Genomic DNA, 72,089 nt, shown 5'->3' on the forward strand with positions numbered 1-72,089 from the left:
ACGGTCCCAAGACGACCATATTTTCTCCACAAGGCGATAAGTACCCCCAAATAAACTTGAACAAATAAACATATGTAATATTATAAATATACTGGATACATATTATATATACATACATATAATACTTAAATATATGCATATATTATTATAACATCACAAACCCAACATGGAGGTGTGTGGAGGCTGCCTTAAGTCACTTCGGAAGTGTTGTAGGCATTGTTTGTAACATTTGTAACATAAGGTTTCACCTAAGTTGTACAGGATTACCTACACAATATGCAAACCGGGAAGGTAACTACTGGATCTGTCAAAGAGACAGACAGATGTGGGAAAACATCACCAAACTAATGAATAACATTCCTGAAGAACACAGGCTACAATTCACACAAAAACTACCAGAAATATATGCAGAGTATATAAAGACAGCAACGAACTCTGAACACAACCCAGGGACTGAGAATTTAGAGAGTCAAAGTAGCAATGTAGACGGGTATAGTGTCGAGGTACACAAAAATGAAGGCAATAGTGTAGAGCACACTGGTGATATGAATAAGGAGAGAAAAAATGAGACGAATGAGAACACAAATGAGAAAGACGAAAGCAACAAGGAGAAAGATAAGGGCAATACCGAGAATGAATGCAGAAACGAGAAAGTTGGAACAAAAAACACAGAGGTAGCCAAGTCGTGCACGGGTACAAACAAGAACAATACAATCACAAATGAAAATATTTGCTGGTATTATGCAAAAGGACAGTGTAGATATGGGCCCAGAGGCACGGAATGCTCATTCATGCACCCACGGAAATGCCGAAACTGGTTAGGGAAAGGCAGATGTCGTTTTGATACAGAGTGTAGATATTTTCACCCTAAGCTATGCACACTCTCAGTCAATGAGAGGAAATGCTACGATCTTCACTGCCCCGATTTCCACGTCAGAGGTACACAGCTCCATATAAGAGAAGAAGTCCAACATAATAGCCCTGAAAATTTTTTAGAGGCAGGTACAAACAGAGGGAGAAACAGACAGGCAGAAACGTGGCAGGAGTACGGATGGAGAGGGGGAAATGCCCAAGACTGGACTACAGTTCGGCATCAAGCCCACACATACTACACCCCCCAACTACACAGAGACTACCACACTCCCCAGTATCACTTCCAAAACTGGACAAACCATTGCCACAACAACACACCCTGGGTCAGGGTAGAGAGGAGGGAGAACTACCAAAACCTTCCAGAAGTTACACACAACATGGACAATCATTCATATTTGCAAACATTCAAGGTTTAAAGCCAAAGTCAAGAAATAAAGTTAAGTTCATAAATGGCCTTCTATTAGAGTCAAACTCAATATTTGGGGCATTCACGGAAACTCATACAAAAGATTACATGGATGGTGAAATCTGGATTCCAAATTATAATCTATATAGATGTGATAGAAAAACTAGGTCAAATGGAGGAGTAGGTCTGTATATTAAAGAAGACCTGGTATGCACAGAACTACTAAATTCAACTAATGAGGTGGTAGAGGTACTTGGAATGAAGGTAGAGAAACTAAACTTAATTATTATTCTAATATGTAAACCGCCAGATACAACGATTGAGGAATTCACAGAGCAGATGCACAAAATAGAGAACATACTTGACAACCTAGCAAACCCAGCTCCAGATATTATCTTTCTTGGAGATTTCAATTTACCGAGTCTAAGATGGAGAACGGCAAACACAAATATCATAGCAGGGAATGACCCGGGAAATAACCAACCACAGGTTAGAGAACTTTTGAGATTCTGTGACAAATTCTCGCTCAATCAACAGATTACAGAACCAACTAGGAACGAAAACAGACTTGACTTGTTATTCACAAACAATGATGAACTAATCAGGGATATCACAATCTCAGATACTTCATACTCAGACCATAAGCTCATTGAAGTGCGAACTAGCATAAATAACGGTTGTAGGTCTAAGAGACCAAACAAGCGAGAAGGAATATTCAATCAATTCAATTTCAACAATAAGAGGATTGACTGGGAAAAAATAAATGTAGACCTTGCAACCATTCAATGGGAGACGGTCTTAAGCGACAAAACTCCCACACAGGGAATAGCTCAACTGACAGCTGAAGCTTACAAGGTCTGCTTGAAGCACGTGCCTGTGAGGAGGGGCAGAAAGAGGACCACTCTAGAAAGAGAACGGAGACGACTGTACAGGAGAAGGAAAAAAATAACGGAAATGCTTCGGCAGACACAACTATCACAAGCAAGGAAAACAAGCCTAAGCAGGGAGATTGAGGAAATAGAACAAACGTTGAAGCGATCATATGAGTCTGAGGAAATGGAATTGGAACAGAAAGCTATACAAGAGATAAGGAAAAATCCGAAATATTTTTTCACATACGCAAAATCAAAATCCAAAACCTCGACCAGTATTGGACCGTTAATTACAAATGAAGGTACGTACACAGAGGACAACAAAGAGATTAGTGAAATTCTAAGAAGCCAGTATGAGGCTATGTTTAGCACACCAATAAACAACATGAAAGTTGATGACCCAGACAGCTTCTTTATGAATGACATTCAAGCTGCAGATAATATAACGGATATTACCACAAACTCGGAAGACTTTGAAAGAGAAATTGATAATATGCCTATGCACTCAGCTCCTGGGCCTGACTCATGGAATTCAATATTCATAAAGAAATGTAAAGTACCAGTAGCGAGAGCACTCAGCGTAATATGGAGAAAGAGCCTGGATACAGGGGAGATACCAGCAGCACTTAAATCTGCAGATATAGCTCCGTTGCACAAGGGGGGGAGTAAAGCCTTGGCAAAAAATTATAGGCCAGTTGCACTAACATCACACATAATAAAAGTGTTTGAAAGAGTGATTAGGAATCAAATTTCTAGTTTTATGGAAAACAATGAATTGCACAATCCAGGACAACATGGATTTAGAGCGGGAAGATCCTGTCTGTCACAGTTACTCAACCACTATGACAAAATCACAGAAGCCCTAGAAGAAAAGCAAAATGCAGATGTTGTATACACAGACTTTGCAAAGGCGTTCGACAAATGTGACCATGGGGTGATAGCTCACAAAATGAGGTCAATGGGAATAACTGGAAAAGTAGGACGCTGGATACTCAATTTCCTGTCGAACAGAACACAAAGAGTAACAGTCAATCAGATAAAATCGAGTCCAAGCGATGTTAAAAGCTCTGTACCTCAAGGTACAGTCCTTGCACCGCTACTGTTCCTTATTCTCATATCTGATATAGACAAAAATACACGCCACAGCTTCGTGTCGTCCTTTGCAGATGACACAAAAATCAGCATGAAAATTACCTCTGCTGAAGACATTGAAAAACTACAAGCAGATGTCAACAAAGTTTTTGATTGGGCAGCAGAAAATAACATGATGTTTAACAGTGATAAATTTCAGGTACTCAGGTACGGCAAAAATGAGGATCTGAAACATAATACAGGGTACAAAACACAATCGAATCTTCCCATAGTAGAAAAACAGCATGTCAAGGATTTGGGAATAATGATGTCCGACGATCTAACGTTTAGGGAGCATAACCAAGCAAATATCGCGTCAGCCAGAAAAATGATCGGATGGATTACGAGAACTTTCAAATCCAGGGATCCCATCACAATGGTTGTACTCTTCAAGTCACTTGTGCTGTCCCGTCTCGAGTACTGCTCAGTACTCACTTCCCCCTTCAGAGCAGGAGAGATTGCTGAAATAGAGGGAATACAGAGAACATATACGGCCACCCATAGACGAGATAAAACACCTAAATTATTGGGATCGTCTCAAAGCTCTCCAAATGTACTCTCTAGAAAGGAGACGAGAGAGATACCAAATAATATACACATGGAAAATACTGGAGGGTCAGGTCCCAAATCTACACAGTAAAATAACAACGTACTGGAGTGAACGATATGGAAGAAAATGCAAGATTGAACCAGTGAAGAGCAGAGGTGCCATAGGCACAATCAGAGAGCACTGTATAAACATCAGGGGTCCGCGGTTGTTCAACGTCCTCCCAGCGAGCATAAGAAATATTGCCGGAACAACCGTGGGCATCTTCAAGAGAAAACTGGACGGTTTTCTAAGAGAAGTTCCGGATCAGCCGGGCTGTGGTGGGAACGTGGCCCTGCGGGCCGCTCCAAGCAACAGCCTGGTGGACCAAACTCTCACAAGTCGAGCCTGGCCTCGGGCCGGGCTTGGGGAGTAGAAGAACTCCCAGAACCCCATCAACCAGGTATCAACCAGGTACCCACCCTCCTTACTCCTGCCCGCCCTCCTTACTCCTGCCCACCCTCCTTACTCCTGCCCTCCCTCTTTATTCCTGCCCACCCTCCTTACTCCTGCCCACCCTCCTTACTCCTGCCCACCCTCCTTACTCCTGCCCACCCTCCTTACTCCTGCCCTTACTCCTGCCCACCCTCCTTACTCCTGCCCACCCTCCTTACTCCTGCCCACCCTCCTTACTCCTGCCCACCCTCCATACTCCTGCCCACCCTCCTTACTCCTGCCCACCCTATTTATTCCTGCCCACCCTCCTTACTCCTGCCCACCCTCCTTATTCCTGCCCTTACTCCTGCCCACCCTCTTTATTCCTGCCCACCCTCCTTACTCCTGCCCACCCTCCTTACTCCTGCCCTTACTCCTGCCCACCCTCCTTACTCCTGCCCTTACTCCTGCCCACCCTCCTTACTCCTGCCCACCCTCCTTACTCCTGCCCACCCTCCTTACTCCTGCCCACCCTCCATACTCCTGCCCACCCTCCTTACTCCTGCCCACCCTATTTATTCCTGCCCAGCCTCCTTACTCCTGCCCACCCTCCTTACTCCTGCCCACCCTCCTTACTCCTGCCCACCCTCCTTACTCCTGCCCACCCTCTTTACTCCTGCCCACCCTCCTTACTCCTGCCCACCCTCCTTACTCCTGCCCACCCTCTTTACTCCTGCCCACCCTCCTTACTCCTGCCCACCTTCCATACTCCTGCCCACCCTCCTTACTCCTGCCCACCCTCTTTACTCCTGCCCACCCTCCTTACTCCTGCCCACCCTCCATACTCCTGCCCACCCTCCTTACTCCTGCCCACCCTCTTTATTCCTGCCCAGCCTCCTTACTCCTGCACACCCTCCTTACTCCTGCCCACCCTTCTTACTCCTGCCCACCCTCCTTACTACTGCCCACCCTCCTTACTCCTGCCCACCCTCCTTACTCCTGCCCACCTTTCTTACTCCTTCCCACCCTTCTTACTCCTGCCCACCCTCCTTATTCCTGCCCACCTTTCTTACTCCTGCCCACCCTCTTTAGTCCTGCCCACCCTCCTTTCTCCAGCCCACCCTCCTTACTCCTGCCCACCCTATTTATTCCTGCCCACCCTCCTTACTCCTACCCACCCTCCTTACTCCTGCCCACCCTCCTTACTCCTGCCCACCCTCCTTACTCCTGCCCACCCTCCTTACTCCTGCCCACCCTCCTTACTCCTGCCCACCCTCCTTACTCCTGCCCACCCTCCTTACTCCTGCCCACCCTCTTTACTCCTGCCCACCCTCCTTACTCCTGCCCACCTTCCATACTCCTGCCCACCCTCCTTACTCCTGCCCACCCTCTTTACTCCTGCCCACCCTCCTTACTCCTGCCCACCCTCCTTACTCCTGCCCACCCTCTTTACTCCTGCCCACCCTCCTTACTCCTGCCCACCTTCCATACTCCTGCCCACCCTCCTTACTCCTGCCCACCCTCTTTACTCCTGCCCACCCTCCTTACTCCGGCCCACCCCCCTTACTCCTGCCCACCCTCCTTACTCCTGCCCACCCTCCTTTCTCCTGCCCACCCTCCTTACTCCTGCCCACCCTCCTTACTCCTGCCCACCCTCCTTACTCCGGCCCACCCCCCTTACTCCTGCCCACCCTCCTTACTCCTGCCCACCCTCCTTACTCCTGCCCACCCTCCTTACTCCTGCCCACCCTCTTTACTCCTGCCCACCCTCCTTACTCCTGCGCACCCTCCTTACTCCTGCCCACCCTCCTTACTCCTGCCCACCCTCTTTACTCCTGCCCACCCTCCTTACTCCTGCGCACCCTCCTTACTCCTGCCCACCCTCCTTACTCCTGCCCACCCTCTTTACTCCTGCCCACCCTCCTTACTCCTGCGCACCCTCCTTACTCCTGCCCACCCTCCTTACTCCTGCCCACCCTCTTTACTCCTGCCCACCCTCCTTACTCCGGCCCACCCCCCTTACTCCTGCCCACCCTCCTTACTCCTGCCCACCCCCCTTACTCCTGCCCACCCTCTTTACTCCTGCCCACCCTCCTTACTCCTGCCCACCCTCCATACTCCTGCCCACCCTCCTTACTCCTGCCCACCCTCTTTATTCCTGCCCAGCCTCCTTACTCCTGCACACCCTCCTTACTCATGCCCACCCTTCTTACTCCTGCCCACCCTCCTTACTACTGCCCACCCTCCTTACTCCTGCCCACCCTCCTTACTCCTGCCCACCTTTCTTACTCCTTCCCACCCTTCTTACTCCTGCCCACCCTCCTTATTCCTGCCCACCTTTCTTACTCCTGCCCACCCTCTTTAGTCCTGCCCACCCTCCTTTCTCCAGCCCACCCTCCTTACTCCTGCCCACCCTATTTATTCCTGCCCACCCTCCTTACTCCTACCCACCCTCCTTACTCCTGCCCACCCTCCTTACTCCTGCCCACCCTCCTTACTCCTGCCCACCCTCCTTACTCCTGCCCACCCTCCTTACTCCTGCCCACCCTCCTTACTCCTGCCCACCCTCCTTTCTCCTGCCCACCCTCCTTACTCCTGCCCACCCTCCTTACTCCTGCCCACCCTCCTTACTCCGGCCCACCCCCCTTACTCCTGCCCACCCTCCTTACTCCTGCCCACCCTCCTTACTCCTGCCCACCCTCCTTACTCCTGCCCACCCTCTTTACTCCTGCCCACCCTCCTTACTCCTGCGCACCCTCCTTACTCCTGCCCACCTTCCTTATTCCTGCCCACCCTCCTTACTCCTGCCCACCCTCCTTACTCCTGCCCACCCTCCTTACTCCTGCCTACCCTCCTTACTCCGGCCCACCCCCCTTACTCCTGCCCACCCTCCTTACTCCTGCCCACCCTCCTTACTCCTGCCCACCCTCCTTACTCCTGCCCACCCTCCTTACTCCTGCCCACCCTCCTTACTCCTGCCCACCCTCCTTACTCCTGCCTACCCTCCTTACTCCTGCCCACCCTCCTTACTCCGGCCCACCCCCCTTACTCCTGCCCACCCTCCTTACTCCTGCCCACCCTCCTTACTCCTGCCCACCCTCCTTACTCCTGCCCACCCTCCTTACTCCGGCCCACCCCCCTTACTCCTGCCCACCCTCCTTACTCCTGCCCACCCCCCTTACTCCTGCCCACCCTCTTTACTCCTGCCCACCCTCCTTACTCCTGCCCACCCTCCATACTCCTGCCCACCCTCCTTACTCCTGCCCACCCTCTTTATTCCTGCCCAGCCTCCTTACTCCTGCACACCCTCCTTACTCATGCCCACCCTTCTTACTCCTGCCCACCCTCCTTACTACTGCCCACCCTCCTTACTCCTGCCCACCCTCCTTACTCCTGCCCACCTTTCTTACTCCTTCCCACCCTTCTTACTCCTGCCCACCCTCCTTATTCCTGCCCACCTTTCTTACTCCTGCCCACCCTCTTTAGTCCTGCCCACCCTCCTTTCTCCAGCCCACCCTCCTTACTCCTGCCCACCCTATTTATTCCTGCCCACCCTCCTTACTCCTACCCACCCTCCTTACTCCTGCCCACCCTCCTTACTCCTGCCCACCCTCCTTACTCCTGCCCACCCTCCTTACTCCTGCCCACCCTCCTTACTCCTGCCCACCCTCCTTACTCCTGCCCACCCTCCTTACTCCTGCCCACCCTCCTTACTCCTGCCCACCCTCCTTACTCCTGCCCACCCTCTTTACTCCTGCCCACCCTCCTTACTCCTGCCCACCTTCCATACTCCTGCCCACCCTCCTTACTCCTGCCCACCCTCTTTACTCCTGCCCACCCTCCTTACTCCTGCCCACCCTCCTTACTCCTGCCCACCCTCTTTACTCCTGCCCACCCTCCTTACTCCTGCCCACCTTCCATACTCCTGCCCACCCTCCTTACTCCTGCCCACCCTCTTTACTCCTGCCCACCCTCCTTACTCCTGCGCACCCTCCTTACTCCTGCCCACCTTCCTTATTCCTGCCCACCCTCCTTACTCCTGCCCATCCTCCTTACTCCTGCCCACCCTCCTTACTCCGGCCCACCCCCCTTACTCCTGCCCACCTTCCTTACTCCTGCCCACCCTCCTTACTCCTGCCCACCCTCCTTACTCCGGCCCACCCCCCTTACTCCTGCCCACCCTCCTTACTCCTGCCCACCCTCCTTACTCCTGCCCACCCTCTTTACTCCTGCCCACCCTCCTTACTCCTGCGCACCCTCCTTACTCCTGCCCACCTTCCTTATTCCTGCCCACCCTCCTTACTCCTGCCCATCCTCCTTACTCCTGCCCACCCTCCTTACTCCGGCCCACCCCCCTTACTCCTGCCCACCTTCCTTACTCCTGCCCACCCTCCTTACTCCTGCCCACCCTCCTTACTCCGGCCCACCCCCCTTACTCCTGCCCACCCTCCTTACTCCTGCCCACCTTTCTTACTCCTTCCCACCCTTCTTACTCCTGCCCACCCTCCTTATTCCTGCCCACCTTTCTTACTCCTGCCCACCCTCTTTAGTCCTGCCCACCCTCCTTTCTCCAGCCCACCCTCCTTACTCCTGCCCACCCTATTTATTCCTGCCCACCCTCCTTACTCCTACCCACCCTCCTTACTCCTGCCCACCCTCTTTACTCCTGCCCACCCTCCTTACTCCTGCCCACCCTCCTTACTCCTGCCCACCCCCCTTACTCCTGCCCACCCTCCTTACTCCTGCCCACCCTCCTTACTCCTGCCCACCCTCCTTACTCCTGCCCACCCTCCTTACTCCTGCCCACCCTCCTTACTCCTGCGCACCCTCCTTACTCCTGCCCACCTTCCTTATTCCTGCCCACCCTCCTTACTCCTACCCACCCTCCTTACTCCTGCCCACCCTCCTTACTCCTGCCCACCCTCCTTACTCCGGCCCACCCCCCTTACTCCTGCCCACCCTCCTTACTCCTGCCCACCCTCCTTACTCCTGCCCACCCTCCTTACTCCGGCCCACCCCCCTTACTCCTGCCCACCCTCCTTACTCCTTCCCACCCTCCTTACTCCTGCCCACCCTCCTTACTCCTGCCCACCCTCCTTACTCCGGCCCACCCCCCTTACTCCTGCCCACCCTCCTTACTCCTGCCCACCCTCCTTACTCCTGCCCACCCTCCTTACTCCGGCCCACCCCCCTTACTCCTGCCCACCCTCCTTACTCCTGCCCACCCTCCTTACTCCTGCCCACCCTCCTTACTCCTGCCCACCCTCCTTACTCCTGCCCACCCTCCTTACTCCTGCCCACCCTCCTTACTCCGGCCCACCCCCCTTACTCCTGCCCACCCTCCTTACTCCTGCCCACCCTCCTTACTCCTGCCCACCCTCCTTACTCCTGCCCACCCTCCTTACTCCGGCCCACCCCCCTTACTCCTGCCTACCCTCCTTACTCCTGCCCACCCTCCTTACTCCTGCCCACCCTCCTTACTCCTGCCCACCCTCCTTACTCCGGCCCACCCCCCTTACTCCTGCCCACCCTCCTTACTCCTGCCCACCCTCTTTACTCCTGCCCACCCTCCTTACTCTGGCCCACCCCCTTACTCCTGCCCACCCTCCTTACTCCGGCCCACCCCCCTTACTCCTGCCCACCCTCCTTACTCCTGCCCACCCCCCTTACTCCTGCCCACCCTCCTTACTCCGGCCCACCCCCCTTACTCCTGCCCACCCTCCTTACTCCGGCCCACCCCCCTTACTCCTGCCTACCCTCCTTACTTTTGTTCAAAGCACAATACCTAAAAAAAATTATTAAATTTTTCAAAAAATTTACTATGTTTTGGTGGGAAAAATTTAGTCATAGAAACCTTAAATTTGTTTTATTTTGCCTTAATAGGTAATACTGCTTCCATCTCTGCTCGGCTACCCAGGACGATAGCAAACACAACTTCTGCCCATTAATGATGGTAAGGACAATTTTATTCTTACTGTACTACCAGTGTGTGTGTGTGTGTGTGTATCATGATATTGTCATTAACTAGTGATGGTAAGTATATTTATTATGTTGTCATTAACTAGTGATGCTGAGCGTATTAACCCTTTAAGTGCACAACACATCATATGATGGGTTGAGTGACTTGCAGTAACTTGCGCTTTACATCATATGATGCATTGGAGTACCGCGCAAGATTTAAAAGGCCCCGCGGGGTAGAGCGGGCTCCCATACGCTGCTTAGGGGCTATAGTAAACAGACGCCATTTTGTAAAAAAAATCCAGCTCATGCTACCATCGTGAGGGAGGCATCAGTTACCCAGCAGCCACCATGTCGAGCGCACGGCCGAACACTTCCCGGGCGCGCACCACGCAATCACTCGCCCAAGAGCAAATAACCAGTGAATTATTTTCTGATGGTGAGGAAAGTGATTTTGATAACTGATATTGATAAAGACTACACACAATTGACCGATGATAGTAGCACTGACAGTGAAAATGAGATACAGCCGCCTCCCATGGCGAGGCCTATATGCTCACCCATGCCGCCTCGCCCAGTGTCTACTCCAATTCACCCTCGACCACACAGTTCATGTGCTTATTTAGAATCTGAGGATATTTTCGGTGATGAGTCAGAGGAAAGTGACTCTTTTTCTGGTTTTAGTGAAGTGGAATCAGAACATAGTGTTACCGAGCCTGGTGCCAGTACCAGTGGTGTTACTGGGCGAGAATTTGTCGCGTCAGCAGCGTCTCGCCCAGCCAAGCGCCACCGCATGGAACAACATGAGGCACCAAGAGTAGTGTAGTGATGGTGATGTTCTCGGGTAGTGTACTCACCTAGTTGTACTCACCTAGTTGTGCTTGCGGGGGTTGAGCACTGGCTCTTTGGTCCCGCCTCTCAACTGTCAATCAACAGGTGTACAGGTTCCTGAGCCTATTGGGCTCTATCATATCTACACTTGAAACTGTGTATGGAGTCAGCCTCCACCACATCACTTCCTAATGCATTCCATTTGTCAACCACTCTGACACTAAAAAAGTTCTTTCTAATATATCTGTGGCTCATTTGGGCACTCAGTGTCCACCTGTGTCCCCTAGTGCGTGTGCCCCTTGTGTTAAACAGCCTGTCTTTATCAACCCTGTCGATTCCCTTGAGAATCTTGAATGTGGTGACCATGTCCCCCCCTAACTCTTCTGTCTTCGAACGAAGTGAGGTTTAATTCCCGTAGTCTCTCCTTGTAGCTCATACCTCTCAGCTCGGGTACTAGTCTGGTGGCAAACCTTTGAACCTTTTCCATTTTAGTCTTATGCTTGACTAGATATGGACTCCATGCTGGAGCCGCATACTCCAGGATTGGTCTGACATAAGTGGTATATAATGTTCTGAAAGATTCCTTACACAAGTTTCTAAAGGCCGTTCTTATGTTAGCCAACCTGGCATATGCTGCTGATGTTATCCTCTTGATATGAGCTTCAGGGGACAGGTCTGGTGTGATATCAACCCCCTGGTCTTTCTCTCTCTCTGACTCTTGAAGTATTTCATCTCCCAAATGGTACCTTGTATCTGGTCTCCTGCTTCCTACCCCTATCTTCATTACATTACATTTGGTTGGGTTAAACTCTAACATCCATTTGTTCGACCATTCCTGCAGCTTGTCCAGGTCTTCTTGAAGCCTCAAGCTGTCCTCCTCTGTCTTAATCCTTCTCATAATTTTGGCGTCGTCAGCAAACATTGAGAGGAATGAGTGTATACCCTCTGGGAGATCATTTACGTATATCAGAAACAGGATAGGTCCAAGTACAGAGCCCTGTGGGACTCCACTGGTGACTTCACGCCAGTCTGAGGTCTCACCCCTCACTGTAACTCTCTGCTTCCTATTGTTTAGGTACTCCCTTATCCACTGGAGCGCCCTACCAGTTACTCCTGCCTGTTTCTCCAGCTTATGCATCAACCTTTTATGGGGTACTGTGTAGTGTGGTGATGTTCACGTGCTTCCACCTTATGTGCACGTAGCGGCCGTACTGTGCGTAGACGGGCTTCAGCTCCTGGTCCACTGTGTACATCACTTCCTCGCCGTCGTGCCCCTGTTGCGTCTTGCAGGACACCAGGTGTACTAGTGTGGAGTGAGGGTGCTGGTTTTATTCCTCGAATTCCTGCCTTTGACAATAAAGATGGGATTACCGAGCTTTTCCCTGATAATGGAGAGGATATGAGTGAATTTTACACTCATATCCTATTTTATTTTACAGCATTCTATGATGAGCCGCTCATGGAATATATTGTACACCAAACGAACCTTCATGCGGCTCATCTCATTAGAAGAGGGATAACAGAATTTTCACGATTGCAACATTGGAAAACCACCAATGTAGGTGAAATGTATGTGTTTTTAGCAATATGTATGTTGATGAAGCACTGTGTCAAACACGCTATCACAGATTACTGGAGCAAAGATCTGACTATTTCAACACCTTTCTTAGGGAAATATATATCTCGAGATAGGTTTCAGATACTCCTCAGGTGTCTGCATTTTGCAAGTAATGAGGATCGGACAGAGGATGATAGACTTTGGCGAGTGATGCACTATATGAATGAAGTGATTGATAAGTTCAGAGATTTTTACGTACCAGCACAGAAGCTGGTGATTGACGAATCCTTTGTGCTTTTCAAAGGATATGTTTCATTCAAGCAGTATATTCCCTCCAAACGAAACAGATTTGGATTGAAATTCTTTGTACTGTGTGACTGTGAAACAGGATACATGTTACACATGATTCTGTATTCAGCTAGCGATGTAGACATTCCCGGTAACGATGAACATGGTTTCTCGGGTAGTGTGGTGAAGTCACTGATGGCGCCATGGATGAACAAGGGCCACATCTTATACACAGATAATTACTATACAAGTCCATTGCTAACTAAGTTTTTGGTTGAAAATAGAACTGTATTGGTTGGCACAGTAAAGGCACGAAGGAGGGAAATGCCAGTGTTTGACAGTAGACTTGCAGTTGGTGAGTGCCAGTTACGGAACTGTGATCAAATACTCTCAGTTCGGTGGAAAGACAAGAGAGAAGTGAACATGCTGACAACCATTCATGAGGGTACAATGGTGAACAGTGGCAAGGTGAACTGTGTAACGAAAGAACCAGTATATAAGCCAGATTGTGTTCTTGACTATAATATCAACATGCGTTTGATTGATAAGGCTAACATGATGGTTGGCACTATCAAGTGTGTGCGGAAAACATTGAAATGGACGAAAAAAGTGTTTTTCCATCATGTTGACATGAGCATGTTGACCTGCTATAATATGTATCTGGTGAAAACTGGACGTAAACCTAGTTTCCGTGCGTTTGCTTTTACACTTGCAACACAGTTATTAGCAAAGTTTGGTAAAGATGTCCCTGGCATGCAAAGACCAATCATGAACCCAGTGTTGCAGCATGCTGCAACACCCAGGCCTGCTCACATGGAGGCCTTTCAGCAACTCAGACTAAAACATTTGCCACCAGCTGGAAAGCGTGCAATAGGCCAACGTGAATGCCTAGTATGTAAAACAACAAAAAGGAGAGTACAGAAACGTAAAGTGGTGCAAACATGGTGTGAAGCGTGCGCAGTGCCATTGTGTGCTGTCGACTGCTTCAACGACTACCACTCTCTCCAAGAATTCTAAATGTGCAATAATAGTGCAAAAACCTGTACATAGTGCGTGCGTGTGTGTACAGTATCCACTCAATTTAACGACCTATATGGGGCTGTACCCTGGTCGTTATTTCCGGAGCTCCGTTATTTCCGAAGTTAAGTCGGGTCGGGTAATTTTTCAAGTAACATTCAGGTAGGATATATTTTATACTATATAACTAAAATTAAATAAAGTTCATTGTGTAATTGCATTCCAATTTAGTGCCACACCAACGATTAAGCCAGCTGGTGGCTGCTGCATGGATGATGTGTGAACATGGTCTGATCAAGTCCAGATGGGTGGGAAAAAATTAGTTCATTTCTTTGTATTGTGAAATATTTCATGTATCAATCAGTGATTGTTAATATTTTCTCAATAAAATTTTAGAGATGTGTTTTGTTTTACCCTGAACAGTGCAGGTAATGTATTTTTAATGTTATGACACAGGCTGTGGCGGCCAGGCCATAACAATGGTGATCGAGCCTTGTCACTGAGAGCTAGCCAAGACGAAATATTTTGAGCTCACCTTTTCTCTGCTAATGCTAGAATATACATTTGCAGAGATTAATATGTAGCTTTTGTTGAAAAAACTATGTTGTAATACTATAATAAAATTGGTAAATTGACTTACTTTTAATGAAGCTAAAAATGACGAAGCTGTGAAGATTATGTCATCCTCTGCAGCGCTTGTTTTATATTGTTCAGTACTATATACAGGGTACATACAGTATGAACACTTATTTTCAGGCATTCACTTCACACAACAGCTAGCCTTACTACTAATTCACCTGAGTTCTAATTCTAATTCACTATTGAAAATTATTTCTACTGTATATTTACACTGTACAGTATCTTTTTGTCAAGGCTTAAATAGTCATTAACACTTACAATACTGTACTCTATCAACACTTTTTACACTAATTTATATGCCTTTCAATCATATTTTATATCGTTAGAGGAGGCTACATGACTTGTCGATGGGAATTCAGCATCGGCGGGTGCAGCATAGCTTGCAGAGCATTCTTTGCCAGCAGAGGCTGCAGGACTTGTCGATGGGAATTCAGCATCGGCGGGGGCAGCATAGCTTGCAGAGCATTCGTTGCCGCTGGAGGCTGCACGGCTTGTCGATGGGAATTCAGCATCAGCGGATGCAGCATAGCTTGTAGGGCACTCGTTGCCAGCAGATGCTGCATTACTTGTTGAATTCCCAGTGGGTGCTTTCATAAACCGTTGAAATCACGAATTTATCTACTTTTGTCTGAATCTGATTTTCTTTGGCTAATATTCTGAGACATTGCTCTCAGCCGCGCGAGTTCACAGTAAACAAAGCGGTCACTTGGCCAGGCGCATTACATTCTAGGTCCCTGGGAAAAAAAATACCTATTGCCTATACTATAAAAGGTATTTAATAAGAAAACAAAGAATTTTGCTTAATAACAATTGTTTTGAAATATTTTAGTAATAATAATTTATAATTTTCTTCATAAAACTGAATCATTTTAAAAGAAAGTTAAGATTTAATATACCACTCTGGAGGATCGAGGTCGGTGGCCTGGTTGCCATATGAGGGGCTGCCGATGCCAAAACAAACCCAATACCAACCGTCGGTAATATCGACCACCAGTATGGTATAAGAGGCTCCAGATACCGATCTCCCAAACCGGTCGTTATTACCGGCAGATCGGTATAAAAGAGGCCGTTAACCCTTACACTGCTCAGGGGTCCTTGGGACATTTGCAACCCTGTGTGCAAGAAAAAAAAAATTCAAAATTTTTTTTTCGTCTTCTAAACATGTTAATTAATTTGTGTCCCCTGAGCACGGAAAAAGTAAAAAAAAATCGTAGGTGACATACTTTGGGCGCAATTGACCGAGGAAGTCTGGCAAAAAGTGGGCGTTGACAGAGTGGTCGTCAGACCCGGTCAGCTTCACCCGCGCTGACAGATGGGAGTTGCCACAAAGATATTATTACCTACAGTACATATAATAATGAACATTGTGATTACATAATATAATGACGTAATGGAAAACATTTGTGTGCACATGTGTATACTCAATGTACAGTATGTAACATTTATTGACAATGACTGTGATGTAACATTATGTGCAACACAATTTGTGACTAATATTGCTAATAAAATAGGCCTAGACACTGTAAATAATGATGCGAAAATAAATTCATGGCAACTCTGCCTGCTTGAAGAGCGCGCGACGCCTCTGGGACGCACCGTGCATGAGCGATCTTGCAGGGTGTGACGTCATCGTTCATCTTGTCGGTTCAATTACGTCGTCGGTAAGTTCAATTGAATTTTTTTTTCTCGTGGCCAGGGAACATGACTTAACAGGTTAGGAAGAAAAATAATTTTTTTTTTTTGGTAATTACCTAAGTGTAATTACCTAAGTGTAGTTACTGGATGAGAGCTACGCTCGTGGTGTCCCGTCTTCCCAGCACTCTTTGTCATATAACGCTTTGAAACTGCTGACGGTCTTGGCCTCCACCACCTTCTCCCCTAACTTGTTCCAACCGTCTACCACTCTGTTTGCGAAAGTGAATTTTCTTATATTTCTTCGGCATCTGTGTTTAGCTAGTTTAAATCTATGACCTCTTGTTCTTAACGTTCCAGGTCTCAAGAAATCTTCCCTATCGATTTTATCAATTCCTGTTACTATTTTGTATGTAGTGATCATATCACCTCTTTTTCTTCTGTCTTCTAGTTTTGGCATATTTAATGCCTCTAACCTCTCCTTGTAGCTCTTGCCCTTCAGTTCTGGGAGCCACTTAGTAGCATGTCTTTGCACCTTTTCCAGTTTGCTGATGTGCTTCTTAAGATATGGGCACCACACAACTGCTGCATATTCTAGCTTTGGCCTAACAAAAGTCGTGAACAATTTCTTTAGTATATCGCCATCCATGTATTTAAAAGCAATTCTGAAGTTAGAAAGCGTGGCATAGGCTCCTCGCACAATATTCTTTATGTGGTCCTTAGGTAATAGTTTTCTATCTAGAACCACCCCTAGATCTCTTTCTTTATCAGAATTCTTTAAAGATTTCTCACATAATATATAGGTTGTGTGGGGTCTATGTTCTCCTATTCCACATTCCATAACATGGCATTTATTAACATTAAATTCCATTTGCCAAGTGGCGCTCCATGTACTTATTTTGTCCAGGTCTTCTTGAAGGGCATGACAATCATCTAAGTTTCTTATCCTTCCTATTATCTTAGCATCATCAGCAAACATGTTCATATAATTCTGTATACCAACTGGTAGATCATTTATGTAGACAATAAACATCACTGGTGCAAGAACTGAACCCTGTGGTACTCCACTTGTGACATTTCTCCGGTCCGATACATTGTCTCTGATCACAGCCTTCATTTTTCTATCAGTCAGAAAATTTTTCATCCATGTTAGAAGCGTACCTGTCACTCCTCCAATATTTTCCAGTTTCCAGAACAACCTCCTATGTGGAACTCTATCGAAAGCCTTTTTTAGGTCCAGATAGATACAGTCAACCCAACCATCTCTTTCCTGTAATATCTCTGTTGCTGCTTCATAGAAACTGAATAAATTCGATACACAGGATCTTCCAGATCGAAAACCATACTGTCTGTCTGATATTATATCATTTCTCTCCAGGTGTTCTACCCATTTAGTTTTAATTATTTTTTCCAATATTTTGACTATTACACTTGTCAATGATACCGGTCTATAATTAAGGGGGTCTTCCCTGCTTCCACTTTTGTAGATTGGAACTATGTTAGCCTTTTTCCACACATCAGCTACAACTCCTGTATACAGGGATGCCTGAAAAATCAGTTGAAGAGGAATGCTGAGCTCAGGTGCACATTCTCTTAGAACCCATGGTGAAACTCCATCTGGACCAACTGCTTTGTTCTTATTTAGCTCCTTGAGCATTTTTTCTACTTCGTCTCTGGACACCTCTATGTGCTCTATGTTGTTCTCTGGAATTCTTATTGTATCTGGTTCCCTGAAGATTTCATTTTGTACAAACACACTTTGGAACTTTTCGTTTAGTGTTTCACACATTTCCTTTTCATTTTCCGTGAATCTATTTCCCATTTTCAACCTCTGAATATTATCCTTTACCTGCAATTTGTTGTTTATGAATTTATAGAACAGACCTGGTTCTGTTTTGCAATTGTCTGCAATCCCTTTTTTAAAATTTCTTTCTGCCCCTCTCCTCACTGCCGTGTAGTTGTTTCTCGCATCTTTGTATCGCTGGTATGTTTGGGGGTTCGGCCTCTTCCTGTATTGATTCCATTTTTGTGTCTTTTGGTCTCTGGCCCTCTCGCACTTTCTGTTGAACCAATCCTGTTTCCTAGTTCTGCTTCTCTGTTTTGGTATAAATTTTTTTGTGCCTTTATCATATATTTCACAAAACCTGACATACATCTCATTCACTTCCTTGCCTAGCAACAAGTCTGTCCAATTATACTCACTAAAAATTTTTCTAAGGTTGCCATAATGTCCTCTCCTAAAGTCAGGTCTTTCATTTGCATCGACCGTCATATTTTCTTCCAGATTATAACGCATTGCATACTTTATTCCCAAAAAGACATGGTCACTTTTACCCAAGGGAGGAAGGTACTGAATGTCAAATAATTCTTCCTCCTTCCTGGTAAATATCAAATCTAGTATGGAGAGGACGTCCCCTTCCCTCATCCTCGTAGCTTGTTTAACATGTTGATACAAGAATGTTTCCAGGATGAGGTCTACAAATTTACAGGTCCAGAAATCTTCTGTTTTAGCTTCACATGCTTCCCAGTCTATGGATTTCAAGTTGAAGTCGCCGACTATAAACAGTCGTGAACTATCGTTATCCGCTCTCGCTATGATCTCTCTCGTTATTGTTATAAGACCTTCTCGTTTACTATCTAGCTCCTCCTTTGACCATGTGCTGCTTAACGCCTGTAGTATGCGCCTGTGGGTGACAAATGCTAAATAGCCTGGAGCCACACAAGAGTTAATCTTGGTGTTTTCATCACCCAGTGATGGTGAGTGTATTCATCATATTGGCATTACCCAGTGATGTTGATTGTATTAGTCATGGTATTATTAACCAGTTTTGTTGAGTATATTAACCCTCTGAAATGCATTAGTGCCTAATTTCGCTCGATCAAGGGGTGCACATAACACCTTAACCACTGCACTGTGCCAAACGACAAATGTTTTTTGCCAATAACTGTCCCCACCGACAAAAGTTTTTTTTTTCGTACACGGTCAAAACACGCTCGCGGTAGGTTGGATACAAAATGAACTCTTGGGACCTCCAGTGAGAGGCAACTTCCTTTGAAAAAAAATTCCCAGAATGCCCTAGGGCTGCTGGCTGGGTTAGTATTGAGTGAGTAACCATGGGGTGGTGCACGCGCCTCTGGCTCCCAAACACCTGTCCGACGCAGTGTTGAAAGATCGCTCTCTGTCGGTGAAATTCAGACCTTATAGCTTGAAGAACATAAGGGTCATGATATTGATGAAGCTAGGCGCAATAAGGACCTAACACAAAGGTCGGATGCAAGTGATACCGCACCTATTAGGATGATACAGCGAGCGTATCCAGTTGTAGCTGTGAACGCCACCCATGCCCACTTATGCCATCTCCAATTTATATAGGTGATACATAGATGAATCGTTTTCTGGGTTCAGTGATGATGCATCTGATACAAGTAGCATAGATGAACAGTGTTAGCAGTTTCCATGGTGGTGTTTTCCATAGATATTTTCAAGATTAGCTGAATCTCTTCCAGAATGGCTGAATCTCTTCTAGATTGACTGACACTTGCTATAAATGACTGAATCTTCCAGTCAGGGACCTTACAAAGCGATATTTTCAAGACTACCTTACGCATTATGAGCTTGGCTACATACCACTTACAAGTACTAAAGCCAAGGGTGTACGTGAGTGTGTTATTTGCAAGCACATAGAACAAAGAAACAGCGAAAATCTATCTGTACCTGGTACAGAGCACCACTTGGTTTCCGAACCCCTTGGGGACGAGACCCGTCGGTTAACATGTAAGTTCGTATACGAGAAATAGAGGGGAAAAATAAACTAGAAATGTAAAAAGAAATTTTTCCGAAAAATTTATGAAAAAAACTCTAGGGAAAAAAATCGTCAGGTTCATGGCGTAAATGCGACCGTGTTTTTTTTTTTTTTTTTTTTTTTTTTTTTTTTTTTTTTTTTTTTTTTTTTTTGAGATATATACAAGAGTTGTTACATTCTTGTACAGCCACTAGTACGCGTAGCGTTTCGGGCAGGTCCTTAATCCTATGGTCCCTGGAATACGATCCCCTGCCGCGAAGAATCGTTTTTTCATCCAAGTACACATTTTACTGTTGCGTTAAACAGAGGCTACAGTTAAGGAATTGCGCCCAGTAAATCCTCCCCGGCCAGGATACGAACCCATGACATAGCGCTCGCGGAATGCCAGGCGAGTGTCTTACCACTACACCACGGAGACTGCAATGAGTTTGTACTCATCAATAAGTGAAGTCCTGATCCGCTTTATAAAAGTCCTTAATTGTTCCTAACTGATTATTAAGACGTCTGGCAAACATCCTCTGGATGTTTCCTGCCAGCCTGCAGGCACATCCTGCCTAAAATATACGATGATGTACTGTACATTTAAGAAACAAATCTGGGTCACAGGTCTGTGGAGTGTGGTTAGGCTTACGGAGTCAGCCGGTCCCTCCCCCACCACCAACACACCCCCCCCTCTCCCCCCACCACCGACACACCTCCCCCTCTCCCCCCACCACCGACACACCTCCCCCTCTCCCCCCACCACCGACACACCTCCCCCTCTCCCCCCACCACCGACACACCTCCCCCTCTCCCCCCACCACCGACACACCTCCCCCTCTCCCCCCACCACCGACACACCACCCCCACCCCAAACCCATACACACACACACACACACTCTCAAAGGTCACGTGGTTCACAGTTCACTTCAACACCCATATATCGCTTAGATATATATCCCATATATATCTTAGTGAATTTTTAGCAAGTAATATTGCAACAATAAACATTGTGGATATATTACTGACACACAGTATCACAGTTCCATGGAACATTATGAACGTTCTGTTGTATGCATATTGTAAATAACAAAAATAGGCATCATATACAATAAAAAAACTAATAAAACCGCATTGGAAATACTTAGAACAAATAATTAAAAATATATTTGTGGCAACTCACAATGCTTGAATGGCCTGCACGCTTGTTTCTGGGAGTTTCTGGTACGGGCGACCAGCCATGATGACATCACAGCGCACCTTGTCCACGTCCCCACAGCCAAAGTAAGTGGAATTTTGTATTTATTTTTACATAGACATGTTCAGGGTTAAAAAAAAACATTTTTTGGGAACACTTGATTTCATGTGCACGGGGAATGTCACAATAAACTCGGCGCATCACAGTGGTTAAGGCACTCGTAGGTATATTGTAGGGTTCAAAACTTGGGTACAAGATGGATTCCTGAGGTGTTTGCCAGCTTGAAAAAAATTCCCAGCATTCCCCACGGTTGTGGGCAGGCTCATATTCAAGGTAGCAACCATTTTGTATGTATCCATATTGAGCTCCCAGTCTCTAGTTGGCCATGTTTTTGAGAAAACACTCTCTGATGTTGAAATACAGGGCATATTCCTTGAAGATGAGCATGCCAGGGATTTTGATAACTCAAATCTGGAAAAAGACCTAAGACAGGTGTCTGCTACTAGTGATACGGATATTGAAGTGAACGATGTGGAGAGTATGTACAGTACACAGCTCTCACAGCCCTGCCATACCGGCCTAGGTCATCACCATCAGTGGAACAACACAAATGAATTTTTGTATGTTCTACTGAACATTTAGCGCCAAATGCAATTTGTTCGGATTATCCGGGAATGCTTTAGAGTAGGGTTCGTTAGAGTGAGGATGCACTGTAATTGAATCACTAATATGCTCACAATACTTTTTGAGTATAGCGATGGATCACATTTTATTATATAAATATATCACACTACACACTATTGAATAATATTACTCGAAAAAAAAAAAAAAAAAAAATCAAAGACATTGAAATAATTAAGTAATAATATTTTTGTGGCAACTCCCGCCTGACAGCTCAGGTGGAGCTGACCGCCTCCGATGATTACTCTGTCAACGCCTCACGTTTGCCAGACTTCCTCACCCTATTGTGGTCAAAATATGTCACAAATTATTTTCTATTTTTCCCATGATCAGGGAACACAAATGAACACTTTTATAAGACGTGTTGCAGGCTAAAATCGCAAGAGAGCAGCCCAAGGGTTAACAAAAACCAACTAATAATATCAGGGGTTTCGCGGCCTGATGAGGGTATCGACATCATAAAACCAAAACACGCTGAGTCCCTGATGAAGGTAATGCCATCATCAAATAATGCATTTTTAAAAATCCCATTTATTGTCCGAATATTATGGGATTGGTTTTAAATGTGCCCCTATATATTGTGAACAGTTTGATAGCAAAATGAATGACGTAGCATGAAAATTGTGGTTAGAAAGCTGAGAAGAGTACAGTTCATCCTCACTAACGAAGCCCGTTCTAGCGAATTCCCAGAAGATCCGAACAAATTGAATTAGGTACTAAATGTTCAGTGGAAAATGCAAATGTTTGATTAAGCGAGGATTGTTCATCCAAGCTGTCACCGAGACCGAGCGTCGGAGGTGGCTGTCTTCATCTATGATTCGCCAAAGTGTAAACAGTTATACAGTGTTTTATTATGCTTACCCATTGTTTCTAGGGATAAATGGTTGAAGGATGATAAAATGGTATCAAGGGTCATTGGTGAGAGTTGTTGTCAGGGGGGGCAAGTGGTGTTAGTAGTTAGGGTTTATTGTTAGGGGGGGCAGGTGGTGTAAGTTATTCTCATGGAAGGCAGGTTGTCAGTGGTGTAAGTTGTCAGGGAAGCTGGAGTAATAGTGGTGTCAGGGGAGGCTGGTTGTGTCAGTGGTGGAAGTTGTCAGGGAAGATGGAGTAACAGTGGTGTCAGGGGAGGCAGGTGGTGTCAGTGGAGAGCTCTGGCTCGAGTTATCATGTAAATGGCAACACGTCAAGTTTTGTGAAATATATGATAAAGGCACAAAAAAATTTATACCAAAACAGAGATGCAGAACTAGGAAACAGGATTGGTTCAATAGAAATTGCGAGAGGGCTAGAGACCAAAAGACACAAAAATGGAATCAATACAGGAAGAGGCCGAACCCCCTAACATACCAGCGATACAAAGATGCGAGAAACAACTACACGGCAGTGAGGAGAGAGGCAGAAAGAAATTTTGAAAAAGGGATTGCAGAATAATGTAAAACAGAACCAGGTCTATTCTATAAATTCATAAACAACAAATTGCAGGTAAAGTATAATATTCAGAGGTTGAAAATGGGAAATAGATTCACGGAAGATGAAAAGGAAATGTGTGAAACACTAAACGAAAAGTTCCAAAGTGTGTTTGTACAAAATGAAATCTTTAGGGAACCAGATACAATAAGAATTCCAGAGAACAACATAGAGCACATAGAGGTGTCTAGAGACGAAGTGGAAAAAATGCTCAAGGAGCTAAGTAAGAACAAAGCAGTTGGTCCAGATGGAGTTTCACCATGGGTTCTGAGAGAATGTGCACCTGAGCTCAGCATTCCACTTCAACTGATTTTTCAGGCATCCCTGTGTACAGGAGCTGTAGCTGATGTGTGGAAAAAGGCTAACATAGTTCCAATCTACAAAAGTGGAAACAGGGAAGACCTCCTTAATTTTAGACCTGTATCATTGACAAGTGTAATAGTCAAAATATTGGAAAAAATAATTAAAACTAAATGGGGTAGAACACTTGGAGGAAAACGACATAATATCAGACAGTATGGTTTTCGACCTGGAAGATCCTGTGTAACGAACTTGCTCAGTTTTTATGATCGAGCCACAGAGATTTTACAGGAAAGAGATGGTTGGGTTGACTGCATCTATCTGGACCTAAAAAAGGCTTTCAACAGAGTTCCCCATAAGAGGTTATTTCTGGAAACTGGAACATATTGGAGGAGTGACAGGTAAGCTACTAACATGGATGAAAAATTTCCTAACTGACAGAAAAATGAGGGCCGTAATCAGAGGCAAGGTATCGGATTGGAGGAATGTCACGAGTGGAGTACCTCAGGGTTCAGTTCATGCACTGGTAATGTTCATTGTCTACATAAACGATCTGCCAGTGGGAATACACAATTACATGAACATGTTTGCTGATGATGCTAAGATAATAGGGAAGATAAGAAACTTAGATGATTGTCATGCCCTTCAAGAAGACCTGGACAAAATAAGTATATGGAGCAACACTTGGCAAATGGAATTTAATGTGAATAAATGCCATGTTATGGAATGTGGAATTGGAGAACATAGACCCCACACAACCTATAAATTATGTGAGAAATCTTTAAAGAATTCTGATAAAGAAAAGGATCTAGGGGTGGTTTTAGATAGAAAAATGTCACCTGAGGACCACATTAAGAACATTGTGCGAGGAGCCTATGCTACACTTTCTAACCTTAGAATTGCTTTTAAATACATGGGTGGAGAAATACTAAAGAAATTGTTCACGACTTTTATTAGACCAAAGCTGGAATATGCAGCGGTTGTATGGTGCCCATATCTTAAGAAGCACATCAACAAACTGGAAAAGGTGCAACGACATGCCACTAAGTGGCTCCCAGAACTGAAGGACAAGGAGGACGAGGAGAGATTAGAGGCATTAAATATGCAAAAACTAGAAGATAAAAGAGGCGATATGATCACTACGTTCAAAATAGTAACAGGAATAGATAAAATTGATAGGGAAGAATTCCTGAGACTCGGCACTTCAAGAACAAGAGGTCATAGATTTAAACTAACGAAACAAAGCTGCCGGAGAAATATACGAAAATTCACTTTTGTAAACAGAGTGGTAGACGGTTGGAACAAGTTAGGTGAGAAGGTGGTGGAGGCCAAAACCGTCAGTGGTTTCAAAGCATTATATGACAAAGAGTGCTGGGGAGACGGGACACCACGAGCGTAGCTCTCATCCTGTAACTACACTTAGGTAATTACACTTAGGTAATTACGTGGCTGGCGCCTCCATGCTCCACCTCGATAGTTCACTCACTGTCTGCTTTTCACCAAATTAGCTGAGAAAATGTTACCATTTCAGTTGTTTGCAACACAAAGCTCTATCATATTCCATAGTCAAAATGAACAATTTATAATAAATTGTGGTGTCAGTGGTGAGAGGATGTATTAGGTGGTGGAAAGGCGTCAGAGAAGGAGGGTGAGTAGAGACGCCAGCTGACTGCTGCAGCACGTGCCTGCCTCGATACTAAGCTCACTTGCTGCTTTTGACAAAATTAGGAGAGAAAATTTTACCATTTCATTGGCTTGTAATGCATCACTCTACCATATTCCGTAGTCAAAGTGAAGAATCCATAATAAAGTGTGGGGTCAGTGGTGAGGGGATGTATTGGGGGGGAGGGAGGGGTTAGGAGGCGGCTAGCCTCTATGCAGTCAACATTGGGTCGAGTTTCGTCGAGGTCTGGGTTCAAGGCCTGGTCTGAGGTCTGGTCTGAGGTCTGGTCTGAGGTCTGGTCTGAGGCCTGGCCTGAGGCCTGGTCTGGCCCAAGGCCTGTCAGTCTGGCTGCCACCCTCCCCCCCTCACTCCTATACCGCCAACATGCTACAACCCCCCCTCCCCTCCCCTCCCGCACCTGACTACCAGCGGCCGGCCCTGACCCTCCTTCCCCTACCACCGGCGGCCCGCCAACCACCCCTCCTCTTCAGTTTGTTGAGAAAATTATGTGATTTTGCTTTTTTGGATTCAATAATGCTCATATATGTAGAATTTTTAATCCAAATTGTTTGTAAGTGATTGTTCTATCAAATACCATAGTGAAAATGAAGACTTCATAATAAATGAATTGTTTATGAATATTTATGTAGACTGATACAGTTGGCTTATGGAAATCCTGGCCAATACATCATATTTGCTGCCACCAATAACAGTCACATAGTTTGGATTTTAATATGGAATTGTTTACAATTGATTGTTCTATCATGTGCCATGTTCAAAATGATAAATACATAATAAATAGATTTTCTGTGATTTTTTGTTTTGTTGATAGTGGATGTAGGACCTTTGTTATTTTCACATGAAGGGGAGGGACAGCCTGGGGCTGACGGGTAGAACGAATTCCGTAGTGAAACGAATCGGCCTCGCCTCATATAACGCCTACGCCTCGTTCGAGTGAGGTCACACTGTATAAACATTTGAGTGTGGTTTGTGCGCTCACGGCCAATGCTCAGCCTTCGTTGCAGTGTGTGCCAGGTCGCTTGCCAGGCCAGCAAAAGTGTTAATCTTCCTTGGAGATCTCAATTTACAGAGTCTAAGATGGAGAATGGCAAACACAAATATCATAGCAGGGAATGACCCGGGAAATAACCAACCACAGGTCAGAGAACTTTTGAGATTCTGTGACAAATTCTCGCTCAATCAACAGATTACAGAACCAACTAGGAACGAAAACACACTAGACTTGTTTTCTAGTGTGTTTTTGTTGTTTTCTAGTTTTCTAGACTTGTTTTCTATTTCATCATTAGTTCACAAACAATGATGAACTAATCAGAGACATCACAATCTCAGATACTTCATACTCAGACCATAAGCTCATTGAAGTGCAAACTAGCATAAATAATGGTAGTAGGTCTAAGAGACCCAACAAGCGAGAATGAATATTCAATCAATTCAATTTTAACAATAAGAGGATCGACTGGGAAAAAATAAATGTAGACCTTGCAACCATTCAATGGGAGACAGTCATAAACGACAAAACTCCCACACAGGGAATAGCTCAACTGACAGCTGAAGCTTACAAGGTCTGCTTGAAGCACGTGCCTGTGAGGAGGGGCAGAAAGAGGACCACTCTAGAAAGAGAACGCAGACAACTGTACAGGAGAAGGAAAAAAATAACGGAAATGCTTCGGCAGACACGACTATCACAAGCAAAAAAAATAAGCCTAAGCAGGGAGATCGAAGAAATAGAACAAACGTTGAAGCGATCATATGAGTCTGAGGAAATGGAATTGGAACAGTAAGCTATACAAGAGATAAGGAAAAATCCGAAATATTTTTTAACATACGCAAAATCAAAATAAAAAACCTCTACCAGTATTGGACCGTTAATTACAAATGAAGGTACGTACACAGAGGACAACAAAGAGATTAGTGAAATTCTAAGACGCCAGTATGAGGTTATGTTTAGCACACCAATAAACAACATGAAAGTTGATGACCCAGACAGCTTCTTTATGAATGACATTCAAGCTGCAGATAATATAACGGATATTACCACAAACTCGGAAAACTTTGAAAGAGAAATTAACAATATGCCTATGCACTCAGCTCCTGGGCCTGACTCATGGAATTCAATATTCATAAAGAAATGTAAAGTACCAGTAGCGAGAGCACTCAGCGTAATATGGAGAAAGAGCCTGGATACAGGAGACATACCAGCAGCACTTAAATCTGCAGATATAGCTCCGTTGCACAAGGGGGGGAGTAAAGCCTTGGCAAAAAATTATAGGCCAGTTGCACTAACATCACACATAATAAAAGGTTTTAAAACGTTTGTATATAGGGTAATAACACCACAAACAGTATTGTTGGGGGTGAAACTTTAGTGCGTCTGACCTTGAATGTGTGAAGGAAGCAGCCGCCACCTGACTGTGTGTAGCGACGTCTCTTAGTGCCTGAACTAACTATATCAACCTAGTTGTACAGTTGTGGTGAACAAAACATGTAGATACTTACATATAACATCTGTATATAGTGAATAAAAGCAAAAACAGTATTGTGGGAGGAGAATGTGGGTGAGGGAGGGAGGAAGTAGCAGCCAGAGGCGGGCTGCCACTGGTTGCCACTGCCACTCAGCATGCCAACTTAGTGGTTCGTTATGGTGAACACGAATGTAGATACTTATATGTAACGTCTGTATATAGTGAATAAAAGCAAAAACAGTATTGTGGGAGGAGAATGTGGGCGAGTGAGGTGTTGAGGGAGTGAGTGAATGGCTGGCTGGTGTGTGGCGGTCACTCCTCATTGCTTTTTGACTCATATTAGCGACTTAATGGTACGTTATGGTGAACAAAACATGCAGATATTTATATATAACCTGTGTATATAGTGTAATAATCGACAAAGTATTTGTTCACTGTTTGATGAACATAATAATTGAATCAACAATATGCACACTATATTTTTGAGTACAGCGATGATTCACTCATTTTATTATATAAATATATCACACTACACACTATTGAATAATATTACAGCAAAAATACTATGAAAAATCAATCAGAGACATTGAAATAATTAGGTAATTATCTTTTTGTGGCCACTCTTGCCTGACAGCTGGCGAGCAACAGACCGCTTAGGACGCACGCTGAGTCAGTGCCTGTTTTTTGCCAGACTTCCCCACCCTATAGCGGGCAACATATGCCACTTACGATTTTTTTATTATTTTTCCCATGATCAGAGAACACAAATTAACAGGTTTAAAAGAAAAAATAATTTTTTTTTGTATGCGCCTGTGGGTGACAAATGCTAAATAGCTTGGAGCCACACAAGGGGTTAAACATAATACAGGGTACATAACACAATCAAATTTGCCCATAGTAGGTAAGCACCATGTAAAGAATTTGGGAATAATGATGTCTAACGACCTAATGTTTAGGGAGCATAACCAAGCAAATATTGCGTCAGCCAGAAAAATGATGGATTACGAGAACTTTCAAATCCAGGGATCCCATCACAATGGTTGTGCTCTTCAAATCACTTGTGTTGTCGCATCATGAGTACTGCTCAGTACTCACTTTACCCTTCAGAGCAGGAGAGATTGCAGAAATAGAGGGAGTACAGAGAACATATACGGCATACATAGACCCGATAAAGCACCTAAATTATTGGGATCGTCTCAAAGCCCTCCAAATGTACTCACTAGAAAGTCGACGAGAGAGATATCAAATACTATACATATGGAAAATACTAGAGGGCCAGGTTCCAAATCTACACTGTAAAATAACAACATACTGGAGTGAATGATACGAAAGAAAATGCACAATAAAACCAGTGAAGAGCAGGGGTGCCATAGGCACAGAGAACACTGTATAAACGTCAGTGGTTCGCGGTTGTTCAACATTCTCTCAGCAAGCATAAGAAATATTGCTGGGACAACCGTGGACATCTTCAAGAGAAAACTAGATAGGTTTCTCCAAGGAGTGCTGGACCAACCGGGCTGTGGTGGGTATGTGGACCTACGGGCCGCTCCAAGCAACAGCCTGGTGGACCAAACTCTCACAAGTCAGAGTTTGAGGAGTAGAGAGTACTCCTCAAGTACTTCCAGTAGAGTAGAAGTAGGAGTAGAACAACTCCCAGAACCCCATCAAGCAGGTAAACCGCCTCTAGATACAATGAAGATAAGCCTTAGGCTACACAATGAAACTTGTAAAGGCAACTGTATTGCTGTTGCCTCTAATATCAATTGGGAGTTTGAAATAAGTGACATAGTGAATATCAACCTTGCAGTGCAAACATTTCTTCACAAAACTTTTAGCCTTGCCTTAAGGCTACCTTGAGGTGTTTTCTGGGCTTAGCGACTCCGCTGCCCGATCGTCGACCAGGCCTCCTCGTTGCTGGATTGGTCAACCAGGCTGTTGAATGCGGCTACTCGCAGCCTGACGTATGAATCACAGCCTGGTTAATCAGGTATCATTTGGAGGTGCTTATTGAGTTCTCTCTTGAACATTGTGAGGGGTCGGCCAGTTATGCCTCTTATATTTAGTGGAAGCGTGTTGAACAGTATCAGGCCTCTGATGTTGACAGAGTTCTCTCAGAGTACCTATTGAACCTCTGCTCTTCAACGGGGGTATTCTGCACATGCTGCCATACCTTCCAGTTTCAAATGATATTATTTCTGTGTGCAGATTTGGGCCCAGCCCCTCTACTATTTTCCACGAGTAAATTACAGTAGTTGCATGTCTCTGCACCTTTTCCAGTTTGTTGATGTGCTGCTTAAGATATGGGCACCATACAACCACTGCATATTCCAGTTTTGGTCTGACAATAGTTGTGATTAATTTCTTTAGTATTTTGCCATCCATGTATTTAAAAGCAATTCTGAAGTTAGAAAGTGTAGCATTGGCTCTTCACACAATGTTCTTTATGTGGTCCTCAGGTGATAGCTTTTTATCTAGAACCACTTCTAGATCTCTTTCTTTATCCGAATTCTTTAAAGATTTCTCACATTTCATAGAGGTGTCTGAATATAAAGTGAAAAAAATGCCAAAGGAGCTAAGTAAGAACAAAGCATTTGGTCCAGATGGAGTTTCACCATGGGTTTTGAGAGAATGTGCACTTGAGCTCAGCATTCCACTTAACAGATTTTTTCAGGCATCCCCGTGAACAGGAGTCCTAGCAGATGTGTGGAAAAAGGCTAACACAGAACAAATGTTTGCACTACAAGGTTGATATTCACTGTACTACCTATTTCAGATTCCCTGTTGATATTAGAGGCAGCAGCAATCTACAACAGTGGCAGCAGGGAAGATCCCATCAAATATAGACCTGTATCATTGACAAGTGTTACAATATAGTGAAAATTTTGGAAAAAACCAGCGTTGAATGTAATGAAACGCCATTTTCTGGGTGAGACCCGGAGGCTCCCCGGAGCTTTACCAGGCTGATATGCTAATGTCAGACTTTGGCATCAGTCATGTGTATGGAGTTCAAGGGCCTACCGGGGACCATGGCCAGAACCTGGCCCCCTCAGAGAGGCAAGGGGAGCAATGGCCTATAGAATGGCTTATGCATCGTTAACGATGCATAAGCAACAGGGCTCCATTAAGGAACATATAATCTCTTCCCACAACCAGACCATCACCAGAGAAGTCTTATCAAAAAACACGGAAATCATTGATAGATACAGCGATAGCAGGCGGCTTGATATCTGCGAGGCACTACACATTAAGAAGTCGATACCAGCAATCAACAGCCAATTAATGCACAACTATATTCTACCCACTTCAAGACTCCGCACCAATATAGAAGCATCAAGAAATATGGGCCAATAGGCCCATTGCAGTTACTTACATTCTTCCTTTTAACTTACAAAATATTATACCCATTGTTTCGTGTTCTGTCTTGTGTTGAAAATTTGTTTTCACCTCATCCAAAACTGTTGTAACATATCACCTCACCCAAATGCAGGTATAAAATCAAAGCTGTTTAACCCTTACACTGCTCAGGGGTCCTGGGGACATTTACACCCCTGTGCGCAAGAAAAAAAAAAATTCAAATTTTTTTTTCGTCTTCTAGACATGTTAATTTGTGTCCCCTGAGCACGGGAAAAATAAAAAAAAATCGTAGGTGACATATTTTGGGCACAATTTACCGAGGAAGTCTGGCAAAAAGTGGGCGTTGACAGAGCGGTCGTCAGACCCGGTCAGCGTCACCCGCGCTGACAGGTGGGAGTTGCCACAAAGATATTATTACCTAATTGTTTCAATGTCTTCGATTGATTTTTTCTTAGTTTTTTTGCAGTAATATTATTCAGTAGTGTGTATTGTAATATATTTATATAATAAAAGTGGTGAATAATCACTATACTCAAAAGTATGATGTGCATATTAGTGATTCAATTATTATGTTTATAAAACAATAAACAAATAGTTTTGCTGCTATTACACTCTATACATAGGTTATATATAAGTATCTGCATGTTTTGGTCACCATAACGAACCACTAAGTTGGTATTGAGAGTCGAAAAGCAACGAAGAGTTACCACCACACACCAGCCAGCCACTCGCTGCCACTCCCTCAACACACGCACTAAACTTTCTTCCCCAACAATACCATTTGTGGTGTTATTACACTATATACAGACGTAATATATAAGTATGTATATATTTTGTTCACCACAACTGTATAGCTAAGCTGATATAGTTAGTTCAGGCACTAAGAGTCGTCGCTACACACAGATGGCGGCTGGCGGCTCCCTCACTCATTCAAGGTCACACGCATTAAACTTTTTTTATGCACCGTAACTATACACCTAAGCTTGTAGTGCGCCCAAAGAGCATAGTGGCCACCCTCTAAACAGCTAGACAAATCGTGCAGACGACGTCACCTCCGTCACCCATATGGCTCCTCCCAGCATAATCCTTTTGCTGTTATTACACTAATACACACATTATATATAAGTATCTACATTTGTGTTCATCATAGAGAACCACTGAGCTGGTATGGTGAATGCAAACAATAACAGGTGGCCACACAGCCAGTAAACGATGCTGTCTCCCTCCGTCTCTCAGCATCACTCCTCCCACAGCGCTAATTATTACAACAGTCCTGCTATTATCACAACCCTGGTTATTTATATCACAGTCAGGGGTCATCTGTAATATTGTCATCGCTAAATAATAACAATTATATATTTATTTTGACATTTTTCGGCGATGCTGTGGTCACAAGCTGAACAGCAAAGCTGTTCGCTCATGCTGCGTGCGCCAGCCTTGGTTGCTCCAACAGTACTGTGCCTCTTACACCTGAGAATATTGCCCACGATTTTAAAAAAAAATTGCGTCTGTTTACAAGAGCCCTGAGGAAGCTTCTGTGAACCCGGTGTAGCCGCGGGCCATTTGAATCGGGCCTGGCACCCTATGGCGTATATATACGCCATGCACACCGTGGGACATGTTACTCAGGGCGTATATATACACCATGCGCAGTTTAAGGGTTAAACTCTGTTTAGTGTTTGCAAATTATAGTTGTGTGTGTGTAAACTAAAGTCTTTGAAAATGTAATAAGTTATTACGAAACGCGTTCAAGTGTCGCGTCAAACTAGAAATAAAAATGAATTTTGGAGAATTGATTTTTCAATTACCATCAACAGTGAAAAGAAATATAAGAAATATTGAGAAAATTCGTGTTAGAATTATTAATCTTACTTTTTCGATCATATTTCATAATATATGTCTACAGGAAAGACTGCTACCTCAACATACGATTGCCCCTACTTGCGATAATTTCGAGTTACGATGTAAATTTCATCGAAAAATGCGACTCGACATCCGATGGTGTCATCGACTTACGATATTTGTTGGTACACGCTCTGGTCGACCGAGCGATTGGTTTCCAGTCACACGGCCGACCTGCCTCGGTTTACTACAGCTGCCCGCTTAGTGGCAATTGCGCCTATAAGAAATTCCGCTTTTGTGGTGATTTTTTGCATTTTGAACATTAAAGTAATTATTATATACCTTGCCATGAGTCCCAGGAAAGTCAGTGGTAAGGCTCAACATATGAAAACCCATGTAAGGATGAGCATATAGCAGATACAAGAGTACAGAATGTCTCTTCCTCAACAATTAAGAAAATGTGTCCAGCATGGAAAGAATTGCAAACCTTTGCTGAAACGACTCACCCAAATCAAGCTGCAGTAGGTCGTTGCCTTAACCTATTCAATGACACTGATGCATCATTACAGACAAATGTTAAAATTAAGGAAACAACAAATGCCTCTTGACAAATTTGTAGTGAGACAAACAAGCACTGAATCATAACCAGGTTCTAGTGGTATTCAGGCAAAACGTAGGAAAGAGAGTACCCTAGAGAAAACATCACTGCCTGATGTGATAATGGAAGGGGACTCTCCTTCCAAACAGTAACAAACTCTCCTCCCCCCTCATCACCATCTTCCATACGCCATCAAGAACCCTCCATAAAGGTAAGAGAAACTTTGGTACTGTATTGTAGTTAGAAAAAAACATTGTATTCAGTATAAAATGTATTTGTATGTTAATATTTTGGAGGGTGGGGAACGGATTAATTCAATTCCCTTTATTTCTTATGGGAAAAATCGCTTCGACTTACGATATTTCGACTTACGATCCGTCTCTGGGAACGGATTAGCATCGAAAGTCGAGGCCCCATTGTGTGTGTGTGTATATATATATATATATATATATATATATATATATATATATATATATATATATATATATATATATATATATATATATATATTAGTATATTTTGGTAGCAGTCTTTCCTGTAGACATATATTATTAAATATGACCGAAAAAGTAAGATTAATAATTCTAACACGAATTTTCTCAATCTTTCGTACATTACGCTTCACTGTTGGAGGTAAATCAAAAATCACTTCTCCAAAATTCATTTTTATTTCTAGTCTGACGCGACACGGGCGCGTTTCGTAAAACTTATTACATTTTCAAAGACTTCACAAATACACAACTGATTAGAACTTACGTCTCTCTGATATTATATCTACATTTGAGTGAGGTGGGAAGGATGATGTGGCATTAACACAAGACAGAACAGGGGATATTAATAGGGTATTAAAAGTATCAACACAAGACAGAACAGAAACAATGGGTATTGAATAGAAGTTTTTGTAGAAAGCCTATTGGTCCATATTTCTTGATGCTTCTATATTGGAGCGGAGTCTTGAGGTGGGTAGAATATAGTTGTGCAATAATTGGCTGTTGATTGCTGGTGTTGACTTCTTGATGTGTAGTGCCTCGCAAACGTCAAGCCGCCTGCTATCGCTGTATCTATCGATGATTTCTGTGTTCTTTACTAGGATTTCTCTGGCGATGGTTTGGTTATGGGAAGAGATTATATGTTCCTTAATGGAGCCCTGTTGCTTATGCATCGTTAAACGCCTAGAAAGAGATGTTGTTGTCTTGCCTATATACTGGGTTTTTTGGAGCTTACAGTCCCCAAGTGGGCATTTGAAGGCATAGACGACGTTAGTCTCTTTTAAAGCGTTCTGTTTTGTGTCTGGAGAGTTTCTCATGAGTAGGCTGGCCGTTTTTCTGGTTTTATAGTAAATCGTCAGTTGTATCCTCTGATTTTTGTCTGTAGGGATAACGTTTCTATTAACAATATCTTTCAGGACCCTTTCCTCCGTTTTATGAGCTGTGGAAAAGAAGTTCCTGTAAAATAGTCTAATAGGGGGTATAGGTGTTGTGTTAGTTGTCTCTTCAGAGGTTGCATGGCTTTTCACTTTCCTTCTTATGATGTCTTCGATGAAACCATTGGAGAAGCCGTTATTGACTAGAACCTGCCTTACCATACAGAGTTCTTCGTCGACTTGCTTCCATTCTGAGCTGTGGCTGAGAGCACGGTCGACGTATGCGTTAACAACACTCCTCTTGTACCTGTCGGGGCAGTCGCTGTTGGCATTTAGGCACATTCCTATGTTTGTTTCCTTAGTGTAGACTGCAGTGTGGAAACCTCCGCCCTTTTCCATGACTGTTACATCTAGAAAAGGCAGCTTCCCATCCTTTTCCGTCTCGTAAGTGACGGAACTAACACAACACCTATACCCCCTATTAGACTATTTTACAGGAACTTCTTTTCCACAGCTCATAAAACGGAGGAAAGGGTCCTGAAAGATATTGTTAATAGAAACGTTATCCCTACAGACAAAAATCAGAGGATACAACTGACGATTTACTATAAAACCAGAAAAACGGCCAGCCTACTCATGAGAAACTCTCCAGACACAAAACAGAACGCTTTAAAAGAGACTAACGTCGTCTATGCCTTCAAATGCCCACTTGGGGACTGTAAGCTCCAAAAAACCCAGTATATAGGCAAGACAACAACATCTCTTTCTAGGCGTTTAACGATGCATAAGCAACAGGGCTCCATTAAGGAACATATAATCTCTTCCCATAACCAAACCATCGCCAGAGAAATCCTAGTAAACAACACAGAAATCATCGATAGATACAGCGATAGCAGGCGGCTTGACGTTTGCGAGGCACTACACATCAAGAAGTCAACACCAGCAATCAACAGCCAATTATTGCACAACTATATTCTACCCACCTCAAGACTCCGCTCCAATATAGAAGCATCAAGAAATATGGACCAATAGGCTTTCTACAAACACTTCTATTCAATACCCATTGTTTCTGTTCTGTCTTGTGTTGATACTTTTAATACCCTATTAATATCCCCTGTTCTGTCTTGTGTTAATGCCACATCATCCTTCCCACCTCACTCAAATGTAGATATAATATCAGAGAGACGTAAGTTCTAATCAGTTGTGTATTTGTGAAGTCTTTGAAAATGTAATAAGTTTTACGAAACGCGCCCGTGTCACGTCAGACTAGAAATAAAAATGAATTTTGGAGAAGTGATTTTTGATTTACCTCCAACAGTGAAGCGTAATGTACGAAAGATTGAGAAAATTCGTGTTAGAATTATTAATCTTACTTTTTCGGTCATATTTAATAATATATGTCTACAGGAAAGACTGCTACCAAAATATACTAATATTAAAGTGCACGACCCAGCAGCAAGGAATCAAGCCTTCACGATAAAATATCGCCAGGATCTGATTCGTGATCAGATATACAAGGCAGAGAATGAAATCAAAGACAACAAAACGCAACTACTTCATGCTACAAACGAGTGGAGAAATAGCAACATCGACCATAGTATCCGTACCCGCATTGAACAACACCTCGACATCCTCACAGACCAACATCACCTCAGCACTGAAACAAGGATTATCAAGAAACTAACAACATTATATGGAGGACCTATGGCAATTCCACGACCAAGAGATGGCTTCCTGAACCTTGCAGGAATTAACCTCACTGAGGACCAAGTCACTCTCCTAAATCTGGGCATAAACTGTCATGTTATGTCCAGACCGAGTGAAATGGCCCGGAAAGTAGAGTTGGAAATTCTGTTGGACGACATATTCGACCTCGAGACACAAAAGAAGGTCACTACCAAAGATACCTTACAAGCAGAACTTATTGCAGAAGGAGGAAAGAATCGAGGCAACTACAGAAGCACCATACTGTCCCCCGAGCTTAAAGCGGCAGCTAAAAGCCTTCGTGAGAACAAGGAGATAGTTGTCAGGAGAGGTGACAAGTCGCCAATATATGTCATTCTTAAAAATGACGAATATCTGGCGAAAATGAACATCATACTCTCTGACCAAACTAAGTTCCAAAGGGTAACGAAGGACACTACAGCCGAATTAAAAGCAAAGGTCAACAAACTGATCGAAACTGTGAACGCCAAGAAATCCGGACTCCACCTGCCAAAGATCATTGGGGAATATAAACCTGGATATGCGTATGGAAATGTCAAGACGCACAAGCCTGGAAACCCACTTCGGCCAATCATTAGCCAGATACCCACACCCACGTACAGACTGGCGAAGCGACTCAACGGCCTGCTGACTCCTTATGTTCCTTGCGCCTTCAGCCTGAAGTCTCCAAAGGAATTTGTGGACTTACTGCGGGGCACACGGGCCACAGGGATAAGAGCCTCGTTGGACGTAGAATCGCTGTTTACCAACGTACCTGTGGACGAGACAATCGGAATGATAGCCGACAGAGTGTATCGTGATCCAGCCTGTACTCCTCTTGACATGCCAGAAAGTATTCTGAGGAAACTACTCCAAGCTTGTACTAAAGAGGCACCCTTCTTGAGCCCGGATGGGCACATGTATAAGCAAGTAGATGGGGTCGCCATGGGTTCTCCCCTAGGTGTCCTGTTTGCAAACTTCTACATGGGTACCATCGAGCAAAAAGTCTTAGTCGACATGAACTTGAAACCGGCCATATACTGCAGGTATGTTGACGACATTTTTACACAGGTACCTGATGTCAGACATCTGCAGGAGCTGAAGGAGGCATTTGAGCAGAGTTCCGTGCTGCGTTTCACTTACGAGACGGAAAAGGATGGGAAGCTGCCTTTTCTAGATGTAACAGTCATGGAAAAGGGCGGAGGTTTCCACACTGCAGTCTACACTAAGGAAACAAACATAGGAATGTGCCTAAATGCCAACAGCGACTGCCCCGACAGGTACAAGAGGAGTGTTGTTAACGCATACGTCGACCGTGCTCTCAGCCACAGCTCAGAATGGAAGCAAGTCGACGAAGAACTCTGTAGGGTAAGGCAGGTTCTAGTCAATAACGGCTTCTCCAATGGTTTCATCGAAGACATCATAAGAAGGAAAGTGAAAAGCCATGCAACCTCTGAAGAGACAACTAACACAACACCTATACCCCCTATTAGACTATTTTACAGGAACTTCTTTTCCACAGCTCATAAAACGGAGGAAAGGGTCCTGAAAGATATTGTTAATAGAAACGTTATCCCTACAGACAAAAATCAGAGGATACAACTGACGATTTACTATAAAACCAGAAAAACGGCCAGCCTACTCATGAGAAACTCTCCAGACACAAAACAGAACGCTTTAAAAGAGACTAACGTCGTCTATGCCTTCAAATGCCCACTTGGGGACTGTAAGCTCCAAAAAACCCAGTATATAGGCAAGACAACAACATCTCTTTCTAGGCGTTTAACGATGCATAAGCAACAGGGCTCCATTAAGGAACATATAATCTCTTCCCATAACCAAACCATCGCCAGAGAAATCCTAGTAAACAACACAGAAATCATCGATAGATACAGCGATAGCAGGCGGCTTGACGTTTGCGAGGCACTACACATCAAGAAGTCAACACCAGCAATCAACAGCCAATTATTGCACAACTATATTCTACCCACCTCAAGACTCCGCTCCAATATAGAAGCATCAAGAAATATGGACCAATAGGCTTTCTACAAACACTTCTATTCAATACCCATTGTTTCTGTTCTGTCTTGTGTTGATACTTTTAATACCCTATTAATATCCCCTGTTCTGTCTTGTGTTAATGCCACATCATCCTTCCCACCTCACTCAAATGTAGATATAATATCAGAGAGACGTAAGTTCTAATCAGTTGTGTATTTGTGAAGTCTTTGAAAATGTAATAAGTTTTACGAAACGCGCCCGTGTCACGTCAGACTAGAAATAAAAATGAATTTTGGAGAAGTGATTTTTGATTTACCTCCAACAGTGAAGCGTAATGTACGAAAGATTGAGAAAATTCGTGTTAGAATTATTAATCTTACTTTTTCGGTCATATTTAATAATATATATATATATATATATATATATATATATATATATATATATATATATATATATATATATATATATATATATATATTTAAGGCACAACTCTCCTAAACACGAGAGTGAAGTATACAACTTTAGAACACTTTCCCACCAGGAGACTCGAACCCTAGCCAGCACAGAAGCCTTCCAGCAACTGGCATAACAGGTATGCCTTAACCCACTCCACCACCTGCTCATAACATCTCTTTTAAGGGTCTGAGCAGGTGGTGGAGTGGGTTAAGGCGTACCTGTTATGCCAGTTGCTGGAAGGCTTCTGTGATGGCTAGGGTTCGAGTCTCCTGGTGGGAAAGTGTTTTAAAGTTATATATATATATATATATATATATATATATATATATATATATATATATATATATATATATATATATATATATATATATATATACTGTACTTTATAAATCAAATAGATAAGATTTGGTGGTCTTATCACCACCAAATCGACTAAGCTCAGATTTGTGTGAGACCAATAGTCAATTTATCCATCATGGTTATGTTTGGTGAAGATTATCACTCAATCTCAACAGTCCTGTAACGTAATTGTGTGTAAGTGTAAAATAATCCAGAGTTGTTCAATAAAACCCATGTGTTAAGATGTAACCCACAGTGTACTTATTTTCCAACTTAGACTAAGAATACTTGATCCTTCCCCCATTATCACATACGATACATACATTTCCTTCCATTATTCATAATAAAGTAAGGACGGGTTTTGTTAGTCTGTACTCTTGGGTACGGCTTATAAACTTATATACGGCCCTGCTGCTGCAATATGTTACCAAAATATATTATCCCATACTCCGGGATATGTTTATAAAAAATATTGGCCTTGCTGTGAATGTGTTAATCTGTCAGTAATATTAACCCTGCTCTGAAATAGCTAATGCAAAGAATGTATAAAAATATTATGTAATTTGTATTAGTAAATAAAGTACTGTAATATTAGTTTTAGTTGTAAATACATCTAGCAAACTAAATATTCTTTTCCACAGGATAACAAGCCAGAGGAATGTTCAGTGTGTTTTAACGATTATGCCGAAAATCGGCTACGACCTCGCACACTGCCATGTGGCCACACATTCTGCTCCCAGTGTATTGACAATGCTATCAAGAATGGTCAGCTGACCTGCCCCAGCTGCCGTGCCGAGCACGCTGCCACAGCCTCTACTCAGTTCCCAATTAACTATGCTGTGGAGGCTTTAGTTAGGAAACTCAAAAATATCCAGCTAACAACTGAGGAAGTAGTGCCAGCAAAACCTTATGAAGGTCCTGCCAAAGGCATCAGTAAGACATTACGTTCCATGGTGCAGGAGCAGATGAGCAGCATCAGCCGCCTCATTACTAGCTGTGAAGAGGTACTGTCCCAGCTGGGGGAGTACCGGGGGCAGCTGGGGGACTGGAAGACTCATCACCTCCAGCTCCAGGACAGACTCTATGCTCTGGTAGAGCAGAATAAGTCAGCAATGAAACTCTTGGAACTGGAGGATACCAGTGTGGTGGATATGACAACACAAGGAGAGGAAGGGAAGACTCATCTGCAGGCCATGTTGGGGAGCCTCAACACAGTCAACACAGCACAGGAAGTATTCATGACCATCAATGAAGTTGACCAATGTAACATGGAGGTAGAAAATTGGCTCAAGAAGTGCCAGGAACTCTTCCCAGATGTCAAGACTGTCCACACCTCAGTGAAGGTACGCTGCTGAAGGTCACATTGTTCTCACCCAACTGTGTGTAGTATTGCCTCTATATAAACACTTTTGACATGGACACACATCAAGATGAGAGTAGACTTTATATATGGGAAACTTTTTGCTCTAACACCTGAAACATTGTTATTAATAAAGTCATCTGTCATCTTGGTGTTTCTCTACCCTGTGGTCAGTGTAGAAAAACATTACTTATATTGTCAAATTACTTTACTCAGTCTGATGCTTCATTATAGTCCAGTTACTTTATTCAGTGCCTGATACTTCATTATAGTCCAGTTACTTTACTCAGAGCCTGATGCTTCATTATAGTCCAGTTACTTTACTCAGAGCCTGATGCTTCATTATAGTCCAGGTTTCGCCATTAATGTTTGTGTTGGTAATGACAGGTGCAGGAGACCATCAGGGAGGCCCTGGAGATGATGACCACAGAGACAGGTGCCACAGCTGACCCCGTACACCTGGGAGACTCGGCCTCCACCATTAATGTTTGTGTTGGTAATGACAGGTGCAGGAGACCATCAGGGAGGCCCTGGAGATGATGACCACAGAGACAGGTGCCACAGCTGACCCCGTACACCTGGGAGACTCAGCCTCCACCATTAATGTTTGTGTTGGTAATGACAGGTGCAGGAGACCATCAGGGAGGCCCTGGAGATGACGACCACAGAGACAGGTGTCACAGCTGACCCCGTACACCTGGGAGACTCAGCCTCCAGCATCATGAATAAAGTTCAGGAAATCACTGGACAGATCCACCAGAAGCAATTAACAGTAAGTTTCTGATTTCCTCTCATAGGTCATATCACAAGATATTGAGTTCTCTTTTGAGGAGAGGAAGCCTGTTCTTAGGTTTATCGAGGTTCCCCAAGGTCAACTAATGACTTTCCTTAACATACAATGTTAAGTTGTAATAACTTACACAATAGTTGCCTAACTCCTGGATAAATATTTACTGGTAGGTGAACAGACCTAACAGGTGAAAGGAAGCATGTGAACCATTTCTGTCCTGCATGGTGATTGAACCAGTGATCCTCTATTGATCCCGGGATCCTGGCTCCCCTCACAGAGGCGCAAAGAGTGGGTGACACTCCACCAACCAACCGGGAAAGCATTCAGGAAGACAGTGAACCAAAACAGACCACTGCTGGGTTCGAAGAGACTGAAGCCTTAGAACTGCCAACAAACTCCCAGACAATGCCAGCATAAACCTCCCTGCCAGTAGAGGGGGGCTGGAGCTACAGGTCCAGCACCAACCCCCTGCCAGTAGAGGGGGGCTTGAGCTACAGGTCCAACACCAACCCCCTGCCAGTAGAGGGTGGCTGGAGCTACAGGTCCAGCACCAACCCCCTGCCAGTAGAGGGGGGCTGGAGCTACAGGTCCAGCACCAACCCCCTGCCAGTAGAGGGGGGCTGGAGCTACAGGTCCAACACCAACCCCCTGCCAGTAGAGGCTGGAATTACAGGTCCAACACCAACCCCCCTGCCAGTAGAGAGGGCTGGAGCTACAGGTCCAGCACCAACCCCCTGCCAGTAGAGGGGGCTGGAATTACAGGTCCAACACCAACCCCCTGCCAGTAGAGAGGGCTGGAGCTACAGGTCCAGCACCAATCCCATGCCAGTAGAGAGGGCTGGAGATACAGGTCTAGCACCAACCCCCTGCCAGTAGAGGGGGGTTGGAGATACAGGTCTAGCACCAACCCCCTGCCAGTAGAGGGAGGCTGGAGCTACAGGTCCAGCACCAACCTCCTGCCAGTACAGGGAGGCTGGAGCTACAGGTCTAGCACCAACCCCCTGCCAGTAGAGGGGGGCTGGAATTACAGGTCCAACACCAACCCCCTGCCAGTAGAGGGGGGCTGAAGCTACAGGTCCAGCACCAACCCCCCTGCCAGTAGAGGGTGGCTGGAGCTACAGGTCCAGTACCAACCCTCCTGCCAGTAGTGGGGGCTGAAGCTACAGGTCCAGCACCAACCCCCCTGCCAGTAGGTGGGGCCTGAAGCTACAGGTCCAGCACCAACCTCCTGCCAGTAGAGGGGGGCTGAAGCTACAGGTCCAGCACCAACCCCTCTGCCAGTAGCTGGGGGGGGGGGCTGGAGCTACATTTCCAGCACCAACCCCCTGCCAGTAGAGAGGGGCTGTAGCTAAAGGACCAGCACCAACCCCCTGCCATTAGAGGGGGGGGGGTGGAGCTACAGGTCCAGCACGAACCCCATGCCAGTAGAGGTGGGCTGGAGCTACAGGTTCAGAACCAACCCCCTGCCAGTAGAGGGGGAGCTGGAGCTCCAGGTCCAACACCAACCCCCTGCCAATAGAGGGGGGCTGGAGATACAGGTCCAGCACCAACCCCTTGCCAGTAGAGTGAGGCTGGAGCTACATTTCCCACACCAACCCCCTGCCAGTATAGGGGTGGGGCTGGAGCTACAGGTCCAGAATCCACCCCCTGCCAGTAGAGGGGGGGGGGGGCTAGAGGTACAGGTCCAGGACTAGGCCCCTGCCAGTAGAGAGGGGGCTGGAGCTACAGGTCCAACACCAACCCCCTGCCAATAGAGGGGGGCTGGGGCTACAGGTCCAGCACCAACCCCCTGCCAGTAGAGTGAGGCTGGAGCTACAGGTCCAGCAGTCTAGCACCAACCCCCTGCCAGTACCTGGTTGATACCTGGTTGATGGGGTTCTGGGAGTTCTTCTACTCCCCAAGCCTGGCCCGAGGCCAGGCTCGACTTGTGAGAGTCTGGTCCACCAGGCTGTTGCTTGGAGCGGCCCGCAGGGCCACATACCCACCACAGCCCGGCTGATCCGGAACTTCTCTTAGAAAACCGTCCAGTTTTCTCTTGAAGATGTCCACAGTTGTTCCGGCAATATTTATTATAGTCACTGGGAAGACGTTGAACAACCGCGGACCTCTGATGTTTATACAGTGCTCTCTGATTGTGCCTATGGCACCTCTGCTCTTCACTGGTTCAATCATGCATTTTCTTCCATATCGTTCACTCCAGTATGTTGTTATTTTACTGTGTACATTTTGGACCTGACCCTTCAGTATTTTCAATGTGTATATTATTTGGTAACTCTCTCGTCTCCTTTCTAGAGAGTACATTTGGAGAGCTTTGAGACGATCCCAATAATTCAGGTGTTTTATCTCGTCTATGCGTGCCGTATATGTTCTCAGTATTCCCTCTATTTCAGCAATCTCTCCTGCTCTAAAGGGGGGACTGAGTACTGAACAGTACTCGAGACGGGACAACACAAGTGACTTGAAGAGTACAACCATTGTGATGGGATCCCTGGATTTGAAAGTTCTCGTAATCCATCCGATCATTTTTCTGGCTGATGCGATATTTGCTTGGTTATGCTCCCTAAATGTTACATCGTCGGACATCATTATTCCCAAATCCTTGACATGGAGTAGAGGTGGGCTAAAGCTACAGATCCAGAACCAACCCCCTGGCCAGTAGAGAGGGGCTGGAGCTTTAGGTCCAGCACCAGCCCCCTGCCAGTAGAGGTGGGCTGGAGCTACAGGTCCAGAACCAACCCCCTGCCAGTAGAGGGGGGGCTGAAGGTACAGGTCTAGCACCAACCCCCTGCCAGTAGAGGGGGGGGGCTGGAGCTATATTTCCCACACCAACCCCCTGCCAGTATAGTGGTGGGCTGGAGCTACAGGTCCAGAATCAACCCCCTGCCAGTAGATGGGGGGGGGGGGGGGCTGGAGCTACAGGTCTAGCACCAAATTCCTGGCACTTGAGGGGGGCTGGAACTACAGGTCCAGCATCATCCCCCCTGCCAGTAGAAGGGGGCGGGGCTGGAGCTACAGGTCCAACACCAACCCCCTGCCAGGTGAGGGGGCGCTGGAGCTACAGGTCCAGGACCAACCCCCTTCCAGTAGAGGGGGGGCTGTAGCTACAGGTCCAGCACCAACCCCCTGCCAGTAGAAGGGGGCTGGGGCTACAGGTCCAGCACCAACCCCCTGCCAGTAGAGGGGAGGGGCTGGATCTACAGGTCCAGCTTCAACCCCCCTGCCACTAGAGGGGTGGGGCTAGAGCTAAAGTTTCAGAATCAAACATATGCCAGTAGAGGGGGGTCTGGAGCTACAGGTCCATCACCAGTCCCCCTGCCAGCAGAGGGGGGCTGGAGGTACAGGTCCAGCACCAAACCCCTGCCAGTAGAGGTGGGCTGGAGCTACAGGTCCAGAACCAACCCTCTGCCAGTAGAGGGGGGCTGAAGCTTCAGGTCCAACACCAACCCCCTGCCAGTAGAGGGGGGCTAGAGCTTCAGGTCCAAATCCAATCCCCTTCCAGTAGAGGGGGGCTGAAGCTACAGGTCCAGCACCAACCCCTTGACAATAGAGGGGGGGATGGAGCTACAGGTCCAGCACCAACCCCCTGCCAGTAGAGGGGAGGCTGGAGCTAAAGGTCCAGCACCAACCCCCTGCCAGTAGAGGGGGCTGGAGCTACAGGTTCAGCACCAACCCCCTGCCAGTAGAGGGGGGCTGGAGCTACAGGTCCATCACCAACCCCCTGCCAGTAGAGGGGGGCTTGAGATAGAGGTCCAGCACCAACCCCTTTCCAGTAGAGGGGGGGGGGGCTGGAGCTACAGGTCCAGCACCAACCTCCTGCCAGTAGAGGTGGGCTGGAGCTACAGGTCCAGCCCCAACCTCCTGCCAGTAGAGGGGGGCTGGAGTTACAGGTCCAGCAGCAACCCCCTGCTAGTAGAGGGAGGGGGGGCAGGAGCTACAAGTCTAGCACCAACCCCCTGCCAGTAGACGAAGGCTGGAGCTACTGGTCCAGCACCAACCCCCTGCCAGTAGAGGGAGGCTGGAGCTACAGGTTCTGCACCAACCTCCTGCCAGTAGAGGGGGGGCTGGAGCTACAGGTCCAGCACCAACCCCCTGCCAGTAGAGGGGGGCTGAAGCTACTGGTCCAGCCCCAACCCTCTGCCAGTAGAGGGGGGCTGGAGCTACAGGTCCAGCGCTAATCCCCAGCCAGTAGAGGGGGGCTGGAGCTGTAGGTCCAGCACCAACCCCCTGCCAGTAGAGGGGGGCTGGAGCTACAGGTCCAGCACCAACCCCCTGCCAGTAGAGGGGGGCTGGAGCTACTGGTCCAGCCCCAACCCCCTGCCAGTAGAGGGGGGCTGGAGCTACAGGCCCAGCACCAAACCCTTGCCTATAGAGGGGGGGATGGAGCTACAGGTCCAACACCAACCCCCTGCCATTAGAGGAGAGGCTGGAGCTAAAGGTCCAGCACCAACCCCTTGCCAGTAGAGGGTGGCTGGAGCTACAGGTCCAGCACCAACCCCCTGCCAGTTAAGGAAGGCTGGAGCTACAGGTCCAGCACCAACCCCTTTCCAGTAGAGGGGGGGGGGGGCTGGAGCTACAGGTCCAGCACCAACCTCCTGCCAGTAGAGGGGGGCTGGAGCTACAGGTCCAGCACCAACCTCCTGCCAGTAGAGGGGGGCTGGAGCTACAGGTCCAGCTCCAACCCCCTGCCAATAGAGGGGGGCTGGAGCTACTGGTCCAGCAGCAACCCCCTGCCAGTAGAGGGGGGCTGGAGCTACAGGTCCAGCACCAACCCCCTGCCAGTAGAGGGGGGCTGGAGCTACAGGTCCAGCACCAACCCCCTGCCAGTAGAGGGGGGCTGGAGCTACAGGTCCAGCACCAATCACCTGCCAGTAGAGGGGGGGGCTGAAGATATAGGTCCAGCACCAACCCTCTGCCAGAAGAGGGGGGGGGGGGCTGAAGATACAGGTCCAGCTCCAACCCCCTGCCAGTAGAGGGGGGGGGCTGGAGCTACAGGTCCAGCACCAACCCCCTGCTAGTAGAGGGGAGGGTTGGAGGTTCAGGTTCAGCACCAACCCCTTGACAGTAGACGGGGGCAGGAGCTACAGGTCCAGCACCAACCCCCTGCCATAGAGGGGGGCTGGAGATACAGGTCCAGCACCAACCCCCCATGCCAGTAGTGGGGGGGCTGGAGCTATAGGCCCAGCACCAACCCCCTGCCAGTAGAGGGGGGGAACTGGAGCTAAAGGACCAGCACCAACCCCCCCTGCCAGTAGAAGGGGGCTGGAGCTACAGGCCCAGCACCAACCCCTTGACAATAGAGGGGGGGCTGGAGCGACATGTCCAGCACCAACCCCCTGCCAGTAGAGGGGGGGCTGGAACTACAGGTCCAGCATCATCCCCCCTGCCAGTAGAGGGGGGCGGGGCTGGAGCTACAGGTCCAACACCAACCCCCTGCCAGGTGAGGGGGCGCTGGAGCTACAGGTCCAGGACCAACCCCCTGCCAGTAGAGGGGGGGCTGTAGCTACAGGTCCAGCACCAACCCCCTGCCAGTAGAAGGGGGCTGGGGCTACAGGTCCAGCACCATCCCCCTGCCAGTAGAGGGGAGGGGCTGGATCTACAGGTCCAGCTTCAACCCCCCTGCCACTAGAGGGGTGGGACTAGAGCTAAAGTTTCAGAATCAAACATATGCCAGTAGAGGGGGGGCTGGAGCTACAGGTCCACCACCAGTCCCCCTGCCAGCAGAGGGGGGCTGGAGGTACAGGTCCAGCACCAAACCCCTGCCAGTAGAGGTGGGCTGGAGCTACAGGTCCAGAACCAACCCTCTGCCAGTAGAGGGGGGCTGGAGCTTCAGGTCCAAATCCAATCCCCTTCCAGTAGAGGGGGGCTGAAGCTACAGGTCCAGCACCAACCCCTTGACAATAGAGGGGGGGATGGAGCTACAGGTCCAGCACCAACCCCCTGCCAGTAGAGGGGAGGCTGGAGCTAAAGGTCCAGCACCAACCCCCTGCCAGTAGAGGGGGCTGGAGCTACAGGTTCAGCACCAACCCCCTGCCAGTAGAGGGGGGCTGGAGCTACAGGTCCATCACCAACCCCCTGCCAGTAGAGGGGGGCTTGAGATAGAGGTCCAGCACAAACCTCCTGCCAGTAGAGGGGGGCTGGAGCTACAGGTCCAGCACCAACCTCCTGCCAGTAGAGGTGGGCTGGAGCTACAGGTCCAGCCCCAACCTCCTGCCAGTAGAGGGGGGCTGGAGTTACAGGTCCAGCAGCAACCCCCTGCTAGTAGAGGGGGGGGGGCAGGAGCTACAAGTCTAGCACCAACCCCCTGCCAGTAGACGAAGGCTGGAGCTATTGGTCCAGCACCAACCCCCTGCCAGTAGAGGGAGGCTGGAGCTACAGGTTCTGCACCAACCTCCTGCCAGTAGAGGGGGGGGCTGGAGCTACAGGTCCAGCACCAACCCCCTGCCAGTAGAGGGGGGCTGGAGCTACTGGTCCAGCCCCAACCCTCTGCCAGTAGAGGGGGGCTGGAGCTACAGGTCCAGCACTAATCCCCTGCCAGTAGAGGGGGGCTGGAGCTGTAGGTCCAGCACCAACCCCCTGCCAGTAGAGGGGGGCTGGAGCTACTGGTCCAGCCCCAACCCCCTGCCAGTAGAGGGGGGCTGGAGCTACAGGTCCAGCACCAACCCCCTGCCAGTAGAGGGGGGCTGGAGCTACTGGTCCAGCCCCAACCCCCTGCCAGTAGAGGGGGGCTGGAGCTACAGGCCCAGCACCAAACCCTTGCCTATAGAGGGGGGGATGGAGCTACAGGTCCAACACCAACCCCCTGCCATTAGAGGAGAGGCTGGAGCTAAAGGTCCAGCACCAACCCCTTGCCAGTAGAGGGTGGCTGGAGCTACAGGTCCAGCACCAACCCCCTGCCAGTTAAGGAAGGCTGGAGCTACAGGTCCAGCACCAACCCCTTTCCAGTAGAGGGGGGGGGGGCTGGAGCTACAGGTCCAGCACCAACCTCCTGCCAGTAGAGGGGGGCTGGAGCTACAGGTCCAGCACCAACCTCCTGCCAGGAGAGGGGGGCTGGAGCTACAGGTCCAGCTCCAACCCCCTGCCAATAGAGGGGGGCTGGAGCTACTGGTCCAGCAGCAACCCCCTGCCAGTAGAGGGGGGCTGGAGCTATAGGTCCAGCACCAACCCCCTGCCAGTAGAGGGGGGCTGGAGCTACAGGTCCAGCACCAACCCCCTGCCAGTAGAGGGGGGCTGGAGCTACAGGTCCAGCACCAATCACCTGCCAGTAGAGGGGGGGCTGAAGATATAGGTCCAGCACCAACCCTCTGCCAGAAGAGGGGGGGGCTGAAGATACAGGTCCAGCTCCAACCCCCTGCCAGCAGAGGGGGGGCTGGAGCTACAGGTCCAGCACCAACCCCCTGCTAGTAGAGGGGAGGGTTGGAGGTTCAGGTTCAGCACCAACCCCTTGACAGTAGACGGGGGCAGGAGCTACAGGTCCAGCACCAACCCCCTGCCATAGAGGGGGGTTGGAGATACAGGTCCAGCACCAACCCCCCATGCCAGTAGTGGGGGGGCTGGAGCTACAGGCCCAGCACGAACCCCCTGCCAGTAGAGGGGGGGAACTGGAGCTAAAGGACCAGCACCAACCTCCCCTGCCAGTAGAAGGGGGCTGGAGCTACAGGCCCAGCACCAACCCCTTGACAATAGAGGGGGGGATGGAGCTACAGGTCCAGCACCAACCCCCTGCCAGTAGAGGGGAGGCTGGAGCTAAAGGTCCAGCACCAACCCCCTGCCAGTAGAGGGGGCTGCAGCTACAGGTTCAGCACCAACCCCCTGCCAGTAGAGGGGGGCTGGAGCTACAGGTCCATCACCAACCCCCTGCCAGTAAAGGAAGGCTGGAGCTACAGGTCCAGCACCAACCCCTTTCCAGTAGAGGGGGGGGGGGGGCTGGAGATACAGGTCCATCACCAACCCCCCATGCCAGTAGTGGGGGGGGCTGGAGCTACATCTCCAAAACCAACCCCCTGCCAGTAGAGGGGGGCAGGAGCTACAGGTCCAGCACCTACCTCCTGCCAGTAGATTGGGGCTGGAGCTATAGGTCCAGCACCAACCTCCTGCCAGTAGAGGTGGGCTGGAGCTACAGGTCCAGCCCCAACCTCCTGCCAGTAGAGGGGGGCTGGAGCTACAGGTCCAGCTCCAACCCCCTGCCAATAGAGGGGGGCTGGAGTTACAGGTCCAGCACCAACACCCTGCCAGTAGAGGGGGCTGGAGCTATAGGTCCAGCACCAACCCTCTGCCAGTAGAGGGGGGCAAGAACTACAGGTCTAGTACCAACCCCTTGCCAGTAGAGGGGGGGGGGGACGAGCTACAGGGCCAGCACCAACCCCCTGCCAGTAGAGGGGGCTGGAGCTACAGCACCCAACCCCTGCCAGTAGATGGGGCTGGAGCTACGGGTCCAGCACCAACCCCCTGGCAGTAGAGGGGGGCTGGAGCTACAGGTCCAGCACCAACCCCCTGCCAGTAGAAGGAGGCTGGAGCTACAGGCCCAGCACCAACCCCCTGCCAGTAGAGTGGGGGCTGGAGCTATAGGGCTAACACCAACCCCCTGCCAGTAGAGGTGGGGCTGGAGCTTCAGGTCCAACACCAACCCCCTGCCAGTCGAGGGGGGCTAGAGCTACAGGTCCTGCACCAACCCCCCTGCCAGTTGAGAGGGGGGGGGGGCTGGAGCTACAGGTCCAGCAACAACCCCCCTGCTATTAGAGGAGGAGCTGGAGCTAAAGGTCCAGCACCAACCCCCTGCCAGTAGAGGGAGGCTGGAGCTACAGGTCCAGCACCAACCCCCTGCCAGTAGAGGGGGCTGGAGCTACAGGTCTAGCACAAACCCTATGGCAGTAGAGGGGGGCTGAAGCTACAGGTCCAGCACCAACCCCCTTCCAGTAGAGGGAGGCTGGAGCGACTGGTCCTGAAAGAACCCCCTGCCAGTAGAGGGGGGGCTGGAGCTACAGGTTCAGCACCAACCTCCTGCCAGTAGAGGGGGGCTGGAGCTACAGGTCCAGCACCAACCCCATGCCAGTAGAGGGAAGGGCTGGAGATGCAGGTCCAGCACCAACCCCCTGCCAGTAGAGGGAGGCTGGAGCTTCAGGTTCAGCACCAACCCCTTGACAGTAGAGGGGAAAGGAGTTACAGGTCCAGCAGCAACCCCCTGCTAGTAGAGGGGGGGGGGCGGGGGCAGGAGCTACAAGTCTAGCACCAACCCCCTGCCAGTAGAGGAAGGCTGGAGCTACTGGTCCAGCACCAACCCCCTGCCAGTAGAGGGAGGCTGGAGCTACAGGTCCAGCACCAACACCCTGCCAGTAGAGAGAGGCTGGATCTACAGGTCCAGCACCAACCCTTTGCCAGTAGAGGGGGGCTGGAGCAACAGGCCCAGCACCAACCTCCTGCCAGTAGAGGGGGGCTGGAGCTACTGGTCCAGCCCCAACCCTCTGCCAGTAGAGGGGGGCTGGAGCTACAGGTCCAGCACCAACCCCCTGCCAGTAGAGGGGGGCTGGAGCTACTGGTCCAGCACCAACCCCCTGCCAGTAGAGGGGGGCTGGAGCTACTGGTCCAGCCCCAACCCTCTGCCAGTAGAGGGGGGGCTGGAGCTACAGGTCCAGCACCAACCCCCTGCCAGTAGAGGGGGGCTGGAGCTACTGGTCCAGCCCCAATCTTCTGCCAGTAGAGGGGGGCTGGAGCTACAGGTCCAGCACTAATCCCCTGCCAGTAGAGGGGGGCTGGAGCTGTAGGTCCAGCACCAACCCCCTGCCAGTAGAGGGGGGCTGGAGCTACTGGTCCAGCCCCAACCCCCTGCCAGTAGAGGGGGGCTGGAGCTACAGGTCCAGCACCAACCCCATGCCAGTAGAGGGGGGCTGGAGCTACTGGTCCAGCCCCAACCCCCTGCCAGTAGAGGGGGGCTGGAGCTAAAGGTCCAGCACCAACCCCTTGCCAGTAGAGGGTGGCTGGAGCTACAGGTCCAGCACCAACCCCTTTCCAGTAGAGGGGGGGGGGGGGCTGGAGCTACAGGTCCAGCACCAACCCCCTGCCAGTAGAGGGGGGCTGGAGCTACAGGTCCAGCTCCAACCTCCTGCCAGTAGAGTGGGGCTGGAGCTACAGGTCCAGCACCAACCTCCTGCCAGTAGAGGGGGGCTGGAGCTACAGGTCCAGCACCAACCTCCTGCCAGTAGAGGTGGGCTGGAGCTACAGGTCCAGCACCAACCCCCTGCCAGTAGAGGGGGGCTGGAGCTACAGGTCCAGCACCAACCCCCTGCCAGTAGAGGGGGGCTGGAACTACAGGTCCAGCACCAACCTCCTGCCAGTAGAGGTGGGCTGGAGCTAATGGTCCAGCCCCAACCTCCTGCCAGTAGAGGGGGGCTGGAGCTACAGGTCCAGCTCCAACCCCCTGCCAATAGAGGGGGGCTGGAGCTACTGGTCCAGCAGCAACCCCCTGCCAGTAGAGGGGGGGCTGGAGCTACAGGTCCAGCACCAACCCCCTGGCAGTAGAGGGGGGCTGGAGCTACAGGTCCAGCACCAACCCCCTGCCAGTAGAGGTGGGCTGGAGCTACTGGTCCAGCACCAACCCCCTGCCAGTAGAGGGGGGCTGGAGCTACTGGTCCAGCATCACCCACCTGCCAGTAGTGGGGGTGGGGGGTGGGGATGGAGCTACAGGTCCAGCACCAATCACCTGCCAGTAGAGGGGGGGCTGGAGATTCAGGTCCAATACCAACCCCCTGCCAGTAGAGGGGGGGCTGAAGATATAGGTCCATCACCAACCCTCTGCCAGAAGAGGGGGGGGGGGCTGAAGATACAGGTCCAGCTCCAACCCCCTGCCAGTAGAGGGGGAGCTGGAGCTACAGGTCCAGCACCAACCCCCTGCTAGTAGAGGCGAGGGTTGGAGGTTCAGGTTCAGCACCAACCCCTTAACAGTAGACGGGGGCAGGAGCTACAGGTCCAGCACCAACCCCCTGCCATAGAGGGGGGCTGGAGATACAGGTCCAGCACCAACCCCCCATGCCAGTAGTGGGGGGGCTGGAGCTACAGGCCCAGCACCAACCCCCTGCCAGTAGAGGGGGGGAACTGGAGCTAAAGGACCAGCACCAACCCCCCCTGCCAGTAGAAGGGGCCTGGAGCTAAAGTACCAGCACCAACCCCCCCTGCCAGTAGAAGGGGGCTGGAGCTACAGGTCCAGCACCAACCCCCTGCTAGTAGAGGGGAGGCTGGAGCTAAAGGTCCAGCACCAACCCCCTGCCAGTGGAGGGGGCTGGAGCTACAGGTTCAGCACCAACCCCCTGCCAGTAGAGGGGGGCTGGAGCTACAGGTCCATCACCAACCCCCTGCCAGTAGAGGGGGGCTTGAGATAGAGGTCCAGCACCAACCCCTTTCCAGTAGAGGGGGGGGGGTCTGGAGCTACAGGTCCAGCACCAACCCCCTGCCAATAGAGGGGAGGCTGGAGCTACAGGTCCAGCACCAACCCCCTGCCAGTAGAGGCGGCCTGGAGCTACAGGTCCAGCACCAACCCCCTGCCAGTAGAGGGGGGGGGGCTGGAGCTACACGTCCAGCACCAACCCCCTGCCAGTAGCGGGGGGGCTGGAGCTACACGTCCAGCACCAACCCCCTGCCAGTAGAGTGGGGCTGGAGCTACAGGTCCAGCACCAACCCCCTGCCAGTAGAGGGAGGCTGGAGCTACAGGTCCAGCATCAACCCCCTGCCAGTAGAGGGGGGGCTGGAGCTACAGGTCCAGCATCAACCCCCTGCCAGTAGAGCGGGGCTGGAGCTACAGGTCCAGCACCAACCCCCTAAGAGTAGAGGGGGGCTGGAGCTACAGGTCCAGCACCAACCCCCTGACAGTAGAGGGGAGGGTTGGAGCTTCTGGTTCGGCACCAACCCTTTCCCAGTAGAGGGGGGGGGGCTGGAGATACAGGTCCAGCACCAACCCCCTGCCAGTAGAGGGGGGGCAGGAGCTACAGGACTAGCACCAACCCCCTGGCAGTAGAGGGGGGGGGGGGCTGGAGCTATAGGGCTAACACCAACCCCCTCCAGTAGAGGGGGGCTGGAGCTACAGGTCTAGCTCCAACCTCCTGCCAGTAGAGTGGGGCTGGAGCTACAGGTCCAGCACCAACCTCCTGCCAGTAGAGGGGGGCTGGAGATATAGGTCCAGCACCAACCCCCTGCCAGTAGAGGGGGGGGGCTGGAGATACAGGTCCAGCACCAACCCCCCTGCCATTAGAGGAGGGGCTGGAGATAAAGGTCCAGCACCAACCCCCTGCCAGTAGAGGGGGGGGGGGGCAGGAGCTACAGGTCTAGCACCAACCCCCTGCCAGTAGAGGGAGGCTGGAGCTACAGGCCCAGCACCAACCCCTTGCCAGTAGAAGTGGGCTGGAGCTACAGGTCCAGCACCAACTTACTCTACGTGTAGAGGGGAGCTGAAGCTAAAGGTCCAGCATCAACTCTCCTGCCAGTAGAGGGGGGCTGGAGCTACAGTTCAAGCAGCAACCTCCTGCCAGTAGAGGGGGGGGCAGGAGCTACAGGTCTAGCACCAACCCCCTGCCAGTAGAGGGAGGATGGAGCTACAGGTCCAGCACCAACCCCTTGCCAGTAGAAGTGGGCTGGAGCTACAGGTCCAGCATCAACTTCCTCTGCTAGTAGAGGGGAGCTGAAGCTAAAGGTCCAGCACCAACTCTCCTGCCAGTAGAGGGTTCTGGAGCTACAGGTCCAGCAGCAACCCCCTGCCAGTAGAGAGGGGGGGGGGGCTGGAGCTACAAGTCCAGCACTAACTTCCTCTGCTAGTAGAGGGGGCTGGAGCTACAGGTCCAGCAGCAACCCCCTGCCAGTAGAGGGAGGCTGGAGCTACAGGTCCAGCACCAACTTCCTCTGCTAGTAGAGGGGGCCTGGAGCTACAGGTTCAGCACTAATCCCCTGCCAGTAGAGGGGGCTGAAGCTACAGGTTCAGCACCAACCCCCTGCCAGTAGAGGGAGGCTGGAGCTAAAGGTCCAGCACCAACCCCTTGCCAGTAGAGGGAGGCTGGAGCTACAGGTCCAGCACCAACCCCCTGCCAGTAGAGGGGGCTGGAGCTACAGGTCCAGCACCAACCTCCTGCCATTAGAGGGGGGCTGGAGCTACTGGTCGATCACCAACCCCCTGCCAGTAGAGGGGGGCTGGAGCTATAGGTCCTGCATCAACCACCTGCCAGTAGAGGGGGTTGGAGCTACAGGCCCAGCACCAACCCCTTGCCAATAGAGGGGGGCGGGCTGGAGCTACAGGTCCAGCACCAACCCCCTGCCAGTAGAGGGGAGCTGGAGCTACAGGTCCAGCACCAACCCCCTGCCAGTAGAGGGGCTGGAGCTACAGGTCTAACGCCAACCCCCTGCCAGTAGAGAGGGGCTGGAGCTACAGGTCCAGCAACAACCCCCTGCCAGTAAAGGAAGGCTGGAGCTACAGGTCCAGCACCAACCCCCTGCCTGTAGAAGGGGGCTGGAGCTACAGGTCCAGCACCAACCCCCAGCCAGTAGAGGGGGCTGGAGCTACAGGTCCAGCAACAACCCCCTGCCAGTAAAGGAAGGCTGGAGCTACAGGTCCAGCACCAACCCCCTGCCTGTAGAAGGGGGCTGGAGCTACTGGTCCAGCAGCAACCCCCTGCCAGTAGAGGGGGGGCTGGAGCTACAGGTCCAGCACCAACCCCCTGGCAGTAGAGGGGGGCTGGAGCTACAGGTCCAGCACCAACCCCCTGCCAGTAGAGGTGGGCTGGAGCTACTGGTCCAGCACCAACCCCCTGCCAGTAGAGGGGGGCTGGAGCTACTGGTCCAGCATCACCCACCTGCCAGTAGTGGGGGTGGGGGGTGGGGATGGAGCTACAGGTCCAGCACCAATCACCTGCCAGTAGAGGGGGGGCTGGAGATTCAGGTCCAATACCAACCCCCTGCCAGTAGAGGGGGGGCTGAAGATATAGGTCCATCACCAACCCTCTGCCAGAAGAGGGGGGGGGGGGCTGAAGATACAGGTCCAGCTCCAACCCCCTGCCAGTAGAGGGGGGGCTGGAGCTACAGGTCCAGCACCAACCCCCTGCTAGTAGAGGGGAGGGTTGGAGGTTCAGGTTCAGCACCAACCCCTTAACAGTAGACGGGGGCAGGAGCTACAGGTCCAGCACCAACCCCCTGCCATAGAGGGGGGCTGGAGATACAGGTCCAGCACCAACCCCCCATGCCAGTAGTGGGGGGGCTGGAGCTACAGGCCCAGCACCAACCCCCTGCCAGTAGAGGGGGGGAACTGGAGCTAAAGGACCAGCACCAACCCCCCCTGCCAGTAGAAGGGGCCTGGAGCTAAAGTACCAGCACCAACCCCCCCTGCCAGTAGAAGGGTGCTGGAGCTACAGGTCCAGCACCAACCCCCTGCCAGTAGAGGGGAGGCTGGAGCTAAAGGTCCAGCACCAACCCACTGCCAGTGGAGGGGGCTGGAGCTACAGGTTCAGCACCAACCCCTGCCAGTAGAGGGGGGCTGGAGCTACAGGTCCATCACCAACCCCCTGCCAGTAGAGGGGGGCTTGAGATAGAGGTCCAGCACCTACCCCTTTCCAGTAGAGGGGGGGGGGGGTCTGGAGCTACAGGTCCAGCACCAACCCCCTGCCAATAGAGGGGAGGCTGGAGCTACAGGTCCAGCACCAACCCCCTGCCAGTAGAGGCGGCCTGGAGCTACAGGTCCAGCACCAACCCCCTGCCAGTAGAGGGGGGGGGGCTGGAGCTACACGTCCAGCACCAACCCCCTGCCAGTAGCGGGGGGGCTGGAGCTACACGTCCAGCACCAACCCCCTGCCAGTAGAGTGGGGCTGGAGCTACAGGTCCAGCACCAACCCCCTGCCAGTAGAGGGAGGCTGGAGCTACAGGTCCAGCATCAACCCCCTGCCAGTAGAGGGGGGGCTGGAGCTACAGGTCCAGCATCAACCCCCTGCCAGTAGAGCGGGGCTGGAGCTACAGGTCCAGCAACAACCCCCTAAGAGTAGAGGGGGGCTGGAGCTACAGGTCCAGCACCAACCCCCTGACAGTAGAGGGGAGGGTTGGAGCTTCTGGTTCGGCACCAACCCTTTCCCAGTAGAGGGGGGGGGCTGGAAATACAGGTCCAGCACCAACCCCCTGCCAGTAGAGGGGGGGCAGGAGCTACAGGACTAGCACCAACCCCCTGGCAGTAGAGGGGGGGGGGCTGGAGCTATAGGGCTAACACCAACCCCCTCCAGTAGAGGGGGGCTGGAGCTACAGGTCTAGCTCCAACCTCCTGCCAGTAGAGTGGGGCTGGAGCTACAGGTCCAGCACCAACCTCCTGCCAGTAGAGGGGGGCTGGAGATATAGGTCCAGCACCAACCCCCTGCCAGTAGAGGGGGGGGCTGGAGATACAGGTCCAGCACCAACCCCCCTGCCATTAGAGGAGGGGCTGGAGATAAAGGTCCAGCACCAACCCCCTGCCAGTAGAGGGGGGGGGGGGCAGGAGCTACAGGTCTAGCACCAACCCCCTGCCAGTAGAGGGAGGCTGGAGCTACAGGCCCAGCACCAACCCCTTGCCAGTAGAAGTGGGCTGGAGCTACAGGTCCAGCACCAACTTACTCTGCGTGTAGAGGGGAGCTGAAGCTAAAGGTCCAGCATCAACTCTCCTGCCAGTAGAGGGGGGCTGGAGCTACAGTTCAAGCAGCAACCTCCTGCCAGTAGAGGGGGGGGGGCAGGAGCTACAGGTCTAGCACCAACCCCCTGCCAGTAGAGGGAGGATGGAGCTACAGGTCCAGCACCAACCCCTTGCCAGTAGAAGTGGGCTGGAGCTACAGGTCCAGCATCAACTTCCTCTGCTAGTAGAGGGGAGCTGAAGCTAAAGGTCCAGCACCAACTCTCCTGCCAGTAGAGGGTTCTGGAGCTACAGGTCCAGCAGCAACCCCCTGCCAGTAGAGGGGAGGGGGCTGGAGCTACAGGTCCAGCACTAACTTCCTCTGCTAGTAGAGGGGGCTGGAGCTACAGGTCCAGCAGCAACCCCCTGCCAGTAGAGGGAGGCTGGAGCTACAGGTCCAGCACCAACTTCCTCTGCTAGTAGAGGGGGCCTGGAGCTACAGGTTCAGCACTAATCCCCTGCCAGTAGAGGGGGCTGAAGCTACAGGTTCAGCACCAACCCCCTGCCAGTAGAGGGGGGCTGGAGCTAAAGGTCCAGCACCAACCCCTTGCCAGTAGAGGGAGGCTGGAGCTACAGGTCCAGCACCAACCCCCTGCCAGTAGAGGGGGCTGGAGCTACAGGTCCAGCACCAACCTCCTGCCATTAGAGGGGGGCTGGAGCTACTGGTCGATCACCAACCCCCTGCCAGTAGAGGGGGGCTGGAGCTATAGGTCCAGCATCAACCACCTGCCAGTAGAGGGGGTTGGAGCTACAGGCCCAGCACCAACCCCTTGCCAATAGAGGGGGGCGGGCTGGAGCTACAGGTCCAGCACCAACCCCCTGCCAGTAGAGGGGAGCTGGAGCTACAGGTCCAGCACCAACCCCCTGCCAGTAGAGGGGCTGGAGCTACAGGTCTAACGCCAACCCCCTGCCAGTAGAGAGGGGCTGGAGCTACAGGTCCAGCAACAACCCCCTGCCAGTAAAGGAAGGCTGGAGCTACAGGTCCAGCACCAACCCCCTGCCTGTAGAAGGGGGCTGGAGCTACAGGTCCAGCACCAACCCCCAGCCAGTAGAGGGGGCTGGAGCTACAGGTCCAGCACCAACCCCCTGCCAGTAAAGGAAGGCTGGAGCTACAGGTCCACTAACCACCTGCCAGTAGAGAGGGTTGGAGCTATAGGGCTAACACCAAACGCTGCCAGTAGAGGGGGTTGGAGATACATGTCCAGCACCAACCCCCTGCCTGTAGAAGGGGGCTGGAGATACAGGTCCAGCACCAACCCCCTGCCAGTAGAGGGGGGGCTGGAGATACAGGTCCAGCACCAACCCCCTGCCAGTAGAGGGGGGGGGCTGGAGATACAGGTCCAGCACCAACCCCCTGCCAGTAGAGGGGAGGGATGGAGCTTCAGGTCCAGCTCCAACCCCCTGCCAGTGGAGGGGACGGATGGAGCTACAGGTCCAGGTCCAACCCCCTGCTAGTAGAGGCGGGGCTGGAGATACAGGTCCAGCACCAACCCCCTGCCTGTAGAGGGGGGCTGGAGATACAGGTCCAGCACCAACCCCCCCTGCCAGTAGAGGGGTGTGTTAGAGCTTCAGGTCTAGCACCAACCCCCTGGCAGTAGAGGGGGGCTGGAGTTACAGGTCCAGCACCAACCCCCTGCCAGTAGAGGGGGGGGGGCTGGAGCTATAGGGCTAACACCAAACCCTGGCAGTAGAGGGGGGCAGGAGATACAGGTCTAGCACCAACCCCCCTGCCAGTAGAGGGGGGGGCTGGAGCTACAGGCCCAGCACCAACCCCTTGCCAATAGAGGGGGGGGGGGATGGAGCTACAGGTCCAGCACCAACCCCCCTGCCAATTGAGGGGGGGCTGGAGCTACAGGTCCAGCACCAACTCCCTGCAAGTAGAGGGGGCTGGAGCTACAGGTCCAGCACCAACCCCCTGCCAGTAGAGGGGGGCTGGAGCTACAGGTCTAGCACCAACCCCATGGCAGTAGAGGGGGGGGGGCTGAAGCTACAGGTCCAGCACCAACCCCCTTCCAGTAGAGGGAGGCTGGAGCGACTGGTCCTGAAAGAACCCCCTGCCAGTAAAGGGGGGCTGGAGATACAGGTCCAACCCCCTGCCAGTAGAGGGGAGGGTTGGAGCTTCAGGTTCAGCACCAACCCCTTGACAGTAGAGGGGGGGCTGGAGCTACAGGTCCAGCACCAACCCCCTGCCAGTAGAGGGGGGCAGGAACTACAGGTCAAGCACCAACCCCCTGGCAGTAGAGGGGGGCTGGAGTTACAGGTCCAGCCCCAACCCCCTGCCAGTAGAGGGGGGCTGGAGCTACAGGTCTAGCACCAACCCCATGGCAGTAGAGGGGGGGGGGGCTGAAGCTACGGGTCCAGCACCAACCCCCTTTCAATAGAGGGAGGCTGGAGCGACTGGTCCTGAAAGAACCCCCTGCCAGTAAAGGGGGGCTGGAGATACAGGTCCAACCCCCTGCCAGTAGAGGGGAGGGCTGGAGCTTCAGGTTCAGCACCAACCCCCTGCCAGTAGAGGGGAGGGTTGGAGCTTCAGGTCCAGCACCAACCCCCTGCCAGTAGAGGGGAGGGTTGGAGCTTCAGGTCCAGCACCAACCCCCTGCCAGTAGAGGGGAGGGTTGGAGTTACAGGTCCAGCCCCAACCCCCTGCCAGTAGAGGGGGGCTGGAGCTACAGGTCTAGCACCAACCCCATGGCAGTAGAGGGGGGGGGGCTGAAGCTACGGGTCCAGCACCAACCCCCTTCCAGTAGAGGGAGGCTGGAGCGACTGGTCCTGAAAGAACCCCCTGCCAGTAAAGGGGGGCTGGAGATACAGGTCCAACCCCCTGCCAGTAGAGGGGAGGGCTGGAGCTTCAGGTTCAGCACCAACCCCCTGCCAGTAGAGGGGAGGGTTGGAGCTTCAGGTCCAGCACCAACCCCCTGCCAGTAGATTGGAGGGTTGGAGCTTCAGGTCCAGCACCAACCCCCTGCCAGTAGAGGGGAGGGTTGGAGCTACAGGTCCAGCACCAACCCCCTGCCAGTAGAGGGGAGGGTTGGAGCTACAGGTCCAGCACCAACCCCCTGCCAGTAGAGGGGAGGGTTGGAGCTACAGGTCCAGCACCAACCCCCTGCCAGTAGAGGGGAGGGTTGGAGCTACAGGTCCAGCACCAACCCCCCTGCCAGTAGAGGGGGGGGGGGGCAGGAGCTACAGGTAAATAAATAAATAAATAAATATGTTTAGTCAGGTAAGGTACATACATATATACAAGTGATGTTACGTTAATGGATTGATATATAGATAGAGCTAGTACATACAATGCCTAAAGCCACTATTACGCGATGCGTTTCGGGCAGGAAAAACATTAAAACTTAATACTAATTGAGCGTAAAGAATAAAAAGTGTTGAGAACAAATACAAATAAAGATAAAAAAAAAGGAGGGAACATGACTGAAAAAGCAGCACAAATACAATAGGTTGACAGTGTTGATTAAAAAAAAATAAAATAAAAAAAAAAAAAAAATTACAGACATGGGTTGACAATAGAGGAGTGAGGTAGGATACAGGGAATTTATTAGGTAGTGTTTAGTTTTTATCTTAAACTGGTTGAGAGAGGTAGAGTCTTTAACATGGTTGGGAAGGTCATTCCACATTCTGGGTCCCTTGATTTGTAGAGCATTTCTAGTTTGATTAAGTCGTACTCTAGGAATATCAAAACTGTATTTATTTCTGGTGTGGTGCTCATGGGTTCTGTTACAACCTTCAATGAAGCTTTTGAGGTCAGGATTGGTATTACAGTTCAGCGTTTTATATATGTATAATACACATGAGAGAATGTGCAGTGACTTGATATCTAACATATTCAGAGATTTGAGTAAGGGTACCGAGTGATGTCTGGGGCCAGAGTTGGATATTGTCCTAATAGCAGCTTTGTGTTGGGTAATAAGAGGACGTAAATGATTTTGGGTAGTAGAACCCCAAGCACAAATACCATAGTTGAGGTATGGATAGATGAGGGAGTAATAGAGAGTCACCAGGGCAGGGCGGGGTACATAATATCTGATCTTAGAAAGAATGCCAACAGTTTTTGAAACTTTTTTTGATATATTTAGAATGTGACCCTGGAAATTCAGCTTGTGGTCGATGAGAACGCCAAGGAATTTGCCATCTAATTTGTTACAAATTTGGGTATTGTTTATTTTGAGATTTATCTGATTAGAGGATTTATTGCCAAACAGAATATAAAACATTTTGTCAATGTTAAGGGTGAGTTTGTTGGCAGTTAGCCAAAGATGGACTTTCTCTAGCTCAGTATTTACTGTGGCATTTAGAGCAAGGGGGTCAGGACTGGAGTAAATGAAGGTTGTGTCGTCAGCAAATAGAATTGGTTTGAGGTGTTGGGAGGCATTTGGAAGGTTATTAATGTAGATGAGAAAGAGGAGAGGGCCAAGTATGCTGCCCTGAGGAACACCAATGTTGATGGGTAGGGTGGGAGAAATTGTATTATTCACAGAAACATACTGGAGCCTGTCAGTAAGATAAGATTTGAGGTATTGCAGGGAGTGTCCTCTGACTCCATAATGATGTAATTTATGAAGAAGGTTTTGATGGTTGACAGTGTCAAAAGCCTTACGCAGGTCCACAAATAACCCAACAGGAAACTCCTTTTTATCAAGAGCTGCGTGAATTAAGTTAATCATACTAATAAGTGCATCGTTAGTGCTTTTTTTGGGTCTGAAGCCATATTGGCAAGGGCTAAGTATATTGTGTTTGGCTAGAAAAGAGTAAAGTTGCTTGTAGATTAGCTTTTCGAATATTTTTGACAAGTTAGGCAGGATTGATATAGGTCTGTAGTTGTTAACATCTGTGAGATCACCACATTTGTGGACAGGGGTTACTCTTGCTTTTTTTAGAATGTCAGGAAAGGTTTGGAGTTCAAGTGACTTGTTGAAGAGCAAAGCAATAGCAGGGGCTAGAGATCTGGAGGCTTTTTTGTAAATTAAAGTTGGTATCTCCTCGAGGGCACTAGACTTGGTTTTAAGGGAAAGGATTATTTCATTGACATCAGTGGAACTAGTAGGCTTTAGGTACAGAGACTGTGGATAGTTACCTGTAAGATAGTCCTTAACATCAGTACTGGAAGATGGAATATTATTTGCAAGGGATGACCCAATTGAAGAGAAGAACCTATTGAACTCAATAGTAGAATCAGAGGCTGAAAGCTGACCAGCGTTATTGGAAAGGAGTGTTGGTTTGTTATTTAAAATCTTCTTTGATCCCAATATTTGTGAAATTGTGCTCCAAGTTTTTTTAATGTTGCTCTTTATTTGGGTAAATTTATCTTCATAGTATTTAGTTTTGGCTCGTCTAATTATTTTAGATAGCAATAACGAGTAATTCTTTGAGAATTCTTTGGAGACTGATCCTAGCCTATACTTCTTCTCAAGGTCGTGTTTTTTGTTAATGGATTTAAGTATTCCCTTTGTAAGCCAAGGATTGTTAAGTCTTTTGCTTGTGACTTGTTTTGTAAGCATAGGACAGTTGGTGTTATAAAGGCTAAGAGTTGTTTGAAGAAAAGATTGCACTGCTAGGTTGATGTCCCCTATATTACCTAACTCGGACTCCCAGTTGACATTATCAGCAGCAGTTATAAAATTGTTTATAGCAGTTTCATTGTGCAGCCTAAAGCTTAACTCCCTTGTCTCTAGAGGTGGTTTGCTAATGTTAGTTAAGAGAAATGTGGGGTAATGGTCTGTAGTGCTATCGGTGATTATACCTGAAGTAAGCGGAGAGGTTATGTTGGTCCAGATGTGATATAGAGTCGTAGCAGTACTATCAGTGATTCTAGTTGGTCTAGTGATTAAGGGTATGAGGAATCAGGAATTCATACAGTTGAGGAAGCTAACAGCAGTAGGGTGTTCAGGCTCGCAGAGGTCAATATTAAAGTCCCCTGCGATAATTAGATGGTTTTTGTTCAATCTGTTATCTAGTATTAGATTTCTAAGGTTTGAGTTGAATTCAGACACATCAGTGTTAGGAATTCTATAGACTGCACCCACAGACAGGACAGACTCGGCACCCTTGACTCTGAAACTGGCGAAGATATACTCCCCACAGCAGTCTCTAGTTCTAATTATTTTTAAGTATGTTAGTTCTTGGTGGTAGTAAAGAGCAGTACCACCACCTCTCTGCATTTGACGACAGTTGTGAATTGCCGAGTAGTTAGGCATGTTAAAGAGTTGAGTATTATCCTCTTTCAACCACGTTTCAGTAAGTATACAGTAATAAAAGAGAATTTGTTGTCAATAGTTTCAATCAAGGCACTAACATCATCGAAGTGTTTACCTAGGGATCTAACGTTCAAGTTGATTACAGAGATATTGTGATTATCTGTTAATACATTGTTTACGTCATGTGCTGTAAAATATCTGCAATTTTGATCATTGAAGTGATGATTGTCATAGATAGTGGATAAGAGGTTTAGTTCTGGATCTATACTTGTCTGCATAAAAAGGCTGTTTGCAGGAAAACAAGGCAAGAATGGCAAATTACAAAATAGAAAACAAAGAAAAAAGTAGATTAAAAATTCTAAAGTAAAATAAACTTAATGGTAATTTTAAGTAAAAGAAAAAAAAAACTTAATGGGAACTAGGAATGTAAAAAATTAACTAGAATAATTAATAACAATAGATGACCAAAAAAGTAAAAAAACAATTATGAAATCTATAAGATGAAAAGCTTGCTTACTATACTATTATAAGTACACAATAGTTGAATACTAAAGTTACACTAAAACAAACTGAGTTAGTTTAAATAGAGATACACTCAGGAACACTAGATAATGAAGTAATACTAGAGGACACAGGCAAAGCCAGTGTACTATGGAACATGGGAGTAAAAAGAAAAAAAAAAGACAATAATAAAGATGACAATATTATTCTTTTTTTTTTTTTAACTAAAGTTAAAACCTTTTGAAGGGAAGGCAGAGCTATAGTACACAAAGGTAGTTAAATGAGATTATAATTTGAATTCAGGCTATACAGCAGATATCCCACAGTCACTGAGGAAAGAATTAAGGTGAGCTTCTGTGGTTATTGAATAGGTTTTTCCAGTGTCAGTCCTCCTAGCTATAATTTTACCATCTCGCACAAAACAGTGTTTAATTGTAGGGGAATTTTTGCAGAAGCCACGCAGTTTAAAAAGAGATTTTGCCTGCACCTGGTCAGACATTCATTCACATAAACAGTGGATTTACTAGCAACTGCAGATGAGATAAGATCAGTCTTGCGGGAGCAGCTATTTAATTTTAAACGAATTCGCCTATTATTAGTACCAGATGATTTGGTACCCACTCTATAAGCTGCTTTGATGTCATTTTTTTGGATCGAATAACTTAACTTATCCTGCAATACTTTGATCACGATGGCAGCACAGTCTTCACCATCAGTTTCTTGGGGAAAATCACGTGAAGAGATAATTACAGACTCAAGTAGTTTATGTTGGTCTGTCTCGTCTTGGGTAACAGTGTGTTGTTGTTGTTGTAGGTTGTTCAGATGGTTCTCAAACTGTTGCAATATTTCTTCCTGTTTTTTAGTGGTTGCATCTGGATTAAAGTTTGTAACTGTGTTCTTGAGAATGCTTAATTCTTTTTCGAGGTTGACGACTTTGGTAGCTAGATCTTGATTGTTCTTGTGTAAGTCTACAACTTCATTCTGCAAAGATAATAATGAGCCTTGCAGGTTCATTATTAAGGCCGACTGCTCTTTGATTACTGTCATTTGATCTTCATGTACTTGAGTTAATAACTTGAGCCATGGGTTATCAGCAAGGCGCTTGAAGTCAGAACATGGGGCAGCAGCTCGTTTAAGTTGGGTCCACATGGCTACCTAATTTTTTTTTTTTTCTTTTTATTGTTAAAACAAAGTAAACAGCGTACATATAACCATATAAAACAGTAAAGCATATAATAACAAGGAACATAGAATGACAACAACACAAAACAAGGAACACAGAGCAGCATAGCATAAAATAGAAAACAAAGAACAAAAAATACATAGGAAAGTACATTAAATACACACAAAAACATCTAGTCAAAACAGCACAAGCAGTGAACTATAAAGCACAAACAACATGTGAACAACAGAAAGAAACATAAAACAGAAAAACAAATAATCGTACAACAGGAAACAAAAAAAAAAAAAGGACATAGGACGACACGGTACAAATAAAACAAATCTAGTACGACAATACTAGATCTAGTACAAGCAATACGACAAGGCAAGACAGACAGGAAATCACAACCGGAACACGCAGGAACCGGCAATCACACACACACACACACACACACACACACACACACACACACACACACACACACACACACAGCCCTAAAAACAACACAAGTAACAGAACAAAACACACACACACAGCACATCACAACCAAAAAAAAAGCGCACGCAGAGCACACACCCAAGCACACCCACAAGCACACCGCCCAGCAGGGCGAAACCAAACACGGAGACAAACCAGACACAGAACCGCAGACACGGTAACAAATTAAACAGACAGAGTACACAAGTAAACACACGGCACTAACGATACTTGTCCGGAAACTCCTCGGCTGGGAAGCGCAAGCAGTACGCCTCCCAGACGAGCTGGACGAATTCAGGCACTGGCTTACCAGGAGACGCACAAGGCCGAGGCATCCAGTCAGGCACCCCATAAATAAACCCTTTCAACTTTGGTACCCAAATAGTCGACGAGCACCACGGGCCCTCACGCACCATGTCGTCCCAAACGATGTCCAAAACCCGTGGCTCACGGACCACTCTCCCGTCGGCCGCGAGCACAGGGGAGGAGCCCACACTAGGTGGTTTCGCACTGGTATTGGCACTGGGAGGTTCTCTGGGCGCCGCACAGGGCTGCGTATCGACCGGCACACGAGGTTCCTCCCGAGGCCCCACATGGGGCTGTGTTAAGAACCTGGATCCAGCGTCCGAGCACGGAGCAGTAACGACCGCGCCATCTGTGGGTCAGCTCCCGAAACCCCCCCAAACGGACGACGACACCTGGTGAGGACGGCGAATACCGGCCACAAGGGCCAGTTTCCAGTCCTGTTCAGCGCTCCACACAGCCGCTGCTGACCTCTGGTGAGGTGGTGCTCAGACACCAGCGCCATCTATGGAGTGGATAGGTGGACGTTTGTGTCTGAGCCTGTAAGTGAGGTGCCTTAGTGTGTCCCAGTTATTGATGACGTGTCTGCTTACAGAGTCGACCTGGGACCGCTGTGTTGGAAGTTGAATCAGTCTACCCGAGGCAGCCGTCTCCATACCTTGTACTTTGCTGCAGCAGCTGTGAAGTCGCACCCCCGGAAGAACACTGTGGTGTGTTAGCCTGCCAGTGGAGTGGCAGTAAAAGGATTACCCGGGACCGACTGTTGGAGACGATCATCCACTGGGGTATTGACGACAGGAGAGTGATTTGTGGTGCCACACGAGGCTCCTGTCTAGGGTGTTCCCCTAATATCGTTCGTGGAGTGGCCTGACCAGCGTTGCGGGTCCGGAACCCGCCAGCAGACCGGCTGGATTTGTGGTTGACGGCCTCCACGGCGGTGCCCCCAGTGGACCTGTGTTTTGGCTGACCTGTGGCCAGGGTAGGCTCAGCTTCTCAGAAGGATTCGTTGTGAGGCCACGAAGAAGCACCGAAGACTCAGCACCGAGAGTTTTGCACCAGAGTCTTCAGCAGAAGACAACGATTGTGAATAATCCCCTTGTATAGTGTTAATACCCCTCCCCCTGTGTACTCCTTTTATATATTTATTTGGTGATGGTAATTATAATATTAAGTTCTTAACTTTCTTTCCCTTCCCCTTTTAAGTTAATTGCGTCACGGATCTCATCCCTTGATAGCCACTACTGGCTTGGGAACGGATATATATCTTCCTCTAACAACATCAGAGTAAGAACCCCGTTGTGTCCCGAGAGGGCCGTAACATAATTGGCATCCCCAGCGGGATTCGTCCCCTTGTTAAGTATGTTTGACAGGGGTGGTGAAGTGGCGTAATCCCTGTATATAATTCCCCCTGTGTGACGATTGTGACGTTATACGTCCTGTGCGGTGCTCAGAGTGACTAAGTGCGATATTGTGCAGTGCGGTGCTCGCTGTGATTAAGCGATTAAGTGCAATATTGAGTAGTGCGGTGCTCAGTGATTCAGTGCAATATTGTGGAGCGAAGGGTTCGCTGTGATTAAGTGCGATATTGCGTAGTGCGGTGCCCGAAGTGATTACGTGCAATATTGGCAAGTGCAGTGTTTGGTGCGATAAAGTGCAATATTGACGTAGAACAGTGCTCGGTGCGTGAAGTGCTAACGTGTAAGCGGTGTGTTAAGTGCTAGTTAAGTGTTCCATCTGTGACAATGGCAGAAAAAGCTACCATCGATGATCTGGACGATGTGCAGGCTTTTCTGAACAGAGAGGACTGTCTTGCCAGATTAAAGTATCTGAGCAAACCGGAACTTGTACTAGTGAGCGCCTACCTGGAGATCAAGATCCGTGCCAGTGATTCCCGTGTGGAGATCTTGTCCAAGGTTCACCGGCACTTGAAGGCAGAAGAGAAACAGGAAGGCGAGGCTCCTAGTACAAAGGAAGGTGAGGAAATAGCTTCCACGGAAAAGGAAGATAAGGGCAGCGACGTTGACAGTGATGCAGGTGAGCTTAATATCAGCTTCCTAACAGTCAAAATGCGCGCCCTAGAGATAAATCGTGAGATAGAGTGGAAGAAGTTAGAATTAGAACGAGAATTAAAAGAAAAGGAATTGGCGATGAGGCGTTTAGAATTAGAAGAAAGGAAAGAAGAACGAGAAAGAGAAAGAGAAGAACGAGAAAGAGAAGAGAAACGAGAGAGAGAAGAACGAGAAAGAGAAGAGAAACGAGAAAGAGAAAGAGAAGAGAGAGAAGAGAAACGAGAAAAAGAAAGAGAAGAAAGAGAAAGAGAAGAGAAACGAGAGAGAGAAGAACGAGAAAGAGAAGAGAAACGAGAGAGAGAAGAACGAGAGAGAGAAGAGAAACAGCGAGAGAGAGAAGAAAAAGAAAGACAGAGACAACATGAACTAGAAGTATTACGATTAGGCGGTGGTCGGAGGCCAACAACGGACACCAGCGGTTTCGATCCGGTAAGGAACATCAAAATGGTCCCCAAATTCAATGAGAGGGAAGTTTCGAAGTTTTTTGCAGCCTTCGAGAAAGTCGCTGCCTCTTTGGAGTGGCCAAGGGAGAATTGGGCCATCATGATACAGTCAGTCTTGACTGGGAAGGCCCAAATCGCTTACTCCACGTTATCCCTTGACGACTCTGGCGATTATGACAAGGTGAAGAAGGTGGTGCTCATGGCGTACCAATTGGTACCTGAGGCATACAGGCAGAAGTTCCGAAACCTGAAGAAGACCTCAGAGCACACTTTCACCGAATTCGCCACCATCAAGGAGCGACTTTTTCAAGAATGGTGTGCCTCTCGGAAGGTGGAGACCAAGGAAGACCTCGAGCAGCTGATACTGCTAGAGGACTTCAAGGATTGTTTGTCTGGAGACCTAAAGACATACTTGGAAGAACAGCAGGTAGAGACCTTGAGTGCGGCAGCCACCATGGCTGAAGAGTACATCCTGACTCATAGGCCGTCTGCTAAGTACGTCCCAAGGAATTACCAGCGCCGGTTCGACAGACCTCATGACGAAGAGGAAAGACCCGTCCCACAAAGCGCTAAGAAGACTCCCCCAAGTAGCCCTCGAAGAACAAGTCCTAGCAGTCCGAAACACCGGAGCCCGAGGAGGAATATGGTGTGCTGGACTTGTGGGCAGAAAGGGCATGTAGCTGCTATGTGCCGAGGCAGAAGAGGTGGCGGCGCACGAAGGGAGGTGATGTTGATGAGCTGTGTAACATCACCAGCAGGAAACCAGTCTACGTCGACGCAGGAAGGACCAAGTTTGTTCGCCCCTCACACTTCAGGCGGGTATGTATCGAGTGATCATACTGGTAGATCAGTTGTAGTGCTCAGAGATAGTGAAGCAGCTCAGTCCCTGATCGTGAAGAGCTCGTTACCCGAGGGAGTAAGTGTGGACGGGAGACAACAGGTTGTCCTCGTTGGGTTTCCAAGGACGCAGTACATCGCTCCCTTAGTGCCAGTACATCTCGACTCGCCTTATTTCAGCGGCACATGTACGTTGGCAGTAGTCGATACCCTCCCTGTGGCTGGGATTGACGTGGTACTAACCAACGACTTGGTGACAGATTGGAGCATCAATCTTCCCAAGGTCGCGGACGAGTCAGCCAGAACAGCAAGGTCTGAGGTAACAGCAGGCAGTGGTAATGTCCAGGTAAAGGCAGACCCGGATTCAAACATGTTTAATTTGTCCTCTCACCCGCAGATCGACAGTGTTCTAGCGGAGACTCCTGATTTTTCTCTCGACGAGAAACATGAGGTTACGATGGCAGAAGTACCTGAGCTAGAAGAGAGGCCTTGTGTGCAGGCACCCACGGATACCAACGAGTCTGGAGCGAAGGCGGAGGTGTACTTGCGGTATGGCAAGGTACAGCATTCATGGAACTGGCCAGAGATTCCCCAGACGTCAAAGGTATGTGAGGTATGTGCGAAGGTTCTAGTGCCCTCTTTGGTCCAAACCAGGCTAATGGATGTAGCCGGCTATGGACATAACAGGCTCAGGAAGCTTATCCCTCAGGTGACCAAATGTTTCCTAGCAGTATTTTGTGTGATTCTCGTGTGTGTTCTCAGTAAGGATCAGTGGACGACCCGAAGGATGATGGCTCCCTTGAACATCATGAAGAGATCCCAGGGATTAGAGACATGCACTGTGAGTGTTGCAGTCGAAGAAGGGACCTGGAAGGTGATGGTTGATAGAGGAGGTACGACATGTGATAATATGAGTGACTGTTTCCGACAGGTTGACACCCCCGCGTGACTGCTGAGCCTCAATGCAGCGTTATGTGGAACGTTGGTCGACCTGACGGTGGCAGAGCGAATGCCATCTTCTGTGTGCAAGCAGCCCTGTGGAAACTAGGTGTAAGCCTAGTAGAGGCGTATGCAGTAAGTATTGACTTATCCACTGTCGCTATCACTCTGAATTATCAGACCCCTGTATTCCAGGTTCCTGTCTCCCTGAAGGACCGTCGGACCGGTACCAGAAATGCCGTCTGTGCCACGACACAGGGAAGTGTCGAGTCGCCCCTCATCGTGTCCACACCAATCCTTACTTGAGAGATGTGAGATGAAGCCCCTGCTTGACATCGCAGTGGAGATGTGGAAGATTACGTCAGGCAGGTCATCGCCTGCCATTTTCAAGCTCCCTTTGTGCCAGGGTTTTTCCCCAGTACAGTTCTGTGGACGAGACAGCCTCGCCATTCCAGATTATAAAGCATGTGTGTCCATTTGGAGTTGTGTCGTCATACTAATTTGGTTTGTGTTTCTCTTTATAGAACCCCAAACCAAATTCTTTTTGGTGGGGAGGTGTTACGAACCGGATCCAGTGTCCGAGCACGGAGCAGTAACGACCGCGCCATCTGTGGTCAGCTCCCGAAACCCCTGCCAAACGGACGACGACACCTGGTGAGGACGGCGAATACCGGCCACAAGGGCCAGTTTCCAGTCCTGTTCAGCGCTCCACACAGCCGCTGCTGACCTCTGGTGAGGTGGTGCTCAGACACCAGCGCCATCTATGGAGTGGATAGGTGGACGTTTGTGTCTGAGCCTGTAAGTGAGGTGCCTTAGTGTGTCCCAGTTATTGATGACGTGTCTGCTTACAGAGTCGACCTGGGACCGCTGTGTTGGAAGTTGAATCAGTCTACCCGAGGCAGCCGTCTCCATACCTTGTACTTTGCTGCAGCAGCTGTGAAGTCGCACCCCCGGAAGAACACTGTGGTGTGTTAGCCTGCCAGTGGAGTGGCAGTAAAAGGATTACCCGGGACCGACTGTTGGAGACGATCATCCATTGGGGTATTGAGAACAGGAGAGTGATTTGTGGTGTCACACGAGGCTCCTGTCTAGGGCGTTCCCCTAATATCGTTCGTGGAGTGGCCTGACCAGCGTTGCGGGTCCGGAACCTGCCAGCAGACCGGCTGGATTTGTGGTTGACGGCCTCCACGGCAGTGCCCCCAGTGGACCTGTGTTTTGGCTGACCTGTGGCCAGGGTAGGCTCAGCTTCTCAGAAGGATTCGTTGTGAGGCCACGAAGAAGCACCGAAGACTCAGCACCGAGAGTTTTGCACCAGAGTCTTCAGCAGAAGACAACGATTGTGAATAAATCCCTTGTATAGTGTTAATACCCCTCCCCCTGTGTACTCCTTTTATATATTTATTTGGTGATGGTAATTATAATATTAAGTTCTTAACTTTCTTTCCCTTCCCCTTTTAAGTTAATTGCGTCACGGATCTCATCCCTTGATAGCCACTACTGGCTTGGGAACGGATATATATCTTCCTCTAACAACATAAGAGTAAGAACCCCGTTGCGTCCCGAGAGGGCCGTAACAGGCTGCACACTAAGGGAACCCGCAGAGGACACAGACGAGTTGGGGCCCCCGCCACCGAGCATAGGAGCCGAAGCACCGTGGCGCACATCCTTCCGTAAAACCACGACGAGGTCCCATTCAGCAGGAGCAACCTCCCACCGTGGGGAGTCACCAGCAGGAGGCACAGGTGGAGACTCCGGAGGCAACACAGAGCCCCCGACAGCACCGCCAACCTCGGCAGGAGACGCCGGATCAACGTACTCCTCCACCTCCACCCAAGGCACCCCACGAAGGGGAGACACACTCGGGACCCGCCTCGAGCGCTTGGAGACGGGCTGCCGGTCATCTGAGCTGTCACCCCCATCATCATGCAACATAGCAGAACACTCCGATGGACGCGACTT

At 49.0% G+C, this 72,089-nt stretch overlaps 1 protein-coding gene across 1 annotated transcript; it reads left to right on the top strand.

Annotated features, from left to right (window-relative positions):
* The first annotated feature begins 10,132 nt into the window (after nt 1–10,132).
* On the top strand, nt 10,133–40,865 carry LOC138372257 (tripartite motif-containing protein 59-like). The gene is made up of 2 exons (XM_069337539.1): nt 10,133–10,196; nt 40,039–40,865. Exons 1-2 carry the CDS (start codon nt 10,191–10,193, stop codon nt 40,750–40,752), a joined length of 720 nt encoding a protein of 239 aa, XP_069193640.1. The 5' UTR covers nt 10,133–10,190; the 3' UTR covers nt 40,753–40,865.
* The last annotated feature ends 31,224 nt before the right edge of the window (nt 40,866–72,089 follow it).

This window comes from Procambarus clarkii, chromosome 38 (genome assembly GCF_040958095.1).
Source record: "Procambarus clarkii isolate CNS0578487 chromosome 38, FALCON_Pclarkii_2.0, whole genome shotgun sequence".
Classification (NCBI taxonomy): domain Eukaryota; kingdom Metazoa; phylum Arthropoda; class Malacostraca; order Decapoda; family Cambaridae; genus Procambarus; species Procambarus clarkii.